The 71,362-nt window shown below is 40.8% G+C and overlaps 3 protein-coding genes and 2 long non-coding RNA genes across 6 annotated transcripts; 3 read left to right on the top strand and 2 right to left on the bottom strand.

Moving 5' to 3' along the window:
* Nucleotides 1-13,405: 13,405 nt before the first annotated feature.
* Nucleotides 13,406-19,982, top strand: LOC103472233 (tubby-related protein 3). The gene is made up of 12 exons (XM_008421705.3): nt 13,406-14,553; nt 15,433-15,592; nt 16,108-16,338; nt 16,473-16,601; nt 16,721-16,873; nt 16,961-17,127; nt 17,228-17,389; nt 17,504-17,616; nt 18,738-18,852; nt 18,960-19,058; nt 19,165-19,336; nt 19,426-19,982. Exons 1-12 carry the CDS (start codon nt 14,512-14,514, stop codon nt 19,557-19,559), a joined length of 1,677 nt encoding a protein of 558 aa, XP_008419927.2. The 5' UTR covers nt 13,406-14,511; the 3' UTR covers nt 19,560-19,982.
* Nucleotides 19,983-34,368: 14,386 nt separating this feature from the next.
* Nucleotides 34,369-49,527, top strand: LOC145553756 (uncharacterized). Of its 2 annotated transcripts, none has more exons than XR_014089794.1 (3): nt 34,369-38,368; nt 43,765-43,917; nt 49,113-49,527. It is a non-coding gene; the product is annotated as an uncharacterized LOC145553756 (long non-coding RNA). The 2 variants fall into 2 exon arrangements; XR_014089793.1 differs by lacking the exon at nt 34,369-38,368 and adding an exon at nt 42,863-42,951.
* LOC108166733 (uncharacterized) lies at nt 40,020-56,123 on the bottom strand. The gene is made up of 2 exons (XR_014089795.1): nt 55,771-56,123; nt 40,020-41,646 (listed from the first exon to the last, which is right to left on the bottom strand). It is a non-coding gene; the product is annotated as an uncharacterized LOC108166733 (long non-coding RNA).
* On the top strand, nt 52,040-55,471 carry dlx6a (distal-less homeobox 6a). Its single transcript, XM_008421704.3, has 3 exons — nt 52,040-53,193; nt 53,868-54,061; nt 54,612-55,471. The coding sequence occupies exons 1-3, from the start codon at nt 52,887-52,889 to the stop codon at nt 54,849-54,851; spliced, it is 741 nt and encodes a 246-aa protein (XP_008419926.1). The 5' UTR covers nt 52,040-52,886; the 3' UTR covers nt 54,852-55,471.
* Nucleotides 56,124-59,422: 3,299 nt separating the features above from the next.
* On the bottom strand, nt 59,423-61,334 carry dlx5a (distal-less homeobox 5a). Its single transcript, XM_008421702.3, has 3 exons — nt 60,713-61,334; nt 60,196-60,380; nt 59,423-59,988 (listed from the first exon to the last, which is right to left on the bottom strand). Exons 1-3 carry the CDS (start codon nt 61,071-61,073, stop codon nt 59,674-59,676), a joined length of 861 nt encoding a protein of 286 aa, XP_008419924.1. The 5' UTR covers nt 61,074-61,334; the 3' UTR covers nt 59,423-59,673.
* Nucleotides 61,335-71,362: the final 10,028 nt, after the last annotated feature.

Genomic DNA, 71,362 nt, shown 5'->3' with positions numbered 1-71,362 from the left:
ATAATAAATCACGTATAATTTTCTATCTGCCTCACCATTGGTCCATCACATAAGCCCTCAAAAAAACACATAAAAATTTGTTGTTGCATCGCGACAAAGTGCTTAAAAATTCAAGAGGTAGGAATACTTCCTCCAACACTCTGTTGTTTTGCATTTAAAATGAACAGTAATATTGTCAAAATCACACCTGTATCCTGTTACATTGACGGTATTTAGGTTCTCTTAGCTGAGAAATGTCTGTTTACAAACTAAGCTTGTGTTCCTATTTATTTTTAAGACTAGACGCTTGAAATGATGGGAACAAATTTACTGAATTTACCAAAAAAAAAAAAAAAAAGTTTCATTCGCATCTTCCATTTCGGAGCATTTAATTATGAATGCTGCTCTGTCTTGCTTTGAGCTCCCCTCCCTGAGGTATTGCTGAAGTCTGGTTCCCGTGTCACTCAGTCTCAGGTGCAAGTGAAGTCCTGGGAAGTAGCCTCAACGTCCGCCCGGCATACCTGAGACTGCAGTTACACTGCGCCTGGCGCCTGTAGTCTCTCTGCTCAGGATAAAAAATAAAAAAAAAAGAGAAAAGGAAAGGGGGGTTCGTAGACCGGGAGATCCAACATGGCCACTGGAGACCTACTCCGCCATGACTTGTGTCTGTGTAGCAGCATCACATTTCTGCCCTTTCACAAAGCCCTCTGGGAAAGGACAGGTCGGCAGACACGGTAAGTGCACCTACTGAGACAGAGCAAGACTCCGACTGAGGCGCTGCCCTTCCAGTCTGACAGTCTGCGCCCCGTTCTCCCAACGCTCGCCCTGCTCTTTCTCACAGGCCTCGTTCGTGACGTGGCCTTCAGGCATCGGATGAAGCAAGGAAAAGAGAAAGTTCTCCACCAAGTAGTCTAGATTATCTCCTAAAGATAAACAGAGGAGCCTTCATTTTCCGCTCGTCAGAGAAAGTGACAGGGCACTGGGGGAAAGCTGTCTGTCTTCAGGGCTGTCTAGTCATGAACTGACTGTGCCCTAGAATAAAAGGGAAGATTATTTGTACGTACTTATTTACACACAAGGTGGTTTATGGGAAACTAAAGGAACAGCGGGAAGAAAAATTACATTAAAGAAAAGGAATAAATTAGGGGGAATAATGGTAGCATTTAAGCGTCAAATTGAAATAAACATTTTTTTCTAAAAGTTAATTTAACAGCTGATTAAAGTACAATTAAAATGTGCCAATTAGGCAATTTTTGACTTTGAGAGGGAAAAAGTTGCAATAAACTTTCCTGATTTAAAGAATCCTGTTTTTGGACCAGATTTTAACCTGGTAAACAGCTCTCAAATGTTCTTATGTCCAACAGTGGCAGGTGCAGGGATCTTAAGGTCTGTGTGATATAATCAATTTTTCTAGTGTTGGTGGAGACTCTGGCAGCAGAAGTTCAGATAAACTGCAGCTCATCTGTTTCATTCATTCAACAGACCAATGCCCAGTTTCCATGGGAAAACCTCTAGGGGAGGTAATATGTTTGAGATGTTGATACACTGATATAGCAATAGACATTGTTGGGTAGTGAAATATAAATTTAAATCTATAATGAACATAGATTCAGATGTATTTAGAAATATGCCTGATTATCACCTAGTTTCCATCTGTTATCCCTTGACAGGTTGACGTTGACTTGCAGTATAACATACATCAGACACTAAATATGACAGGATTCAACAAAAATGCAACCAATAATACACAAGATGAAACACAGCAATACACTACAGGTTTCTTGCATGCTCAGATCCTCAGCTTGAGTCTTATGTTGTTGCCAACTTTGCCTAATTTCCTGTGTCTTTTCTGAATAAAGTTGGATGAAATTTGAACCTGTTGGTTTGTTGATTTAATTGACATTCAGAGAGACTATCAGCATCTGCACGATAAGTGATGCTGTGGTACGCCATAATCTAAGAGAGGGGGAGAAGGGCAAACTTAGATATTGAAGAAAAGTGGCACGAGAATACTGCCTTGAGAAACTCTACCTGAGATATTTCTACGCTCACATTTATTGTTGCCTAGTAACACAAAGTAGCCCAACGCCTGAATCCATTCAGCAAAATACCAAACAATTTCACACACTTTTCCTTTCGATCCATCAGTATTTTATGGCCTGTTTAGCCAACCAACCTTGTTGCAATTGTGTTTCATGTTGCCATTTCTCCTTCACTCTGAAATAGGTGCTTCCTCACAATCAAAATGTTACACCTAGACTGTAAAGTCATTTTAAGATTAAGTCAACACTCCAAATAATTAAACCGCAAAACGTAGCACCACATGCAAAATTGAAATCCTGTCAAGAAATAAATATGTGATCCTCGTAGATTAACCAGGTAAGTAATGAAGGAAATCTTTAAATAAATAAAATAAAACAAAAACAACATGTATACTTGGATCCTATAGTAAATCTACAGGGAGAGCAACTTGCTTCCAGGATATGTCTGTCAAGATCCTGTATTAAATTTAATCCCAGCCAGTCAGTGAGTCTACTCCATTGTGTTTTGTGTGGACGTTCTGTCTCTCTTTTCATATAAATACATACGGGAGAGGAAAACAATGGATATTAGCTAATTCATGAAGAAATTCGATAGGAAAGTCGATGAAACTCCCAAAAGAATCAAATAAAAAAATCAAAACGGAAGAGAATGAGCCTTTTTTTAGGCTCGTTTTATCTTCACAAATCCACCTTTCTGGGGGTCCCTTTCACACAGTCATCTGTCATGATGAATTTAAGTTTCATATTTTCCCCCCCCACCCTGTCTGTCTTGAAAAGCTCTGTCATCTTGGGCTTGAGGTACAGTTTGCCAAGAGGCTAATGGCCCTTTATGACAGCACAATCTCATGCCTGTCCCGGCGAGCCTCCGGGTAATCCGGTCCTCCTCGGCGACTAAGCCCTGCTCAGGCTTAAGTTGCATATTTTGTTTTTATCAGGATGCCGCTGATAAATGCTATCAGCGAGGGAGAAATGAAATATGGGGGGTCTAGCTTCATTGTGCCCAAGCCCTCCAGTCGAAAATCAAGACCCCTGGAACAATAACAACTCTATGGCCGGATCTTGAACATCTGTAGGAATAAGCATGACTTTTATTCAATTTCTATGCGTGTGCTGCCAAAAAAAAAAAAATTCTCCCTGAGGAGCTTTTGCAAACTATTTTAGCTCGTCAAATATCTTTTGCATAAATGCATGATAATCCAAGCACTCAGAACACATCCAATTACAATTACAGCAGCTTACTTTTGGACCCCCAAAATATCATTTAATAAAATCGTAGAATTACATGCTAATTTATTTCCAGTAATGCGCGTTAATAGTGTGTTACCTCTGTGTCCATGGTCCAATGCCGCCGACCTATAGTGTATGTGAAAAGCACTCACACACTCTTACCATAGGTGATAACCCCCTTGGCGAAAAGCACTCTTATGGGAAGTGCCCATTATCTACAAAGTCTATCCTCGTGCTGACACTAAGTCATTAGCTTAATCTGTCCTCAGTGTAAAATCAGAGTAAATTTTTTTTTTTGGTTTTTGGTGCAACATGAATGGAAATGTTGACTGTTTTGATGAATTGCGTGAGGAAATACACTGTGTTTTTTACAGTAATATATGTTTATGTATTTTTAATCACACTTGTTAGAGGTGCTGTGGCTCTTATGCCCTGGCCTTTGCTGCTTCAGAACTAAAGCTCTAAATAGTATAAAAATCCTACTTACAAATTGAGACCTAATGATTTCAAAACACTTCCCACTTTTATTGTGGCATATTTGAAGTGCTACTCAAATGACATAGCACACAAATCTGTCACGAAAAAAAAAAAAAAAATCATGCAATAAGCTGGTAGCATAAATGTCCACACAACAAGACTAATATTTACTTGTTGAAAAATCTTGGCATTCAGTAATTTCAGCATTTTGTTTTCTTGTGTACTTACCTGCAGAACTTGGGCATATCTATTAGATTGTGAGAGAACATTTCTTGTTTACTGGAATCTTCAGGTCACTGCAAAGATGTTCTGTTGGACTGAGTTCTGGATGAGCATTTAAAAAAACAAACAAACAAACAAACAAACTTAAATTTCTGTCTTGTGAAAGCATTTTGCTTTTATGATTTTGACTCATTTTTCTGCTGAGAAAAAGCCTCAGATCCTCCTGCACCTGCCAACCTGCCCAGGTCTGACCATCCAAGCTGGGTTATCCAAAGAGTGGATAACAGGACGCTGAAAGACGTTTATGAAAACTATAAATTGTCATTGAGGGACTTACAGCTGTTGCTGCTTATGTGTTTGCTACTAAGATATTGGTCAAATTTAACTTTCACAAGAGATGTTCAAGGAGGAGATGTTTTTTTCTCTCTCTAAGAATAGTTTTCAGATCAGATTAAATGTTTACAAAATTTTACCATTTAATTATGTCGATAATATTATTTATTTTGTTTGTTGGATCCCTTTTTTTTTAACAACATGCACACGGGCTGCAAATGATAACTAATCTGTTGTCTGTATATGATATATTACAGTACAGTTAAACATAAGTTTCACTTGGTTATTGGTTTATTGATGTACGCCGTACTTTCAAATCAATAAGTTGAACACTTTTATTGAAAAGTTTGCCACAGAAGAATCTGGACAAGGATCTCCTGGTAAATGAAGCCAAGTTACATGGACAGGAGAACATTAGACCAGATTCTACCATGGAGGTAAAAGTGCCATTTCTTGACCCATGACACTTCCATTGTTTGTTTTTCTTTTAAATTGTATAGGACATATATCACATTGAAGGTGGAGAAAATTATTTGCAAAGGAGGAACCATCTCACTATTTAATCATCTTGCAAAGCTGGAAACAACAGGACTGTACGCCTCTGACAGTTACTATAGGTCAGAGGGCACTGATTGTGCTGCAGGATCAGCTTGCAGCAAAATCAGTGCACAGGCTTGTCATAAGCAAAGGTGTTTCTACCATTTTTGCTGATACAAGTAACACAAAGCCAAAATCCAAGAAAAATCTTTCCTTAGTTTAACAATCAGTTTTATCTTTCCGGTAGATCCGTTGTGCTCTTTCTCTATTCTCCTCTTTCACATCCTATCGCTATTTCACTATCTATTTCTATCAGAAACAGACACACCTCCTCCCCCCTCGCTCTAGTTATAGTCACATTATGTCAAAGTGTGCGAGTCCTACAAAGCGGCAGGGGGGCTGAGTTCAGTGAATCGCTGACAGGGCCTGCTCAGCTCTTCTCTGACAGCTGTCAGCGTCTTGTCTGTTACCTGCGTGGAAATGGAAATGAGCAGGAGTGACACAACATGCCAGAGGTGATGTGACAGCTCGACTCGCTCTCCGTCGGCTTCTCAATCTGCTGCACGGCGACTCGCGGCTTGGGTAAAAGCAGACATCTGCTCTGAACCTGCACAACATGAGCCTCGTTTGCGACGTGGTTTGTGAGAAGGAGCGCGCTACCGACGTGTACGGCGTGTCTTTTGTCTCTGTTGAAAATCTTGAGCTGCGTGTGAACGTGAAGCGATGTAGTCACAAACAGATTTCTGAATATTACCACTGTGGAACGGCGTGACTCGTTCTGTTGCAAAGCTGCTTCTACAGTGTCACAAAAGAAAACTTCGACTTATCTTAGTGGGATTTTATGTGATTGACCAACATGATTTGTTTTTCCAAGTAAAAATCTGCAAGATGTTGCGTAATATTTATATAAATACCGTTCCATTAAGGTCTCAGAGGTTTCCATTTATTATTGTACTCTACTTTGTCTATTTTCATTGAAAAAGTGGCCCATGCAACCAACCCGCACTGCACCATTCCTGACCTGTAGCTCCGTAGGATAACGGTGCAGTACGATTAGGGCAGCCATGCCACTCAGAGAAAACGAGACAGTAGTGGAAAGACCCAGAAACACAACAGAAGACCAGCGATAAAGTTTTAGAGAAATTTGAAGCAGGCCTAGATTATAAAACACCATTCTAAGCTTTGAGTCTCTTTCAGAACATCTGGAACTGAAAAGATAAACCCGCAAAGACAGGGCTGTTCACATAAACTGACAGGAAAAGCAACCGAGAGACCGACGGTAACTCTGAGGGAGCTGCAAAGATCCACAGCCCAGAATCACGAGAAGAATGTGTTGACGTGACAACTCTTTGTTGTGGACGCCACTCTTTAGGTGGACACCGCAATCGTGGGCGAAAACTCTCCAGCCGGATGATATCAAACAATCCAGTGGTGATAAACTAACACTGCACCTCACCCATGAACACACCATACTCCCTAATAAACCATGGTGGTGGCAACATCAAGTGTGCAGTGGTGAAAAGCTGGAGTTTTGGGGATGGAGCTAAGTACAGGGCAACCCTGAAAGAAAACCTCTTGCAGGCTGCAAGCGACTTGAGACTGCGACAGAAATTCTCCTTTCCAAAAAGCCAACGATACTAAACTGAAGATTCAGCCAGAGCTGCAGTGGTACGGTTTAGGTCAGAGAATAATAATATGCTACAATGTCTGACTTTTGCTGGTAATTATTTAAAAAAACAAACAAAACAAAGAAACATCTACAACTTTTTTTAATTATCTGCTACTCTCTGTTGGTCTGTCACATAAACTCCAAATAAAGCACAGTGGAGTTTATGGTGGTAGTGTGGCAAAAAGTGGCAAAGTTCAAGGCGTATGAATACATTTGCCAAGCAGTGCAAGAGCACCAGAACACATAACCGCACAGAGTTTTTATATTGAAAAATTTTGTTGTTTTTTTAAATGCCCATTTGCTGACTTTTCTGTTATTTTCTCTGTTGCAGTACTTCAGCCTCTGCAGCTGTGCTGAATGTCAAAGTTTAACTTAAAACCTAAATTCACATTAATAGTTACTAATACAAATAGCTCCATCTGAAGTGTAATCCAACTCTTTAACTGTTGATTTTGCTGTAATCTCTGACCAGGCTGACTCCGCAATTTAGTTGGACCGAATTCCACGCAGCTAATCCCCAACATGTGGCTGTCCCTAGTCCCGGAAAAGTCTGTGATTGGTCTGATTGATAAATGGAGCCCTCCTTACGCTGCTGCCCGTCCGTTTTGAATGGGGGGCCTCTGCTGGTCTGGACAATGTCCAGGAAACCTTGGACAGCCACTTATTAAGTAGTTAGACCCTCAGGACGAGGCGGCAGACAGAGGCTGCTGGTGGTCACCTGGGCTGGGATTTAGCTTCGCTATCCTTCACCCATCAGTCAGGTCTGGAAGCCTTGCTGCGGTTTCTTGTTATAACTGGGAGGAGAGCCCTTGATTTCGCCCGTGTGGTGAAGCTTTGTGTGTTTCCTTAGCCGACACAGAACCGGCGATTTGCAAACTGAAAATCTGTCATTATTAATCTGCTCACAACTCATCGCTTTTCAGGAGCTAAAAATATTTTCAGTTTGTATCAAAGCACCTCAAGCTAAAGCAAACATCTGAGAAAGTCTAAAAATAAGTCTGAAAGTGAGAGACTGGTGGGGTCATTTTGCCCATTCGTGTTGTGGTGGTTTCCTGCCCAACAACATTTCTGGCAGGAAAACTCACAATTCAGGGCAATTTGCAACACTTATTAATAACAGATTTTTTTATGGTTATTTTCTGCAACATCCTGTGTCCAATAAACAACTTATGTATGTGTATTATTAGCTATTATGTGTGTGTTTGATTTTCCTTGAAACTCAGCCTTTAAAACTGGGAATGACTTTTACCTTCCAACTGAAACAGTGGGATGTGCTAATTGTTAACTACTGTTAGCAAAACAAGCTGATAGCAAAAAAACACACAAAAAACAATAAAATTCAAAATTTGGGCGCGTTTCAACTGTATTTTCTGTCTCGAAACTCAGAAAATCCAGCCTCTGAGTTTGAACGCAGTCCTAATTCACCAGCAGGAGATTGTTTAGAGTTAATCAGGTGTGATCAGGTTTCATAATCCCCCTTATTTCATATGAGCCAACGACCCTTTTAGAAATACAAACACTGGAAATATGGTGTAATATAAAGTCTTCAGACCGCACAGTAGAGCATTTGATAGCGATGTTGCCCTGCAGCAAGAAGGTTTTGGGTTCAAGTCCCACCCAGGGAGAGTTTGCAAGTTCTCCACATGCATGCAATGCAAAAGTTTCTCTCTGCTTGAATTTGCTTCCTCCCAAAGCCCCAAAAATATGGATGTTATTTGAAGTGGTGTGAAGATGCTGCAAAGTGTCTGCTTGCATAAATGTTTGTTTAATTCATCTCCCTGATGGATCTGAGACCTGCTGGTGTACGCCGCCTCTCGCTCAGTGACAGCTGACGACAGGCAACAGCTGTTAGCTAACAGCAACCTGAGTCCACTTTTTTTTTTTTTTTTTTAAAAAGAACAGCAAATGCAACAAAAAAAAAGTCAGCTTCCTGTTTTAAAACGTTTTAGCTTATCTCTTAACGCAACTATTTAGTAAAAAAAAAAAAGTACTTTATAAAGTTTGAAAGCCACAGATTTCAGCCACATCGCGTGCATCCGACGTGCAAAATCAACCTTTCCACCCGCAATGAAATGCCACAATTACAATAGAGCTGACCAGTGTGCCCTTTTAAGTTACAGTGGCACCATGCATAATTTTAGAAAGCACTTTTATCACAGAAGTTCGGGCTGGCATACTGGAGGCTGGCAGATTAAAGCCATCTCAGCTGGTGATGTGTTTGCTGCAGAATGGGAGCAGAGTATCCTGGGTAGAGTTCAGATGAAACACTAGGAGGTGAAAGGGAAAGTGGTGATTTGTCATTAAGACTTTTCAAAGCAAGACCAGTGCCCAGGGTCCAATTTCTGCTTGTTGTAATTTTGCCCAATCACTCCCCCATGTCCCTAAACACATTTTTCTCGCAGGTACCGAAAGAGCACCATGGAGGTTATACGAGCTGAATGAATTGATTTATAACTGGAATATGACAATACCAAATTGATATTAGCTACTAAAACAGTCTTTTTAGGTTATATTTGAACATTTAAAAAAAAAAAGAATAAGAATTCTTAGTAATTTAAAATGCAATATGTCTGTCTGTAGTCTGCCTGCTCCCGTGTTAAATCCAAGCTGTTTCTGAACTTGTTTATGCCTAAAACAGGTCAGGAAAGCCTTTTTCTGTACGGCTGCCAGGTACAGTTTCTCTTGGCCAGGGTGGAATTTGTAAAACATGCTCTCGTAAAGCTGAAATCAAACGTGCCTATTCTTGAAGTGGATGCCGGAAAATTATTCGCAGGCAAATAAAGTTGCGTGCGACTGGCGAAAAAGCCGCCCAGTTCTGATGCCTGGTTCTGTTTAGCACAAATCATTTTCACTCGGATATTTGGAAGTGTCGGCAGTGATTTGCAAACTCTTGCTAATCCCTTGCGCTGATGTAAAAGCTGATCTTCTAAATTTGACACAGCCTTCGCCTTCCACTGTTTGCAGCTTTTTCTTTTTTTTTTCTGGTTTGTTTTCTTGCATATAAATTTGGCTGAGAGTATTGTGGCAGAAGAAGCTTTACTGTTGTGTTCATCTGATTCAGAGGAAGGAGGGGGTGGGGGGGGTGCAAACTCTTTGCGGCATACCTCCCTGCTCACACACACAGATGTGCATCATCACTGGTTGATTGTGGCTGACCCTGGCTGATTGAATGGGTAAAGGGGCAGGCGGTTGTGCAGCTGGGCCGGCTGTCTGGCTGTCCACAGTGGTGGGACGCTGAGGGGAGGAATGGTAGCGTGACTGCAAAGGGACTGACGGGCCGCCATGCCGTGACCCCGGCCGACACACTCCCAAGTCAGCGCACTGTGGTGCACTTGTTCCCCTGCCAGAGATGGCGGAGACAAAAGAGCGAGGAACTTCCCCCCGATCTTCGTTTCGGCTGTTTGGAAAACTCCAAGGCCCGCTCTGTGCCTGCGGGGCTCAGTCAGCCGGCCTGGGGAGGAAGAGGAGAGCAGAAAGAAGGAAAGTCGGGAAGCTGAGCAATTATAAGAGGAAGTGGAAGCCTGTGTGTGTACGTGTTGGGATGGTATCCATGACATCATTGCTGGAGGAAGTTTCTCAAATGCATCGCTGCAGTGAACCTCATTATGTTTGAACAAAAAAAAAAAAAAAAGAAGAAAGCTGTGGCATCTCCTTCCTTTACGTATTGGTAAAGTGAATAAAGTTGGCGCATAAATTATATCGCATACGTATTTAAAATGTCCTTGCATTTTTCTCTCAATTTGACCACAAACCTCTCTGTATTTTAATGGGATCTTAAGAAAAGCTAAGAATAGATACACACAAATTGTTTTTTTTGTTGTTGTTGCAAAATAGTAGGTCAGGGAGAAAGTTGCAAAGAAATTAAAGCTAAACGGGATGATTGTCCAAATAAGCTGACAGACCAGAACAAATAAGGCAAAAATGAAGGCAGAAGCCACGAAGTCCATGGTAACTTTGGAGGAGCTGTAGAGCTCCACAAATCAGCTGCAAATATTTGTTTATAGGTCTGCTGCTATTTGCTTGCCGTTTATAGAAGAGTGGGAAGAACACTTGAAGCTGCAGTTGCTGTGAGAGGCTGTTCTACAAAGCAGTAAAACAGAAAATGCTAATGCACTCAAGACTTTTCAGCTTTTTATTCGTCAAAAATATTGACAATCGTTCATCTTTTTCTTCCCACTCCACATTTCTAGACTACTTTGTGCCGGTTTAACGCATAAAGTCCTAGCAAAATACAAAAAAAAAATATGACAAGGCTTAGAGGCCATAGATGCATTTGCAAGGCACTTTAAGTCTTGTCTTTTTAATCGCGCATGACTCTGACTTTTACAGACTTATAAAATTCCTCTGTTATTGCAACACAACAGAAAGTATACCTCAAACTAAACACCAGTGCAGTTTGGGTGAGCATATCTAGTGTTTTATAGGAATATGAGTCACACTTTCTACACTGCATGTTTGCTTGTTTGTTTATATGTTGTCCATATACTCTGGTGCATAATTACCTTGCTCAGCGAGACGTATAAAACAAAAGGGGAAACATTTGCAATAGCCAAAGAACAGCTCATTTTTCCAGCAAAGGTAATGGCCAAAAGTGGGGAATAGAGCCGGCTGCTGTTCCCCCCTTTTCTTTCTTTTTTTTTTTTTTTTAAACAGCAATACAAACATCAGTCAACGGGAACCAAAGTTAGCTTTGTTTCATGACTGTCCATTACTGCTCAATTATTCTCATATGGAGAGACAAAAAGAAAACAAGCTTAAAACTTTTGGCAAAGAGGCTTTTGTGAGTCGAGACATCAAGGCTTCAAGGAAGTCGTTCAGAAGGCCGAGTCAAAAAGTCATCAGAAGGGTAGAGACAAAGTGGAGAAAGGTTTGGGCGTAGTTACATGAACGCAAGTTGGCCTCGTCGGATGACAAATTGTACGGTGCTGGGACGGGACGGTTCAGCCAGCTGGTTGGCCCCATCGCCGGGTTGATTGATGGTGTTGATGTTCTAAATCGGCCGCCAACACGCCGAGTACAGGACTCGTAATAGCGCAGCCTTAGATTGGCCCTGGAGATAGCAGGAAGTGGACGGGGGTGTATGTGGAAGGGGGGTGGTGGGGACTGCGAGGGAAAAAGGACACGTTCCCATGCAAGCACATGGGATATGGACGCATGATACTGGGACTGCTAAATCCAGTCGGCTGAGTTAGAGGTTAGAAACCACAGAACCTTTTTGTGAAAGTCTCTCTTCAACTATCACTGCAATGTTAGCTGCTGTACAAGTGGTGAGTTGTAGCACTCGCTATCACTCAGGGATTTCCCTTAGCTCACTTCTCGTCTGAAGAAAACCCACGAGGGGGTCATCATCATCGCTTGGACAAAAAAGCAGAGGGTCACGGTGCAATCATTACTGTCGAACAGAGGTCAAAGCCAGAGCTCTCATGTCCACAGTTATCTGACCAACGTGCGAACAAGTCAGGAGAGGGTAAGAGGGGAGGGGGCAGTTTAAAAAAAAAAAAAAAATACAACTTCCCCTTAATTGTAACAGGAACCCCTTTATCATAGTTTGACTGGATAACACATGCTACCTTTGATCAAGACCAAGGCAGTCTGGGATCGTGTAGAAAGCTCTCAGATCTCGACACACGCAAAGGGGGAAACACGGGGCAGCGTGGAGGGGGAGAGGGGTAAGTGGAAGCTTTCCGCCATCACTGTGGGACAAAAGAGAACATTAAATGGAGAATTTCAATTGTGTTCAAGAAGTTTTGAACAAAAATTGCTGTTCATTTGTTGCAATAATGGCTCCTCCACACCTGCTTTCAAAAAAAATTGGACTCTCTGGGGCTTTTTGATCTAAATATGACCACCTACTGATTGTGCGGTCAGCAACATTTGTCATCTGCCACTTTCTCATGCAGCATCTTCTCTGAGATTATTGAAGGCACGTCTAAGGATTTTTTTAGCCTTTTGTTTTTTTTTTTAGTTATGTCAACATTGTACAAAGATTGGTTCACACTCTTTACACTAAATCATTCAGGAACAAGACAATCCCATCTAACTCAAATGATAAATCAATGTTGTGTCTACAAACAACAGACATATTTTGTAACTGTACGTTTAGCAAAAACAGTATAACAATGACAAATTATAATTTGGTCAAACTGACTTAGGGATTAAACTCCTGGTTCTTGTGTTTGGTGTTTACCCAGTTTATTGCTGGGCATTGCTTTAAGTTACTTTTCTTGTGCATACATCTTACATCTATCTTTTTTTTTGTCTCGTTTTACTTTTAAGAATTTTCTTCATGAAAATCAAAGCGATTAACAGGTCCAGGAGCTTCTAGCTACGCAAAAATGTTCATTTTATTCCTTTATAGTGCAATCGCACTATACAGCACAAAGACACAAGAGACAAACGTACACACATACATGCACTCACACTTCTAGGGTAATCTAGAGTAACCAGTTAATCTACTATGTAAGTACGTTTTTGGACAGTATGAGAAAACTGGAGCACTCTGAGAAAACGTTCACTCATAATAGAAGAATAGTCCAAATGTATGAAGTTATAGTAAATAGATAGATAGAGAGAGAGAGAGAGAGAGAGAGAGAGAGAGAGAATTGGGCCCAAAAAACAGGCTTGTGCCACCACACACATGTGAGATCAGCATGATCTGACATGATGAAGCTTACATGGACACTGAAATTTCTATTTGTAAAGTAAAAGCTAAACCAATCTAAAACTGTCCCAAACTTCCCCATAGGAAACATGCAAAAAGCTGGTCAGCAATTGTTGATTTTTCTCATGAGTTGTTGAGAAGCATTGCAACAAACACTTAACCCGTAAAAGGCGAGGTACCTCAACTTAACAAAACAAAAAAAAGCATAATTTAACTAACTTTACAACAGTATCTACTTGTTTATTCAGTGAAGTCTGGTCAGGGTGTTGTACATAGTCCACACATGCAGTCTGTGAAGACAAACGAGTCTACATCTAGTCGTTTGAAACTACCCACTTTTTGTGTTGACAGCATAAACTATGAATTTACACTAGAAATAATAGAAGTCACACAGGTGAAAATGTGGGTTATAAGAAGCCGCCTGCCGCCTTTGTCTTTAAGTTTTCTTTTTTTGATGGAAGACACTGGATGGGTGCATCTGTCTTTTATGTGGGACCTTTCTGAGAGATGTCAACTGCTCAAGTGGATTTTATAGGTTTGCTAATCCTGTTTCGGGCTCATGAATATGCATATTCTTAAAATAAAGAATGTTAAAAAATAAATAAAAGAAATCCTAGCAGATTTTCTGTGCAGCTCTCTATCCCAGTAGTATGTTGATTGTATGTGGCAACGGGATAAATCTGTCCCGCTGTGCCAGTAACAGCCAGGTTATCTCTTTTCCATTTGTTTTTGGAAACTTTACACCAGTGCTTCTCAACCCTGGTCCTCACGCCCCCCTGCTCTGCATGTTTTAGATGTACCTCTATTCCAGAACAGCTGATTCAAATGATTGCATGACCGTCATGTACAGCAGAAGCCTGTTAATCACCAAAATATTCAATCCAGGTGTGTGGCAGAAGGGAAACACCTAAAACATGCAGGGCAGGGGGGCCTGATGACCGGAATTGAAAAACACTGCTTTACACAAAGATTAAGCAAGTCAGACTGCTGGCTGGAAAAAGACTATCAGCAGCAGCACACCGCCGTACAGTTTGGTCTCTCGGGTTTCACCAGGACCAACAGGCCATAAAATCTTCCTAAAAACAGCCATGTGAAGCTTGCTCGTGTTCAAGTAGAAGCTGTGCACTGTGCTCTAAGAACATTATCCCCCTTTAATCCACTTTGCCTTCTGCTGCGTGCAGGTGGACAGACGGCCAGATGGAGCTGGGTGGCACAAACACCAGCTTCCACGCTTAATTGCAACAAACTATTTATCTCGGAGACAAAGTCAACTAATTCACTAAGAGTTGACCGTGCATTTCATCTTTTTGTTGCCGTATACTCCTTTTCACACACTGTGATTAGGTGCGAATCTTTGCTCTGCTATGGAGGACCCGGACATAAGGCAGCAGAAGCTGGACAACCAGGTAAACACCGGCTGATTATTTATGCTCCTCAGAGAAACAGTAAACAGGCCGAAGCTGTGATTGGCTGCACTAACATAACTCCTTATTTTGTTTTTCTAGGGTGATTTTGTTCGAGATTTAGAGAAATTGAGAAGCTCTGATCATATTGTGTTTTTCTTGATGTTATCTTTGTATTTTCTCTGTATGGAAGGACTTTGCGTTTGTCATTTGAACTTAATATTCCTGTGGGATCATTAAATTGTGTTTTATTGAAACGTATAACTTTACAGTTAATTAAGATTTAATCTCTCGAGACTAGTGTCATTGGGTCATGGGTGTACGAGCCACCTGCTGCTTAGGCATCTGATCAAGGTTTACTTGTTCTCCAAAGCACGATGGCGTCTTTGAAGAACATAATAAATAAATAAAATAAATAAATTTAAAATTCAGTTTTGTTGTTTAATGCTGCATTTGTTCTTCATAGAAAATGACTATAATGGGTGTTGAAAACAATAATTAATTTTACAGGTAAACTTATATATCGATATTCCCCCTGATAATACACACCCACCAAATATTGGTGGGTATTATCCATCCATCCATCCATCAGCTATTCTCAAGTTTTATAGCATGTCCTTAAAAAATATTCAAACCAATTAAATGATATTGCACATGATATGTCTTTGTAAACTTCTGACTGGTTCGACATTGTGGTATCCACATTGTATTGTATGTAGTAAATTTAAAAACAATTTGTGCACTTCCGCACTCTAACGTCAATGTTGGTTGACGTTACATTGTAAATGCATAATTTTCTTCTTCTTTTTTTTTTTTTGTTATTCAAAGGCAAAGAAAATTTGTCCATTATTTTCAATCACTCGTTTGGCATTTTGATCTTAGCGAGCTCTTTTGATGAAGAAGCAGCAGAAGAAGAGGGCAGACACTCAGATGGTGGTGGCCAATAGAGACGCTCGCCAAAAGAATCGAAAGCACAAGACGGTCAACTCAGAAGAGATGCCTCTGTTGATCTCTCAGTCCCTGAGCAGCACGTCTCTGAGTGGTCAGTATTTGAACAGGGTCATATTGTTTGCAAACAACAATCCACTCGTCATCGTTTCCAGGGGTGTAATTTATGAATTTTACAAACAAGAAAAACGTGAAAGTTCAAATTTATTGTGGGTTTTGTCACATCTGTTGGTTGCCTGCTGCTGGGAGAATAGGTTATGCGCTTTTATACTGATCTTGTAATGAATAAAGTAACCTAACAGTAAGTTTGTGAAATGATAATCACCTCAGCCCTACAGATGATGTATAAACAATCTGTAAATGTCCTCTCCATGCCAGGAAATTAACTAATTTAGACGAGCTTTATAATTTACCAGCTACCAAAAAGACTGATCATAATTTGAGGCAGAATTAAGCCAGTGGCTTTTGATGCTTATAAAAAACAATCTGTTTCTCTGAAACTTACTAAAGAGTATTCATCCAAATATTAGTAAAGGGTGCATGCATATATTTGAGCCAGTAATGATCATTGCATCGACACTGTGTGCTGTTGATGTTTGTTTCCTGGAGATCAAGTAGAACATGCCCATGACAACCCCCTGGACGAGATCACACTGGGCGAGGGTGACTTGAACGCGACCTCAGAACCGGACGAAATGCCTCCAGAGAAGCCCGTCACTCCCAAAACGATGGACTTAGAGGTTGACCGAGAGCCTGAGGTAAATGGTAAAGAAGAGAACGTAGCCCCCGAGGAGGTAAAAAAGACCAAAAAGAAAGATGTGAAAAAAGACAAAACCAAACGTAAGACTTTTTTCTTTTTTTTTTTTTTTTTTTTTACTGAGACTGTACAAAGTTGAGGTTGTATGCATTTTTATTAAAATCTTAGACACATTTGCCACATTTAATCCTTTATCAGAAGCTTTCTGGTTCTTTAGGAGTGGAAGAGACCGAAGAGGAACTGGAAAAGGAGAAAGAAAAAGAGAAGAAAGAGGAAAAGGCAAAGAAAAAAGACAAAGTGAAGGAATCTGTAGACACGCAGAAGAAGAGCAAACAACAACGTAAAAGTAATGTTGAGAAACGAGAGCTTTTATGCTATCCGTTCTGTGACCATACCCCTTTAAGTCAAGCTTTTGTGTCATCCTGCTGGGTTTATTTAAGATGTAAGCAAACATTTCTTTTGCAGAGAAGCATTTGCAGGAGGATTCAGCCCTTGAGACCAAACCAGAGGTGAAGGATGAAACTCTAAAGGATAAACGCAACGAGAGCAACAAAGACGAAGAAGATCCTCGGGAGCCCGAGACTCCTTCGCCCATGAAGAAGAAAACTCTGGATACGTGTGAGTGATTACGTGATCTAATTTGCTGTGCAATCTGCAGCTACGTTGAGCTAATAAAGACGAGTTTTTCCACATTATAATTCGCAGCCAGGTGTCAAATAAGCGACGAGAGCAAAGATGAGGAAATCCAAGAAGAATCTGAGCAGAAGAAGGAGAAAAAGTCAAAGAAAGCAGAGAAAACTCCGTCCACTCTGGCGTCGTACAACTCCAACTGTAGAGAGACGTCGTCCTCAGGCAGTGAACATAACGAAAGGGTCAGGCTTTCAAAGTATTTTTTAAAGTGAATATTGAGGGGAAATGCGCAGTGAAAAAAAAAAAACATTATCTGTGGAATTAAATTACGTCCTATTTCAGGTGACTTCTCCGATGTCCGTGGAGGACCTTGAGAATTTTGCCCTCCGTCCCGCTCCAAGAGACGTGACCATCCAGTGCAGGGTCACCAGGGACCGGAGAGGCATGGAGAAGGGCATCTACCCAACTTACTACCTCCACATGGAGAAAGAGGACGGCAAGAGGGTGAACATTTTTCCTTGTGAAAATCTTTCTCAAAAAATGCAAATAAAGTGAATTGAATTGCATTTAACTTTAGAAACAGACTGTAATCTATTGCTCTACTGTTTCACCTTAAAGGTGTTTCTGATGGCGGGCAGAAAACGAAAAAAGTGCAAAACATCGAACTATCTCATCTCCATCGACCCGACAAATCTAACCAGAGATACAAACTGCTACATTGGAAAACTAAGGTGCAGTCTAACGTTTTCTGCTTATTGTAAGGAAGGTTTTCCTCAAATCATATTGAAAGTTGGAGCTATTTCATCACCTCAGCTTTGCATGATTACGCAAAAACTATGCCTTTTACTACCGACAAGCAACTTTGAGTTATTGTATGATAGTAAAAAGAAAGCACACCCTCTCGTAAGGGATAAATTACTTTGTCTGCACCAGGTTTGCATAATCTAAGTGTGCAAAGCACATACCACAGATTCCAGTTTTGAGCGGTGTACCTCAAGTATTCTGGACACTTACAAAATACTGTGTAAAATCCTGACGTTTACAGAAGATGAAGGATTTCATATTAAATGTACCGTTGAGGTGAAGGATGAACTTACTTAGTGCATCTGTCTTTAACTGTTTCTTTCCTCAACAAAGCAATTGAAAACCAATGATGGCTTTTACCCTGTGTAGTGTTTACCGTAGAAAGTACTCCTGCTTTGGTGCTTTATTGTGTCGCTATGTCTATTTCCTTGATGAAACTGAAACTAAACAATTGCTGCAATTATCTCTCTTCACGTCTTTGTTCTATAAAAGCAACACTTGGGTCGGTGTGTCTGTGTTTAGCTGTATTTAATTCCTGCTATTTAACGGCGTCTTCACGATGAAGTAGCTGCTTGTGAACTGGACATGTGCCTTGAGAATTGCCTCAAAATGACATTGGTAGACAAATAAATAAACTGAGTTAAACAGGAAATCCATGACTTTAGTTTTTCCTCTTGGTCTTTTTTTTTTCCCTCAGAGTCATGGTTCTTCTTTCGTCCATTCTTAAATGACCAAAAATATATTTGATTTGTTCTTTAAGCAAAAGAACAAATGGCAATGTCACGATACCACAAAAGTTATTGATATTTTACAATTTTAAAGACATGCAATGTGCAACCTATTTATTGTTAAATCCATTTGGTTACGTTACTACAAACAAATAAAACATGACACAAATGTCCAAAATCCCAAATCTAGTGCTCCATAGTCCTCAAACTCAATGGCGACACTCTTTTACAATGTCGATCTTTTAAATTTGAAACCTCAGTGTTCTTTTGCACACATGTTGTGGTATTACTTTTAAGAGTTTAACTCTCATTTGCTTCAGGTCCAATGTTCTGGGAACAAAGTTTACGGTCTATGATGGAGGTGAAAACCCAGAGAAAAAACCTTTCATTAAAGAGAGTGAGTCAGTGCGGCAAGAACTGGCAGCCATATGCTATGTGAGTCCCAAACATACATACACACAGACACACACACACACACACACTGCCTCGCACAACATAACGAGTGGCAAAACCTAGAAGACACACAAATTATTCTTTTCCAGGAGACAAACGTTCTGGGTTTCAAGGGTCCGAGGAAAATGACAGTGATCATCCCTGGCATGCTGGAGAACGATGAAAGAGTGTCCATTTGCCCCAAAAACGTAAGTCTTTGTTTAAAAAAAAAAAGACAAATAATGTTTAGAATCGGTCATGAAGTTGGTTAAGAGTCAAATATTTCAGCCGAGGTGACACTCACGTTTATTTCAGGAGCTTGAGACACTGCTGGTGCGCCACTCGAATGGAAATACGGACAAGCTGGTCACTTTGGTGAACAAATCCCCAAGCTGGAATGAGCAGACTCAGTCATACGTGCTGAACTTCCACGGACGTGTAACGCAAGCCTCCGTGAAAAACTTCCAGATCATCCACCCAGACAACGGTAAAATAACCACATTTCTCTCAGGACTGACAAACCCGTTGATGTGTTTTGCCTGAGCTCTTCAAACGCCGTTTTTATGTCTCTTCCAGAGGATTACATTGTGATGCAATTTGGTCGTGTGGCAGAGGACGTTTTCTCCATGGATTATAGTTTTCCTATGTGTGCCCTTCAAGCCTTTGCCATCACTCTGTCATCCTTTGATGGCAAACTGGCATGTGAATGACCACACCCAAAGTGCTTAACAAGATGTGTAAACATCACAAAAAATGTACTAGTTAAAACTGAAGCTACACCCATTATTTAACGCGGGACCATGTTTGATTATATCTGCTACGCACACAACTTGAAACATACCACAAATGTGACAGAAGAGTTGTTTTATAAGTCCTGTGATGGTCTTTTTCTGTCTTTTTATTTTAATTGAGATACAAGGCAATATTACATAGCTTTCCTTTCGTACTTTCAAAATGTGTATGTGATTCGTGCAATTAAACTATTGTGCTATTTAATAAGAAATCTGAAATATTAAAAGAAAAGATTGAGTATTAAGATTTACCATTTATTTTTTTAAAAGCAGTAATATAACACACATTTGTTTGCCATAACCTCTGACTGTTTAATTTTATAATAAAGTTTGTGGTCTTTACATGTGCAGTTTTTTTTTTTGTTTGTTTTTTTTCAGGCAGAGAAGATCATCCTTTACACATGCAATCCCTCAGGATGTGGCACATAACGTCTTTTATTGTTTTCAGGGACAGGCGCAAAATGTCGTCTTCAATATTTCAGTTTGTCCAAATAATTTGGATCTTTATAGTTCATGAATCTCTAGGTGGCGGCCAAAACTTTCTGTATAAAATCAAGCTAAATTTAGACTTCGTGTAATTGCTAAATCTTGATGTTCAGAGTTGCTCTCCATTCAAATCTGCCTGATTTTGAGCTATTTAGCTAAGAATAAAGGGTACAAATGTCAGGTTTGACAAATGTAGAAACTCACTAAGTTTTTACCATTCAAACTTGGCAAGTTTGTCTGGTACAGACTAAACATACAATCAACTCAATTTATCAAGACAAAACAGAATCAACTCCACATTTTCTACTTTTCCCTCCTCCTGCACCAGGAAGGGGTGGAGCTTCCCCTGAGATGGGCGGACCTTGTAGCATCTGCGGTTCCTCCTGTGCATCATGTTATTGTCTTTCACTTCCCATGTTCTACATTACGTCAATGGACACTGATTAGCCAATGAGTTTGTCTGGTACAGATAAACACACTAAGCTAGTAACTAAAATATGGAAAATAAAAACAATGGAGAAAGTAATTGACTACTAAAAGAAAAAATTGTAAAAATACTACAATGCAAATAGAGCCAATAAAATAAAGCAGTAATATAACAGTGTGGTATGAATATGTATGCTTAACTTTGTATTATTTTGGTGAGGGCAAAATAACTCTACATTAAATAAGATTAGTTTAGACTAATTGATAAGTCTGGTATGTGGTCTAAGTAATCCTTGCCACAATGGATAAGACAAAACATTTTGAGAAAGAAATGTTTTATTTATTTTTCATTCAATTAGAAATCAGTAACCTTTTTGTTGAATCGATTCAGCACATTCTGCTGTTTATAGCAATATGAGAAATATTCTCTTGTCAGGGTGAGAAATGCAAGTGAGAAATTCTGAAATGCTGCAGATTGGCCTTTCAGGCATCTTCAAGTTTTGCCACAGCTTCTATTCACTGGCTCTTGTTGAAGACAGAATAGTGCCGGTTGTCCTTCTGGAGGAAGATAAAGGGCAGGGGTCCAAAGAGTCCACTGTGTAAGCTGTTGTTGGGCCGATGTCATTCTGGCCTTGGGCAACTGAAAGCGGCGTCTATGAAGCAGTCCCATTCTTTACGCCTTACATGCACAGACACAGGGCTAAAGACATACGCACAACTGCGGCAGCCAGTCACATTTTCTTGCACGTATATTACAGCAGAGTGCCGAAAAACTCTGAGATGTCCCACCTAATGAGAAAGAGCATTTGAACTTTTCCATATTTTGTCACATTACAATTAAATACAATTTAATTACAACGTAGCACATAATTGTGAAGATGTGGACGCTGCATAACACGATTCTGCCACTACCATGTTGCACCATGGCGACAGCTTCATGTGACGGGCGGTGTTTACTTTCAGTTTTCATCTCATCTGATCAAATCTCAAACATATTTGCTGTGTCCCAGAGATAGTTTGTGGCAAACATGAAATTCTCCTACTTTTTTTTTGTTTGTTTTTTTTCTTGCCCATCTCTCATAAAAAGAGAGCTGAGGTGTGATTCTTGAGTTACCATTTGCCTCTTGTTTCTTTCCAGTAGCTTATCTGGATAGCTACGTCTTTTTAGGTTTGGCGTATGATCCCACGTTTTCCGTTTTTGAGTGATTTTTGAGATGTTCAAAGTTCCTCGATCTTGTTTGTTCACTAGTGTTCTCTGAAAAAACTAGCTGTCATTGTTCTTCCACTTCACAATTAGGCGCTAGTTTGTGTTGATCACATGTAATTTACAAAATATACATTAAAGTCAGGGGTTTTAATATGACAGAAGGTGAAAAATGGAAAGAATTAGTACTACTTTTGCAAGGCAGAGTGGCTCTTGAAGTCATGGCCTGATTCTATGGAAGCAGACAAACCCTACCAGCAAATAACACCGTTTTCCATTTCCTAGGGGGTCTTTGCGCCACCCGTTGTCTGATCCAGTCTCAAGACATGGGGTACAGAGGTGTAATTTTCAGCTTTCCTTACAGATTTAGGACTTCCCTTTCAGAAACACACACACATACAAGAACTTACATACACAGGCTTCTCATGTTGGTCACTTTCTGTCTTGCCAAACCAGTTCTGTAAAAAAAAAGGATAGCAAGAAAGTAGATCTTTGCAGCTTTGTTTCTGAGCCCTAACCTACAGCAGCAACTCCTCAGAATTACATACCATGAGACACACACAGATACAAACACACACCCTTCTTCACACGTACCACCTACTGGTAGTGAAAAAAAAAGAGGACTGTGCTAACCTCACCATTTGTGTTCTGTGACAGTGTGTGTGTGTGTGTTTGTGCATGTGTGAGCGATTGTCTCCGTCTTCTTTATCTCACTCTCCCCATGCCTCTTCCCCCCTTCTCCTGTCCTCCTCCTCTCAGATCCTTCTTCCTCTCCATGATTTCACAGACCTCCACTTACTCCATTGTGCGGAGAAACAAAAAAAGAAGAAGCGGGAGAATAAAGAAACACAATCGCCTTGTCCTCTCTCTCGTCTTAATAAGCAGCTCCAAGTTTGATAATTACACGTTCAGCGCGCCGCATGAGTTTCTATGCAGTGTTCACATCAGGGAGAGAGCCATTGACTCCGCTGTTGAGGGGAGCCACTATTAGGAATGACTGACAACTGTCCCCCCCACCCCACCCACCACCACCACCACCACCACTCCTAACTCCCCTCCCTGTTTGGTCCGTGGAGGCTGTAAAAGCGAGAACAGATCCGATCAGTTTCATCTTCCCGTCAGGGAACGTGTCCCTGAACGTCACCGTGTAAGTGCCGGAGCAGCCGGCAGACCACATAAGTTGCAAGGCCCCATAATCCATTCCATAACCCGTCGCCATGTGTTGCCGATTAACGGGGTTTCTGCGGAGCAAACGCAGAGGAGACGGCCAGGCTGAGGGTTTTCTTCCGTGGTGGAAGCCAATCTGTTTAGGATTAAGGGAATAACTGGTGTGGCTGACACCGGGGCATCCAGCAAGAAGAAACGGAGATGAAGAGAGAGAGACAGAGAGAGAGGGGTGGGGGGGGGAAGGAAGAAGTATCTCGAATGTGATGACAGGGAGTTGATTGTGTTTTGGCAAAAGGTCTGGTTGCTGGTGATGCTTGGAGTCCGTTCCTATTGATTGTCTTGGGAGTCTGTTGCTCCGGCGTATGGAAAGGATCTTCTTCTCTCCGAATGAAAACCGACCCTTTGAAGTCCAACTTTTCCCAATCGTTGCAACTTCCGTTCATTCGTACACGTGAATTGCCAGGAGTTTATGCGTTTCATCTTATCTCAGATCAGCGAAAATAAAGGCAACGCTGTTCTCCCCGTGTCTCCAGCCTGTTTGATGCAGAGACACACCTTATCTGTCTCCACGGCACAGAGAGGCCTTCTTTTGTGAACCAGCGGCTCACTCACCCATTATGATGGCAATCTCGGATGATTAAAGACCCGTGGAAGAAACTGGGCTACCTGTTGCTATGATGTCATGTCTGGTCTAGAGCAACTGCAATAATTAAGATTTAGGGCCACTGGAGCTGTTTGTGGAAAAATATCAATTAGTTGCTGGCTACAGGGAGGCAGTTTATGTTTTGGATGTGAAGTTTGGTTTTTTACTGATCATTAAGGAGTACGTGTGGGTGCAAATGCTGACGCTTTTCAGTTGTTAATGTATAAGAAACAGCTGTTTCTTGAAACAGCCCTTGTATTAAGACTTTAAGAAGCCAATTACAAGTCTTGGTCTGACTTTTGATTTCTCACTACATGGCCATAATAATCAAACCACAGAGTCTGACAGTGAAGTTGTGTGAAGTCTGAATTTATTTAGCATTATTGGGATTTTATGTGATAGACTGTGACTAAGTAGTGCTTATTAGAAGGAAACTCTACTTGGCTTGCAAATTGTGGTTACGAAATAAAGTCTGAAAAATGTGACCTGCATTTGTTCACAGTCCCTCTAAATAAACGCTAAAACTGTACATCATCCTGAACAGTATGGTGGAACACGGTGGAAGTCACATCATGCTGTGGGAAGCTTTTCTTAAACAAGGAAAGGGAAGCTAGTCAGATGTTATGAGAATATAGGTAGAACGAAATAGGAAGTTACCCTGGAAGAAATTTGTTAGAGGCTACAAAAGACTAAACAGCAACACTAACCAGCCAGTGAATAGTTCAGATGAAGACATAGTTATGGGTCAGAGTGGCACAGTTGAAGTTCAAACTTTTATCCAATTATGAAAATATCTGGTATGAAAATGCCATGGCAAAAAAATCAAATAAAAAGAAACTGACTGAATTTGAAGCTATTTAGCAAAGAAAAATAATCCAAAATATTACTTTCTGAAATTGAAAAGCTGGTAAAGTCCTTAAAACACCTGTCAAACTCATTGCTTAATGGGACCTGTAGACTCTAGAGACCCCTATAGACCTTCAAGATAACAGTGATGTGCCCAAGTATTAGTTTATCAATCAAACCAAACAGTTTTTATTGGTTTAATGCTAAATTACAACAACGTCAAAAGATGTTCAACATTATTTAATTAATAAGTGTTCATCCAATGCGGACACAGCTATTTATTAATTTATTCAGTTTGAAAAAGGGTAATTTTGTCAGTACATTCTGCCAAAACTGGCCAGTTGGTGAGGCAAGACATGGTAATGAATCTGACATCCTTATGTGATGGCAGCAAAAGATCGTTTTAAAAAGTATGGACTCAGCTGTGCCGAATAAATATGCACGCCACACTTTTCAGGTGTTTAATTTAAAAAGAAAAACTTGATAACTATCCACTACTTTCATTGGTTTATCGTACCAATAAAATTCTTCAAAGTTTGTTATTGCAACGTTGCAAATATGGAAAACGTCAAGGGGCATGAACACTTTTGCAGGACACTGTAATTCTATGCTATTTTCTACATTTGCTAAATTTAAGTTAAACCCAGTTGCTACATTCCTTAAAACATATTCACTCTGTATTTTAAGACTTAATGTATGGCCGCACCAAAGCATTGCAGCGTGAGCTGGTCTTGCATTCCAACTTAGCTCTCAACATTTTAGCATTATAGACCACAACTTTAGTGTTCAGTACAATGCTTTACTCAGCAAAGCAAAGACAAACTGCCTGGTCAAAAAAAAAAAAAAAATCTGTGCAACATTTAGCTCCTAAAGAGCCAAATACTTCTTTTATGAGTCATCCGGGACAAAAGCGGTGTTTGAAGAACAGTAAGCAGTCTGACCAATCAGATTTTTGACAAAGTGTGGAAATACAAATGTGGTCAAATCTGGCCATCTCTGTATTATATTGATGAGGAAAATGTGCATATAATGTGAGATCATAAACACCTACTCACTCTTTTCTCCAATGAGCCATTAAAAAAAGCACAATGTTTTAAAACCTAAAAAAAAAAAAAGATGGTTTGAGCTCGTACATAAAGTGTGACATTCAGTGCAGTCACATTTAAAATGTTATCAAGAGTCCACTTATATTTAACTCTACAAGTCGAGTTAAAGCAGCTTAAGCGAAGCTAAACTGATTTCCCAGTTTGCATGTTATTATATGTGTGTCACTGTATTAAAGAGCTGTCAATTTCTAAAGTTACTGCCTGCTGATCTTGTGCTTGGCACTAGCAGTCGCCAAAGCAGGTAGAAGGATGCAGAGAGAGCAAGGTGAGCCATCTATGATCCTACAATCAATATTCCTGCCTGTATTTGAAGCTTCCCATGCCTCCAGTGTGAGGATGGTCTACTGATAACGTCTACGTTCAGTCTGGAACATAACTCTAAACGTAAGTTTTTCCATATTCTTTGCTAGCTTATCAGTTAGCTTATTAGTTAGCAGTTAAAAGTTTCTTAAAGTAGCATGGAGTTAGCTTTAAAGTGACAGGAGATAAATCAAGCTTTTCTGACGCCACGCACACAGTATTGGTTTTTGATGGTTTCGCTCATGAGTCCACACAGAATTAGCATTTTATGAGCCTCCAGGCAATGTGCTACGGAAACAAATAAACGAATCTTGCGCAGCTTTTTAAAAATTGATGCCACAGATCCACGGTGAAAACGTTAGGACCTTCACACCATGCAGTTCTCTCTACTGTCCTCTCAACCATGAGGCCTGTGTGATGTAACGTTTCACCATCTGTACTCACCCACAGGGTTCTGCTGGTTCTTTCCATGGGCTTGTAGCCCAGAGTTTTTTACAGGAACACTCAAATTGAAAGGATGGCACCAAAAAGCAGAAAGAGAAAAGGTCTGATTGTGAGCAGAAGAAATAAAGCGACAAGGCTTGCTTTTAGGAATGAGAACGTTGGGTGATCTTCTGTTCTCACTGTTTGGATCATTTATCTCTCCTGTTGTCCTCATTTTCTGTGTATAGGGAAAACACATACAAATCTCGGTCATTTTGACTCGAGGACAATAGGAGGGTTAAGACAAGTAAAAATCGAATTAATTGCCACCAAGAGGCAGTAATGAAATCAATATATGTCTAAATGAAGCATGTTTGTTTAGAGTGAAAAACTATAAATATTGGGCTGTACTCATCTGTAAAATACGAGGGGTTTGCTATAACAGATGCTGAGTAGTAGTGACGAGTGTGAATATTGAGCCAGTGACAGCATATAAGAAGAAACACATCAATGATAAACACAGTTTCTGAAGTGGAAACTTCTTTTTTTTTTCAGAATGAACTTCACTTTTAAAAAAAAAAGGGAAAACAAACACATTGGACAAGAATAGAAACAGGACTTCTCACTATAAACTACTTAAAAAACAGAGAAATTAATTTTTTTTTAAAACCCACAATGACTGCGTGACTCTCCACACCTTCTTCTCTGTTTTTGCCTTTGATGTGTGGCGGCGGCACAGTGCCACATAGAGGCATGGCATAGTTACAGCGCTTTGCAAAGTCTCCAGCGTTTTAATGTGCACAAAGGCTTTTAAAGGAGCTATGTCATGTTTGCTGGGAACTATTAAAAATGACAAGTGGAAAGACTTTGCTAAAGTCTCGTGTGGAAAGAACACCAGCGATCTGTTTCTCATGCAATGACAGGAGGCGCCGAGACATTATGTCGGAAATAAGTTCTACTTTGCCCTTAATATGTGAACACCATGGGGGTATTTAATTATATTATAAATATAAAAGATTTCTGTTGCAAATAAAATAGATAGTCCACAGACGGGACTCTTTACTTTTTCCAGGTTTTTGATTGATTCTTCCATGCCCTCCGTTGCTAGTTTTTAACCAAGCAATGCCTTCAGTGTTTACATCCTCTAGTGTCAAACCTCATTAGAGCAGAATGGCTGGGGAAATTAAAGAAAATGTATATTTGTTTCATTCAACTCCTCATCAATCTCTACCAGTCAGTATCAATTTTTATTTAGCAGTTTTCTCCCTCTCTGTGCATTTCGTATTTTCTCGTTTTTTGGTGTCTTGGTCTGAATTAATCTGAGTAAGTCTTTCTCCAGTCTCCAGAGAGAGAGAGACTCATAAGGCAAATATACAGCCACGGTATGTCAGAAAATAAAATAGTGTGGCTCATGGAACTTTTTTTTTTTTACAAAATGCCAATATAGTAAAAAGACAAAACAAGGCTCATAGCCCGGTGATTCATGGGCATGCAACTTGGACAAAAAAACACCAGCAACTTTCCTCCTCTGTGGTGTTGTTTTTGGCTTCTGTTTAAACATATGTCATTGGGGAGTGAGTGCAAAGCCTGGTTAATTAAGAGTAGCTCAACACAAGCATAAAATTAAGGCCATATTTATTAGGCTGCATTTGTAGTAAGTGCATTTCAGAGCTGTAAAAATAATTTTGTATGACAAAATATATATATATATATATATATATATATATATATATATATATATATATATATATATATATATATATATATATATATATATATATATATATATATATATATATTCTGCAACCATTTAATGCGACTCTGGAGTTTGATGGGTTTTTTTTTTTTTTTTTTTTTTACGTAAATCCATTATAAGTTCTGCTCCTTTTATGCTCTCGCAGAAGATATATCCTTCCCCTTATGCTATTTATTTATCATAATCAACTGGACAGAGCCGTGCTTGTTTTGTGCTAATTGCTGGAAACGATTTTTTTTTTTATACCACAGGAGCAACACAGTAACTCACCAGAAAGCATATGTTACCGTGTAATAATTTATCTGGCACATTTTTAGCTGGTTGTGTTGAAGCCCTTTTTTTTTAAAGTTTGCAGTGAAAGCTAATAAATCTCAGAGGCAGTGCGAATTGCTGCTACAGTAACCTTTATTGTGATGAAAGCCAGTTTCACTCTGTAGGTGTTGATGGATACTGAATGTATGTTGAAAGCATATATTTTATTATTTTAATTTCGGACTGGTAATAGTTGATCTCAGCTTGTAAGTGCACTGTTAATCCGACGCCCTGTCTACGCAGACACATGTATGCATTTTGTAAAACAAGAAAATGTCTGCTGTGTTCTCTCATGGCCAGCACAATTTAAATCTCCCAGGATTCTTTGCAAAGCATAAAATGTGTAAATTGGATATCTGGAGACTTTTGTGGGGAAATGAGGGCAAAACTTATAATGTTCCAGTTCAACGTTTTTCAGTCATTCAGGTGTTTTTTTTTTTTTTCTGTTTCAGCACACTTGACTTTAACTGATGGCTGATGAGGCTTTTTGCTGAACTGCAATAATCTAAATCAGGTGTTTCAAAGTTGGGGAAACATCTAAAACATGTGCTGCACTGTCCCTTTAGGACCACAGTTGGGAAACACCTGTTCTAGTTGCAAATAAATAAAAGCAACTTTAAACAAATGGGTTTTTAGTCCTGATTCCTCTGTGTTTCAGCATTTTTTTTTTTTTTAGTTTTCTGGAAGTTTATTCCAAATTAGAGAATCATACAGAAGCTGAATGCTGTTTCTACATATTTAGTTCTGATTCTGCAAAGTAGATTAGAAAAGCAGAAGACTGGTGTGGAGGGTTGACACAGTGATCATTTATAAGCATATACAAGTATTTGAAAGGCCATTCTCTGACCTACAGGGAACCAGAGGAAGGACTTTAGAACTGGAGTGATCTCTTCCTTGTTTTTAGTGACAGCATGAGTTGTGTACCCCGCATGTGATTTTTGTCTGCCCTGATAAAAAAAAGTTACCTGTTGACACAAAGAAGTCCCTGTTCTTGAACCAAAGACTCGAACCAGCCAAGAGCTGCACCAGAGATTTCCACCCAGTGCTCCAGCCGCTGTAATAATCCCAGTAGTCTGGTTCTTTGACAGTCTGCATTTATGTGAATGTCGGCGAATGCTTTGCGTTGTTCTGTGCTGATCACAGAAATCGGACTGGAAGACATCAAAGTGGTCGGTCGTCGTTAAGAAGCTATTCAACCGTTGAACCTCAGCTTCTCCAATAACCTTGCAAATGAATGGACGATTGGAGATCGGCCTGTCATTTTCCAATAGCAACATGTCCAGATTGTACTTTTTTTTTTTTGTAGTGGTTTGATAACTGCTGTTTTTTAAAGCCTGGAGGCAAACACCTGACAGGACGGATGAGCTTCCTATTTGAATCAGATCAGAGGCTAGGATAGGCACGACTTTCTTAAACAAAACCGTGGGTAAGACAGCAAGACATTGCAATGAAAAGTACTTTTCATTAGTGCAATAAAGTTGTTAAACTTGACACATAAAGATTGTTACTTCTTATTTTGGTTATGGTTTCTTTCCCGTCCAGTTCAGCCAGCTTGTTTGTCATTGTAAAACAAAGTTGTTGGTTTTGTTTTGTTGTTTTTTTTCTCTGTGCTGCACTAATCTTCCCACTGAACAGACACAGTGATTGTCCAAATTACATAGAAGATGCACTATGTAATATCTGTTCCCACAAAGGCAGCTCCATTAATAGACACTTGCTCACTTGATAAACACCCTCCACAACATCTGCATCTGCAATTGTGAGGTTGGAGTGGACGTAGTTTGTGCTAGGAAGTCAGAATTTCCAAAAATCCAGTCAGAAAAATAAGATGAAAACTTATTTTCATACAAACACGTTGTAGAGTTGCACAGTTTTTGGAAGTGTGTCCATAATCTTGACTGTTTGCACGTTTTGTTAATTCTGTAACATTTGTGGTGTGTGTTGCATGGGAAAGTCGTAGAGCTCACGTGGTGGAACTTTCCCTACCTGTGTTTAATCCATCTGTCCACCTTCCACGCCCCGCTGACCCCCCCTACAGACACACTCACACCCATTTGCAGCAGCCTAAGGTCTGATCATTGACCAAGAATTGAGACTTTAGTAACAGATATTTATAACATGTTTTATTATTTTATTAATTCATCACTGAAGGTACCACTGCAGTGTTGTTATGTTCTAGAAACATAGTGACAAATGAAATATTATATGTTATTATTCTAGTTCCCTTTGGTCAAAATCTGTAAGTTCAAAGCTGTAAATGGTGCACCTTAAATCAGAAGCAGGTTTGCTGGCCTAGGGAGTAACCTAACAAGGAAATTAGCTCCAAATGGTGCAGAAAAGGAGGAAAACCAATCGGCTTGCTAGTTGTCGGATAAAAGCCAGCTAAGGTGTCTGGCGCTAAACTTAAAAATTTGGGTCTTCCTGAAAATCTAAAGCAGAAATTTGTTTATAAATGATTCATTTGTCAGGGCATAGTTTAGCACGGTTTTAAGTATCTCAATGTAACATGCAGCTCAAAAGGTAAGGTTCATTACATGTGTTTAATGTTTACTGAACTTTGTGTTTTGATTGAAAGACTGAAAGTTATTTTGTTAGACCCAGCTACCTTTTTGGGTTTTTGCATGGGTTTATGCGAAAACTCTCTCCAGATTCTCTTAAGCACACAGATTTTTCTTTTTCCTGTTTCGATAAATTAACCTAAGACACATGACATTATAAAGAAAAAAAAACTTATTACTGAGAAAACAGAGATGATCCCACTTTTACCGCCTTTTACACCAATGTAACAGTTTCTGCAAAGTTTGAGTCGGGGCGGTTTGCTCTTTTAAGTGTCCCCCACGAAGTTTTTCTTGTTTCATAGACCATGCAGTGATCAGCACAGAGTTATTTTAATTGACTTAGAAATAAGTAATTTTCCCCTTGCGCATGCAAAAATGTGATTATGTTTAGAGCAGCATGAGCCCGCAACGAAATTAAAAATAGCTCCGCTGCACTATTTAAAATTCACAACTACGTCTGAGTTTTTGAGCCACCGTTCGTCGCTTCTTGCCATTTTCTCTTCCGCTTTTATATTATACGCCTCCTATAGCTTTGGCAATTTAGCATTAATAATCTCGTGATGTCGACTCGCTAGACTGGAGAAATATTTTAGAAAAAAAAAACACACAAGCCAAGCGCCAAAAGTAATAGGAAGTTAGTGAAATGGAAAACACAATATGTGATGACAAGACGCGTTAATTTAAAGAGAAAAATCAATCTTGTCACGCTCCTTAAAACGTCAACCGTTTGTTTCACAGCAACGGACTTGAGCCTCGCGGGTGTCTGAGGAGCCTCGACGTTCGTAGGGCAGCCGAACCAAGACCGAGGTCTTTGGCGGTTCTCACATGTGTCGCCGTGACCACTGAGCATTAAGTTTCTAAGACTTATCTTGATTGCGAATTCATAAATGAATGTGCAACATAATCAGCAGAGCAAAGCGGAAAAGTGAAAAGATTGTGGTAAACACTGTACACGTCTGAAATTATTAATCTCTTGCACAAAGGTGTGCTGATTGATGCCATCAGCCAAACCCCTCCTCCGTCATAGGTGTGTTTGGCTAAATCAGTCTTTTCATCCAAGTTTATGTAAAAAAATGAAAGAAAAAAAAAATCTATATTTTCTAAGAAGATTTTCCTCAATTCTCTTTAAATCAACTAAAACTAACTTATCTACGTCAGGAGAGAATATCTGACATTCACAGTGGTGCTAATTTTCTGTATGTTCTCTCTGTTTAGATCAGGTTGATTGCGTCATAGAACATCAGGTATTTATTTGTGAAATATTTGAGAATAAAATCAAATGAATGAACAAATTTGTTTGTGGGCCTCAATATGAAGCACTGGAATGTGAGACATTTGCAATGACTTCAAGCAATTTTTGTTGAAAGATTTGAAACATTTACATATTGGGTTTTAAGACTGTTAAAAGGACAATGTTTTATCCAAAAGACACTTTTTTCCTTCTGTTTTGTAAAAAAAAACCCTTGCCGTAGCCAGGTTCTGGTGTCGGTATACAAGATTTCTGACAAATTAGACTTTAAAATCTTCTACAATTTCTACCATAGTGCTCCTTTGGTTAAAGTATTTTTTTTAAGTGAGATTCCAGAGGAAGTCTGATCCAAGTTTTCCCATTACCGTTTGTGATTGCACATTTTGCCTTCACTTAAAAGAAATACAATTTTTTGCTGTTTGGAAATATTACTTGTTGCTGAAAAAAAAAGAAATCCCAAGGATCACTCTTGTTGAGATTAGACTATTTCATGTCAACATATCAGAACCCAAATATTGATAAATGATAAATGATAGTTGCCATTATTATAACAAATAATAATGGTCAATATCTTACTGCACTGTTTGATTGCTGGGATGAATAGGAATGTATATATGATTGAATCATATAAATTTTTTTGTAGAGTGCCTTGAGACAACATTTGTTATGAATTGGCGCTACATAAATAAAACTGAAAAGAAATTCTCTCATCATATTTTGGCAGCAGCGGGAATAACGGGTATTTTTACTGCAGGTCGTCATATGAGTACCTCAAACTGTCCCATGCCTTTTCTTCCCAAATACACCTAAGTGTCACAACAATTCCCTCAACTCAAGTTAAGCGACATGTTACACATTTATCCAAAATGCACGTTATTGTTTATAAAATGTTAATCTTGATTTCAGACATATTCCTCCTTTTTTTGCATTTTTATTTGCTCCTTTAATCAGTGAAGCTTTTACAAGACATACCTCAGTTGTCAAGAATAAATACCACTCTACAAACATTTTATGGGAAGGTGTTTCTCTTTTCTGAAAGCCATCAATGAAGTGGCGTCTTCCTTAGATGCACGAGCCCAAAATCAGTCGCATCGAGATCCTCAGCCTCCACGCCCGGTGCGAGCGCTTCAACAACTGAGCCACCCTGCGCTTCGTTGCCCACTTAGAAGAAAAATCAGTGATGTACGTCTGTTATCTACCAAACATCATATAAGGTTAAGAAAAAGCTTAATAGCAACTTTCTTGACTTTTTTTTTTCCACTTGGGACATTTTCAAACATTTAATAGTTACCTATGCATTCATCTTCGCAAATACTTTAACACACACATTCCATGAGCTTTCAAATTGTCTTCAACTATTTCACTTCCTTACTGACCGAAGATGAAAAGTGTTTGCTTTTCATCTCACCACTAATGGCTGCCCGTACACCGCGCAACTGTGATCCAGTTAGGGCTAAACACGTTTTCAGTTCAGAAAGCCATAAAACTGAACCAGTCTTCTCAGGTCAGTTTCAGGAGTCTCTATAGTTGGACTCCTCAATTAACATAGCAAATAATTCAATTCTATTTTGTTTCACAGAACTCTGAAATGACTCAGCAGGACTCTCCATCATCAACACGTTTTTGGTTTGTGTGATTAAAACTTGTGGGGTTTCCATCAAACAGCGGCTTGTACCTGCGCATTTATGCAGCCTCTCCGTTTGCCACAAGGATCTCGCAAAACTCCCTCTAGTCTTAATTAATTTGATTAATGAATAACAAAGAAGAGTTGAGGCTCGCAACGTGCGATTTGTTCGGCACCGAGGTCGAAGACATCATCTTAAAAAGCCCTGGCTGGAAAACGACAAAGACGCACGTCGGCTTGTTTTGGCTTGAGAAGTCGTGCTCCATTCTGCAAAACGGGTTTGCAGACTGCTGGAGTGGAGCAGCTCTGTTTGATTCAACTATGTGGCTCTGTTTGAAAAAAGGAAAAAACCGCTTTGTGTAATCACAAAACAGACTAACAGTCTGAAAAAAAAATGAGGGGAGAACATGTTGGCGACTGTTTTCTGTGTTGAACATTAAAAAACTGAGCATATAAGAGAGAGAGAAAGGGGAACGGCTGGAAAAGGGGGCAGGGGGAGACATTTCTGACCACAACTCATAAACCACACTTTATTTAGACTGGCATGGACCCATTATTTGTTCACAGAGGCTTTCAGTCAGTCTGAGGGAAATATGTTCCAGCATCTGGGGATGGGAGTAAGAGGAGGTGAGGGGATGGGGGGGGGGGTGAAGTGGGAGGGAAAAGTGGGGGATGATGGAGGAGAGAGAGAAAGAACGATAGAGGAGGTGGGATGAACTCTTGCCAGGTGTCGGCCGTTGCCATGGCGTTCCATCAGGCGACTCCGTTGCGAGCTCATCAGTGACTGAATGCCAATGGGAGGGCGTTTTCACTGTGGAGGAACTGAAAGTGGCTCTAAAGCACTGGGCTCAAACCAGTTACCACCCACCCATCCCACCCGAGGGGAACGTATAGCGTTGGACTTGTTTGTGTGATGTGTGATTGGCAGAGAGGAAGTCTATATACAGCGGCGCAGGGCACTCAGCGGCGACTTTCCCGGTTAATTCGCATCGACGTTTTCTTTCACACATTTTACTGTGAGCTGAGTATGAATTCCCCTCCGTTGTGATTTTTGCTGGCGAGCCGAGTGATGCTGGGGATTTCAGTTACTGGACCCGTGTACTGGATATAAATCGTAACGTGACAGTTTGGGATTCCAGGTTGTGAAGAGATACCGGTCCGTTGATTCTCAGTTTTAGCATAAAGTGTATACCAACTACAGAAAAAAAAGGATTTCTTCTGTTTTTGTTTTACGTTTCAGCATCAGACAAAGACAGGATGAGTAAATTCAAAAAGTGATTTTAAAATAAGGATTACATTGAGTAAGGGGGGAGGGGGCGAAAGCTATCCAAACCAATCTGGCCCAAAATGAGAAAATATGAAACACTGGCGAACCTTCCCAAGAATCACTTCAAGCTCTCATCGACTCATCCAGCAGGTCACAAATGAGCCCAAAACAACATCTAGAGTTGCAGACCTCTCTTGCCGCTATTAAGGATTTAATAGCGGCAAGAGATTTAATGGTGGTTTTGACCGAAAACCACGGCTGACCAAAACCACTGTTGACCAAAAAGAACACAGACCAGTCTCACTTTTAACCCAAAAGTCATGTTTTGTAACCTTTGGCGCTAAAGGTTACATCCAGCAGGAAAATAATCTTGAGAATTACACCTTTAGAGGGTGAAGTCCGCCTCTAACTGTTTTTTTTTTTTTTTAAATCACCGGTAGCAAAACAAAGTGAAAGTTTCAGAGTGGCATATTCTAATCCTGAACTGAAATTTAATTGAGATGATGGGGTATGACTGCAAGAAATCAAAAATCCTCCAAAACTGCTGAATTAAAAAGTAACGCTGTCAGGAGGAGTGGGTAAAAATTCCTCCACGGTGATGCAAACGTCAGATTGTAAGGGATCAGAATTGCTTGAAGAAGGTTGTTACGTCTATAAAGAGGGTAATTATTCATAGATTTTTTCCTTTAACAAGTAAAACTACCATTTGAAAACTGCTTTTTTGTTGTTGTATTTGCTCAATTTATCTTTGCTTTAATTTTGCTTGGCGATTTGAAACTTCCAAGTGTCGCAAGAAAGCAAAAGAGAAGAAATATGCGAAGGGCAAATTATTTGGCAGCTACATTGCCGAATGCTGCAGACGCAACTGGCAGGCCAAGTGAGAACCGACGTTATATGGTGTGCTTGGAACACCGGCAGGAAACCAGAGCCATTAGCATAGTTTGGAGATGACCTTGCAGAAGCAACTACATCACAGCTTTCTCCCCTATATCCGCTGGATAATGAAATTGAGTATTTCTAGCTGAAAGTTCACACTTAACAAGTAAACGTTGCTTTTTTTTGTAATATATAGAAAACTAAAAGCCTGCTGATTTTTTTTGTTGTTGTTGTTTTTTATTATCCTCATTCTGCTGAGTTTACTCCAGTCAGGAAGTTAGCAGCTAGCGTCTTTCTGAAGCAGTGGATCTCTGATGCAGCATTGAAGCGCTGAAAAAAAAAAGAACTAATTGTCAGACAACTGTGCTACTTTTGTGTTGGTTTGTGCAGTGAAAACTTAAATTTGTGCCGTTGTCATTTGTAATATTTAAAAACAGAAGCTTCCAGAGGTCAAGCTCCTCTACTCCCCTCCAACCTTCTACCTCATCCATGTTAACAAATGAAACCAAACTGATATAAATTAATGTCATGCAGCTAAGATTTTATGCATCACAGTCGATTGGCACCAAATTTGATTTGTGGGGACTGGTTGACCTTTGACGACCTCTGGAAACATTCATTAATATCTTTTAACAGCACAATCGAAAATTGTTGCCGCACAAACCAGCACACATTTTTTTGAACACCAATCTTGTTTAGTTTAAAGAAGATGGCGGGATCAGCATCACTTGACTTCTCTCAGGTGGACTGGTAAGACTTCATTTGAAATCGGTCAGTCCTTTTCACTAGGAAAGGGAAAATGAAATTGCATTTCAACAACAAAATACAAAACACCACTGTAATGTTTGATGTATTACCTCTGCGAACTCTTACTGTTCACCATTTGCAAGGATAGAAAAAAAAAAGAAAGATGCAGATTTCTTAGCTATAAAACATCTTGAGGACTACTGATGTGGCATCCGCTGATATTCAGGAAACTGATGACAGCTGATAGCACAACCGCTTCTTTTGTGAAGTTGGAGTGAACAATGGGATTTGGCTAACTTGTAACAGAGAGATAAACTGTAGCTCCAGCTATCCCAATCACTTTTTTCTGTTCCTGATTTGATTTGACTGGTTTATCTCCTTTGCTCTTCCGAGCCCCGTTTCAAAAACATCACGCGGCATTGATGGAAATGTCACCGTCATCAGCGTCGATACACACAAATGCCCTGTTCCTACTCACCTATCTTTCCTGGTTAGCCACCGCCGTACTCCCTGAATGCGCTTCGCTCGCTGCAACTCTTAGCAACTGTTGCTATGTCTAACATTGTTGAACTGCACCTCTCGCCTGCTCTTCAAACATGAATGACTAATCCATGGCGGAGCGCGCTGAAAGCTCTTCGGAAGGCCCCTGGAGCCGCTTGACGCCCCCCGTGACCCTCTCCTGGATGTTTCCTCATTACTTTATAATGTATTCACGCTTATGCTTCCATGGCGCTCGCCCTGGCCTCGTAATGGGAGGAAGCAGCGAGCTGTTCCAATAAGCCCGAGCATAATTTGCACTTCATTTTTATTAACAAAAAAAATAAATAAATAATAATAATAATATAAAAAAAAAAAAGAAAAAGAAAGACAGCCTGGCTTCTGGTTTTCCCTTGCCAAAGCTCTCCAGGCTCCAGCAAATTTCCTGCCATGTGACGACAGGATAGAGTCTCTCAGCATCAGTGGGGTACCTCCGCTGGCCCCCGGGAGATGCTGTCATTATGCATGTTTGCAATCATGGAAGCTGAATACCTTGGCTGGAAGTGAGGGAGAGGACTGACGGAGGCAGAGGGAGAGGAGGGGGCTGGGGGGGTGCCGGCGGCGGAGAGGTGGGGAGGGATGTTTCGGCTCCTCGTCAGTGTTTTGAGCTCTCTGAAATGCATGTGCTATCATAGGCCGTGTTGTGTTTACCACAGCGGGAGGCAAACACAGAGTCAGAGAGGAGAGGCGCGGAAATGCCAGACACAGTAAAATGAGCAAAATACATACATTAGGACTCTCTGTATTCACCACACACAAGCAGAGGAGAGTGGAAAACTCATTTCAATATAAATAGAAGACAAGCAGGGAGTGTTTCTCTTTATGTCAGCTTTTGAACATCTTTTTTTTACCCTCTCTCTCTGGCTTATTCTTGCCTCGTGTGAATATCCAGCAGAAGCCCTGAGACGAGTTTTGCTGTGAAGTCAGGATGTCAATAATTTTCTTCCTGTTGCTAAGGAGACTCTTGCTCTCTCTCTCTCTCTCTCTTTCTCTGACACACACACGCACACAGAGGCCTCAGTTCCCTCCCCCATGGTCACCGGGCTTTCAGTCAAAGAAGGCTTTCTGTTTCCAGTCGTCTCCTTGTGCAATCAGACACTCAGGAACATCTCTGCTCTGGGCTGCGCCGTGGACCAAGAGGACCCCAACATCTGGAGGGTTGCATTGATTTCCAGAGGGGAAGGGTGGAAATGTCTTCCTAGTGAGCTTTTGAGTTCAGCTTCTTTAAAATCTTGTATTGTGGCTGTCATGCTGTGCACTGCATAAAAGGATTTTGCAGGGTATCAAATGTTACCCGCTAAAATGATTGAACTTTTAATGAAGCATGTTAGGTTTTAAAATGCAACGTTCAACATCGGTTGAAATCTAAATTAGCAAATTATATTTTGGAACACTTCGATTGTAATTTTGCTGATCGTGCTGGTTCAGACAGACTTTACTCTCATGTGTTAGTGTGTAATGAACACATAGGAATTTAGAAGAAGAACGTAGTTTTGTATCCGGCGCTAATTAGCTCATAACAACACTGCTAACGCTAAAGACAAACCCGCTAGCAAGTTTACCTTTGTTATAATGAGGCAGTAGCCTCCAAAGAGCGATTCGTTTTAGCTGTGGTTGTCATGGAAAAGCTTAACTTTGTGTGGAAATAAATGTAAACATTTTAGATCTATCTTTTTTTTTCTGGCTTAGTAAACCTGATATCAAACTGAGCTCCTTATCCCAGAAACGATCATTGTCGCTGAACAACAGAAGTAGCTGTCAGGACAAAGATTTTCAAATAATCTCGTTAAAATAGGTTGAAAAAGCTAGTGTTGAGCTTTAGCTACAGACGGTGCTAATGCACATGGTAAGGTCAAACATGGTAGACATTTTACTTCTAATCTTTGACATTGCCAGCGAAGGATACATTTTAAATGCCAGCGAAGATTAGGACCTTGTCATAATAGCTTAGAAAGTTATTATTCAGCTCAACTAGCTTAGCAGCAGAGGTAATGGAAGTTACCTCAACTACTTACTGTAATGTTTCAATCTTTTTAATATGAGAAGACAAATCAAATGAGTATAAACATTATTTAAGTGCATCCTGTCTGTGAAACTTACATAAATACTAATTAAAATCCCCCCTAAAAAGATAAAGATAGATTCTTAAGCCAGTTTTATTGGTTAAATTCAAACAGTTTCTTTTGCCAGTGCAATGCTCTGATTGTCATGGGGGCTTTGTATTACGAGGTATGGTTTGACACGAGCAAGAGGTTCGATGTCTGTATACGTTTTGGTGCCAAAGCCTTAGCTGGTAGCCACGTGGAAAATAAAACAGCCAACGTGTGGACAAGTTGAAAGGAAAGCTCTGCAAAATGCTAAAGATTTCATGCTGTCAGCGCCTAGTTAGGACAGGAAACCAGTGACACAAATAGCTGTTGTGTGGCTGCCTCAAAATGATCCCTCTCAGCCTTTCGTTGTCACCTTTTCGACAGGCTCGCCGTGCTCGATAGCATGTAACACACCGGGTTGCTCGTAGGTTTCGATGATAACGCCGTGCGGCTGGCGTTGCACTAACACCTCTCACCTCACTACGAGCTCGCGGGCCCAATTACGTGAAATGCCGTGGGCATTTGATTACCACACCTATGGCTCCACTTCTGCAGGTAAAACAGAATCCTAGTTTTGTGGCAACACACTTAAAAGAGTGCATACATCGAAGCACCTGAAGCTGTTCCTACATTAGTTTAGTCCTCAGTTATGCCCAGAGGCTTATTTTGGACTCAGCCTTTTATAATTGCCGTGACAAATTCAGGTGATTAATATAAAAAATAAAAAGTAAGAAAAAATAAAAAAATGAACGACAGCAGTGTGTGATTAAAAGTTCATTTTATTTTGTTTCAAGCAGTGAGATACAGTCTGAATGTTTCATTTGCAAATTGCAGCTTTAATTACACCATTACAACACGGATTATTTCTGCGCACTTAAAACGTGATTTATGCGTTTGACTCAAAGATCAATTTCCTTTAAGTGCAGTTTTTTTTTTTTTTTTGTAAACATTAACATTGGAACGACTTCATGGCTGCAAAGCTTCACTTCACACTCACAAACCTTTTTATTTGTTTTCCTCAGGTATCTCCCATTCTAAAAACAACAGTGCTTAATGTAGACAAAGCAATATTTTCTGGACTTTCTTATATTACTCAAAAGACATTTCTGAATGTATTAAAGGTAACTACAGTGGGGAAGGACAAACCATGAGGAAAAAAAATTGCAAGTAGTTGCTAAATGTTGTTAAATAGCAAGAGGAATAAGTCAGGTCAAGGCCATCCATCGCAACAACATATTAAAAAGAGATTAGAAAGAACAGAGATACAAGAAAGGAAAATTGCAATATAACATTTCCTTAGGTGGCCCGATACAAAATATATGAAGGTCAGTAATAATTTTCCTGATAAGCGTTTGAGTGTAAATGTGCGTTCTACTGCTGCTTTTAGGCTCTAAATAAACAATGTTTACAAATGGCTTCAAACTTTTTTGTGCACCTCAAATGAAAGTCCATCATCAGCGTAAACGCCTCGCCTCACTTTGAATCCTACATTTATCAAGACATCAAGCAACTCCTTGTTTAAGAAACTGTTAACATTGGCGCAAATCTATTTTTTTTTTTCTTCTCTTTGTCCACTACTTTCTGTGATTGTCCTCCGAGTGTTTGACAGTGACAACGTCAAATGGCTGTATTATGCATGCAGAACGCACACGGAATGTCAGCGGCAGACTCTGGCTTTAACATGGAAATTGGCCGAGCCCCTAAGACGCGAGTTGATGTTTTCTAAGTGCATGCATGCAAGGCGATGGAGTTGTTGCCGGCTGAGGGCTAAACAGGCAAAAAGACAAAAATGACAGGGATTTCACCGGCGAATCCTTTTAGCAGGCCACTGACACATGAATGGGGGGCAAAGAGAGAGAAAGGAGAGGACAGGGAGAGTGAGGGAGGGAGGAAGAGAGAGAAAAAAAGAGTAGACAACCAATTTGGGAGTAATGCAACTAAAAACTGACAAGTGTAATTTCATCCATCTGGGCCGATGTGTAAAAAGCGCTGCTCTGAACATTCCCCATGATTCCCCCTGATTGATCTTCCCCTGGTCTGAAACACCTATTATTAGCCACGAGCCTAATAGCACCAGGATGGCTCAGCGCTCTCCCAGGGGCCAATTCTCCGGTCATCTGCCCCTCACTCACCACAGCTGTGGAAACCAACCAGGGAGAGGTGGTGGGCGAGCCAGGCAGGCGAAGAAGGAGGGGGGCAGTTAGGAAGAGATGTGGCTGCCAAGAGTGGATGGAGGCGTACCTATGGGGGGGTGAGAAAGGGGTGAGGGAAGGAAGGGAAAAAATGGCGAGAGGTATGGAGGGGGCCGGGGGGGTTAGAGTTGATGTGGAGTGGATATGAAGAGGGAGATGGAGAAGAGGGGAAGAGGGAACAGGATGGAGACCAGAAGCTGGACGCAGACTCTGAGTCGGGGGAGAAAGTGATGAAAAAGCCAGGGAGAGAGTCAATAGAGAGGGGAAAAGGGAGACAAAAAAAGAGACAGAATTACTCAAAGTACAACCAATCATTTCTGTTTTCACAAAAAAAAATAAGTTCAATTAATCCTTCATTTGTTGATTGCATTCACATGCAAGAAGTCACAAACATAATTTCGGCAAAATGAAAAGTCCACCCCATCGATGTTTTAGGCATTTTAACAATAATACTAATAATAACGCCCCTTATTTATTCTGGGACGCCCTATTGAGAGGTTGCATGGAGTCCTGATTAAGATAGAGGCGTGAACATGAACTAAAACAGTGTCACAAAAAAAAAAAGATGGAAACAAAGCAATTACAGTAATAATACCAAAAAAGACAAAATAGGCTGTTGTTAAACATTTGGAAACACCTTTCGTTCAGAGCAGTTTATAAGTTTATAGAAGATTAAAAATATCAATAGAGGAAGAGAGAGAGAGGGACAGAGAGAGAGAGAGAGAGGTGTGTGAAGGCTGATGATGTGTCGAATCGAGTTCCAAAGATGCATGAGAAAATTTGACGGCATTTCTGAATCGGACTTATTATCATAAAGACCAGGATGACATAATGAAAGGCATGGAATATAAATAGGCATTTACCCAACATACAGCAAACATGTGCAACAGATCCATTCTAAAGAATCAGAGATGGGAGAGAGAGACAGAGAGAGAGAGAGAGAGAGAGAGAGAGAGAGATTCATTACATAGTGCAAGACTAAGTCAAGTCTTTTCAAGTAAGACTGTTGAAATGAAATAAAAAACAAATCCAACAAACGATTAATGCGAGCGTCAATGAACAATTATTCATCCAGACAGACTTCTGAGATTTCTGTTTCAATTTTACCACCTAAACTAAGTGGAATTTCCTTAAGATGGACAGTTGAGCAACATATATAGCAGATCTTTTCAATATTATTTACAATATAGATATATTATCATTGAATCAATGGAGTTAACTATGCAGCATGGGGATCACCACATTTGCCCTTTTTCCACAACAAATCTACTCCTGATACTGTACAGCAACCGGACCCACCATAGTGTTTGTCTATCCTGCCAGGAAATAACCAAAAACAAACAAAAAAAATTGTGATTTTTCTTCCTAGGTCAGATTATCAAGTCAAACTGAAGAATTTTGAACTTTAATGACGCCCGCCATGATTTGTCAGCAGCAAGAAAGTTTGCAACATGAAGCCAAACGTTTCTCCCTGTCGGTCTTGACTCTCGCGGTGGATTAAGGTGAGGGGTCGTCTGTTAAACGGCCATTCATCCTCTTTGATTGAGAGGGTCCTCAGATGAGGTATAATGCATTTTCAAGGGCAGTGATGACAATAATTGGCTACTTTTGCTTCACTGAAATGGACAACATTCTAAAAAAAGAGAGAGAGAGAGAGTCTCTTCAAAGATTGTGATCCAACAGTTTGGGCCTGAATGAAAGGTGTCTGCAGGCAACAGACTAATAACTATGATATTATGAGGTTGGATATGGATCTCCTTAATGTCCAGATCCCCGACTCTTGTCGAAACTTACTTTTTACTGTTTGGTAATGAAACTTAAATCATAATGATGTGGTCGCAGATTTCACTGCAAGAACAAAACTACTTGAGTCTGAATACTTTAAAGAAAACTAACTCTTTTAATATCGTCAGTTCATTGTGAGAGTTACCATACAATTTTGCCTTTTTTTTTTCTTTTGTTTTTGTCATGTCAGTTTTGTTTTTTGTGCTTTAGGGTGTAATTAAAAAAGAATCCTGTAAATCAGCACCAACTGGAACTGAATTCCTGAATATATTAAACCCACCAGCCTCAGGACTGAAATATAAAGTACAATATGTGACTTTTTTTTTTTTACACAAAATTACAGAATTTTATCTCAAACTTTTTGACTCAAAGTGATATTTTTTGTGGGAACAGATCATTTGTGATGTCTGTTTCTCTCTGTCTAACGTGGTTATTCTCCACAGGGAGATGCATTAAATGGCCTTGACATAAAACAGAATTTCTTTGAGCTTGAGAGCACATCTTAGCCTGATCTCAGCCTTGGCTTACAGGTGGGAGTGCCTCAAGGTGCAGCAGCAGCAGCAGAAGACAAAGGTGCAACTTGCGTATCACCTGACCAACCCCTGCCACGCACAAACTCGTGAGAACCTCAGCAGCGTCTGAGAACGAGGCAGCCTCCCTTTTTCCACACGGCGTTTCACCAGGTGCGACTCCTTTTCTCTTTGCTTTCTTTCCACTTCACTTCACACTGAGCTCTTAAATTTCAGGCTCTTCCACTTTTTTTGCGGGGTAACGTTGTAGCTATTGTGTGTTGTGTGTGTGAGTGTGTGTGTACGTGTGCGTGCGTGCAGAATTTCCTCCAGTGAGGACATTGATTGTGTGTGTTGGAGCAACACACTGCTTTGTATAACTCCTCGAGGATGCACGCTTTGTTCACTTTGGTCAGATAAAAATTTGTATTTTGTTGGTTTTTTTTTGTTCAAATTTCATTTTAAATGCTTCAAGGTGGTTTTAGTTAATCTGTTCTAAACTGAAGGCCTCTGAGGAAGTAAGCTAATGTTTGGATTAGACCTCAAAGGCCTGTCATACTCAAATTAAAAAATATTAAAGAATACATTATGCTATTCATAGAACAGCAGCCCATGCTCTCTCTCTCTCTTTTTTTTCATCAAAAAACCTGTTCTTTCATTCACAGCCCATGACAGCGGTGTAACAATGCCATAGATTGTATCATATTGCCGCTTCAGTGACAGCTATTTGGAGGTAGTCTACAATTTATCATTTCCTCTCCGAGAGGTTTCACTGTAACCCGGGTTTCAGGTGACATTTCTCCGTCTATCAGGCTCCATGTCATATGTGGCGCCCTCAGATGTTTTTTAAAACCACCTGCTGGACAGTAACCAGCACCCAGCACTGAGGTACTGGCAGGCCATGTGGCGCAAGATGCTGATGAGTAACGCTCACTGATAAATGAGGCTGATGTCACGCTGGAATGCAGAAAAAAAAAATACAATACTAGCTGAAGGTTCAGAAAATCAGAAGTGATGATGATGATGATTTTATTTTTTAATGTTATTGTATATAGTAGAAAGTTAAAATGTGCATATTAAGAGCTTGATATCACTACTGTGGTTTTTATATGGGTTTATTCGTTTCTTTGGAAAAATGTCCACATTTAAAAAAGAGTCATTTGTTTATTTTTATGTGTTCATGCTTTTATTTTTTGCTAATTCCACTTCATATTATTATTATTATTATTATTATTATTATTATTATTATTATTATTATTATTATTATTATTATTATTATTATTATTATTATTGTTGTTGTTGTTGTTGTTGTTGTTGTTGTTGTTATTTTTATTCAAAAGAACATCATTATTATAGCTGTTATGTTAATTAAGAATAATTAATTAATTATCAGTCATATTAATGAATTGATTACTCAGTTAATTAATTAATTAATTTACATTTTAATTGCCTTTTCTGTGTATGTTTTAACTTTGTCATTATTATTATTATTATTATTATTATTATTATTATTATTATTATTATTATTATTATTATTATTATTATTATTGCTGCAGTGGTAATACTAATTACAGTATATTTAAATACGTTTTAACATGATATAAATACTATTACTACTTGTACTACTGCAAGCATAATAGCTATAACAGCAATAATTGAACGAAGAAAATGAAGATGTGATAAACATAGTGAATTATATCAGCTTATTTGGTCAATATTTTAGATTTAGGACATATTTCCAACACTTGAACAATATGTTGATCCTTAAGCGAATAAAACAATTGGTTTCCCCTGCTGTGTCAGGTCACTGTTCATTTGCTCTTAATGGTTAAACATTTCATGAGTTCGCTTAATGCTCCTTGTTGTCAAGTATTATTTTTTCTAATTTCTGCCTTTCTCTCTCTCTCTCTCTCTCTCTCTCTCTCTCTCTCTTTCTGTCTATCTATCTCTCATTCTCTCTTTCTTTCTCCCTCTCTCTCTGTTCCTCTTTCTCTCTCTCTGTCAGATGAAAAGGCGCTCTAATTATTCCGGGAGGTTGGGAAATAAATGATTGGCTTTGAAGTAGGCTCGGGCCTTGGACTACATTAGAAGCCAACCATGTGATTTGCAACTGTTGAAGTAAAAAACCTTCGTTCTGCTGCAGTAAAGCAAAAGGGGGGATGGGGGGGGGGAGACAAACGAAGAAGAGAGAGAGAGAGACAAAAAAAATGAGTAGGTTGGATTCTTGGCAAAAGGGGAAAATGGTATCTTTGTTTGCTCCCCTTTTGTTTACCAGGAGATTCTTTCTCATTTTCCTGCCCTTTTTTTTTTTTTTGTCTTTTTTTTTTTTTACTAATTCATTTCAATGGCTTTTCAATCTGAAAAATGGAAATGTTGCTCCTGCCCTCTATCTCGGCGGCAGCGTCCTGGCAACAGAGCAATTTTCTATCATCAGGGATAAACGGCATCGAACAGTACATTCTGATAAAAAAAAAAAAAAAAAAAAGAAAGAAAGAAGCCCATGATTGCTGGCCTTCCTGTCTGTCATCCAGCGACCAAATCCTCTCCTTCAAGACCGACCACTGTGCTGTCAGACCTAATAATGTCGCGTATTAAGTCGAGAGGGGGGAAAAGGGTGGACGGCGCTGCAACCGCCGGCCTGCGCTGCTCTTATTTGTCACCATGCAGCATAAAACCCACACCAGCTTCCTGCATATGGAGCCTTTTGTTTATGACTCGACGCACATCATAATAGAATTCCAGGCCTGGGTTTTGCATATCGTGGTCGTACGAAACTATTTAATGTAGAATTATAAATCACGGTCGATATACTGGTTGAGTTAATGACTTTTTCGATTTAAAAAATAAAATAAAATAAAAGTTGTTTTGCGCTTATTTTTCCCACTTTTCTTTTTCCCTTCAACGTTTTGGAAACAAAAGATGAATGTTGTGTGTAATTAAACACCATGTGAAAGGTGACAGAAAGCGAGCGGTGAGGCGGTGGATCCCGCCGTGCAATATAGAAAATCTGTCAAAAAGGATGACCGGATCTGAAAACGATAAAAAAAAAAAAAGAAAAAAGAAAATCCCGAACAGAATTCCACAAATGAACGGTTGAATTTTAAAAAATTAACAAGCAAATAACTCGATTCAAACTTTCCTGTTGTACATCTATGTTTTAAGAAACTCGTGTTTTGAAAAATTTTTTTAAAAAATCATCTACACCAAGACATCGGAGTTCGAACGAAAATAAATATATGTGTTTAAATATAATGCGCTGGCATTAAGAATAATAATGGCCGGGCAAAATTTATAAAGGCGGTCCCAATGGCACCCACTCGCCAACTCCCTCCCATGCAAACGACGGAATCAGGCGACAAGTGAAACGAGCAGCCTTAATTAGAGCGTGGTCTACCCTGAGTGAGACCAGCTCAGCTTCAGCCGTGCCAAATTAAATCCATTAGTCTATGAGAGGCTGGGAAGACTCTGGGGTGCAGGCCCCGCTGCTTATTTTGTGGTCATTTACAGCTCGTCTTCGCGCACGCTACGTTGGGTCCATCTGAAGGCCCCACTCCTCGCGCCTGCACCTGGGGCCACGCATATGCCAATTTTGCCATTTGCTCGCGAGATAATGCCACGGGGCGCATTATTTATGATGCAAAACTTATGGTAAACAGACGTCCGCCGTGGGTGCGCTGCATGGCTTTGCTTTATGACCAAACCACACTAATTCTCCTCGGTGTAGCTGCGCGCTCTAACAAAACACATCAAAGCTTGGCGTAAGTGGATTTGCATTAGTGCGCCCCGCATAATTTACGCGCGTAAAGGAGAGGAAAAGCTGTCATTTGTGCACGGGGTCGGCGATGATGTTTTCACGTTTGTTTTAAGGGGTTTGGGGGGGGATTTTATCCTAGTCTGGTCAAATTGAGCCCAGTGCTAAAGATGGCATGAGTTGGTGGGGGGAGGGGGGGGGTCTAATTAGAATTTGTTTTGAGGTCCCAATTCAAGTTTGCACTCTTTATTAAGGAGTTTACTGCTAAACTGCTCATAAAAACGTGACTCCTACACAAACACACGAAGCAGACTTGATTAAAATAGCAACATTAAAGACGCTTTCTGAACAGATTAGCCAGGGTATTTGGCACTACAGCACCGCCGTGTAATGACATATGAACTTTCTTATAAGTATTTTTGCTAAATCTATTTTTTATGAACCTTTTAACACTTTATTTTTATTTGTTCGTATGTGTTGGATGACATCACGTTTGACGCTAGAATGAAGCTGACCAAAGGACATGAGTCAGCACCTCGGACAGAAGGAGACATTTGATTAGAACATGTTGAAAAGTAGAAGTGGCTGAACTAAAAGAACTTGAACATTTCCCCGCCATGCCTTTCATGATGTCACCAGAAGCACGTGCACATGGAGGGCTGATTTTGGAGTGAATTTAAAAATAAAATATGTTTTATCTTGAATAAGTCATATTTCACAAAATATTAGTCAAACAAACAGAACTGGCCATGTCGTGGTGTGCGTGACAAACTTTACCTGAAGCTACTTTGAGTTTACATTAGTCGGGATAGTACCTTTAAATCAGGACTACATAATTTTTTATAACATCATTCTTGAACGCTCTTGATCACACTTTTTTTTAAAATGAAAAACAAATAATCCTACAATTAGCATGAGCATTCATGATAAATCAAAGAACATATCGTAAGTTTGGATAGCTAGATATTTGGGGGTCGATAAAGCGGCTTTGTTCGCTATTGCCTTGGGCCGGCTCCGACCGTGACCCACATTATGGTCACAGCTGTGCTGCGGTGTGCGCTCGCGCCTCTTCCCGCTCTTCTCTGGCCAGAGATGGGGAGCATGTCGACGCCTGTGGCTTTGCGCTGTGAAGGAGAAGAGGACACGTTGTTTGGGTCCGTCCCGGTCCCAGGGAATCCGGGGAGTTTGGTCCCCCACTCAATTGCTGTCACGGTGACCGCAAACGCGCGGCCGCTTGTTCCAGTTTTGAGCTCAGTCCCTGATGGATCCATGTGTTCACTTCCAGATATGAATAACACGTGTGGCAAGATGCGTTCAGAAAGGAGCAATGGATTTGTGTGTTTTTTTTTGTGTGTTTTTTTACCGAACATATTCATAAATCTGTCTCCTTTAACGCCTTTCTCTAAATCACTGCATCCATGCTGACATTTTAAGCTGCCTGTCCCATAAACCTCCACCAAAACAGCGCGTCGTCAGGCAGGTTTCAGTCTTAAATGTAAATGCTCTCAGTTTTCACGCGTCCCGTGGCAGACAGTGGGTGTCGGGGGGGAATCCCGGGGCCTGATCCGGCCCCAGCAGTGGAATACCAAAAGTGATTTTTTTTTTTTTTTTTTTTCAGAGGGTCATTCATCAGCGTGTGCAGAAGACAGCTGGATATGAAGACCACTTCTGCCAAACCACCGCGGGCATTGATTGTTCTGAAGGTCAATCATCTACTTAGGAGCCGAGTGATTTTTAGGTCTACAGCGGCTGATTTTGTGATTGACACTTTGACGTTGCAAAATGTGAAATAATGTCTCTCCGGTGGATGAGGTTGTGCACTGTTATAATGCGGGATCATCAGGATGGGTAAAAGCGGGAGGCAGGGTACGACAGGTGAAGCGCGGACCGAGAGGATGCAGTGGCGCCACCAAGGGATCAGGAGGGAGGGCTGGCGATGGCACTGAGCCTTATATGTTTATATATTTTTTTACAATTCTTATTTTTGTTGTTGTTGTTGTAATATTAATAAAGTATGTTCAGTGCACATTTCAGAGAGCTGAAAGTTTATTTATTTATTTGTGTGTTTGTTCATTTATTTATTTATTTATTTATTTATATTTATCTCACATTGTTGCCAGTATTTATGAGCTTAATGGTGTGGCTTTAATATAATAATAATAATAATAATAATAATAATAATAATAATAATAATAATAATAATAATAATAATAATAATATCCTGCAAGGCCAGGATTTTTATTTATGTGGCTACCCACATAAATAAAAATCCATAAAATTCAGATTCAGTGTTAGATGGCTTTCAGTTTTGGTCTGTCGCTGATCATTAATCCCTCACACACAATTCTCCCCACCCCCTCCCCCCTCCCGCTCCTGCCCCCAACCAACCCCTTTGAAAACATCCTGGAGCCGCACCTGGATAAAAGCCTGACTTTCTGAATTAAAAAGCAACAACTGTGTATTTATTTTTAAAATGTCCTTCTTTTATGTGCATTTATTAGGATTCCAATAATAATAATAATAATAATTTTTTTTTTTTAAACAAACGTTGACCATTTATTGCCATTAATGGATTGCCATGCAAATAAAGATTTGAGGTTGTCAGCAGAAGTGCAACAGGCAACGTCTTGCACACCGACTGCAGCAGGTCGGCTGGGATGTGACATTGATGTTAAAGCAAACATCATGGTCCTTACACTTATACCTTACTGTCGGTGTTGCACAAGAAACAAAAATCTCGCACAGTTACCCAGCAATGTAATAATCTCGCCTGGTGAGCACGACAGCAAGAAAAAAAAAAAGAAAGAAAAAAAAACAGAAAAAAGAAACGAGGATGTCCCGTATAATCACCGAACCCCTCGTTTTTTTTTTTTTAAACCTACAGGGAAGCGAGCAACGTCGCTGCAAAGCATGTATGTCTTTGTAGTAGCACTCAATGGGCGATTAGAAAGGCTGGAGGATCTGGTTTCTCCTCTGCGTGTCCAAGTGGAACACGGGCACTGGATGGTGGCGGGGGGGGGGGGGGATTGGCCACTGTGTTAGATCACTGAGGGGTGACCTAGGCGTGCAGACTTCTACAAGGCCAGTGTGGCTGTGACAGCCCGAATTGTCAAACGCAATCAAATAATTTATCAGCGTAGTTACAGGTTAAGAAGGAGGGGCGTGAAGCACCCAAAGGAAGGTCTTACCTGCAGCTCCCATGAGTTGCTGGATTTAAAAAAAAAAAAAGGAAATCAATGTAAAAGACGTTTGAAAAGAAAAACAGCAAAAACCAAATCCGTCTGTGTGTCTTCTCCTCTCTTGGTCGCCTGCACGCTCCTTTCTGGGTAAGCTGCGCTCGGCGAAAATGATTATCCGGCTGGCTTGCGCACTTTTTAAATCCCACAAAGTAAATAACATCCGTAGAATGACGATAATAGCAAGGTACCAAGTTCTTGTTTCAGGAGGAGGGAGAAAAAAAAGGGAGAAAATTGAAACTAAACGCTGCATTTAGACAACCGTTTTTGATAAGAGGATAATTGAGGCCACACTGGCGTATAATTAGGGGATAATTTATGCTATATCCACTTTTATTCCACCCTCCCCAAAATAAATCCAAGTCCATAATCATTACAGGCGAATTGTTCTTAATTTTATAGCTGCAATTTGAGTAAAGTGTGGCCCGCTAATCAAATAGGTTTTCGCTGTAACTTGATTGCTGGCGTAATTATTTTTTTCATCGCCTTTTTTCTTCTTCTTCTTTTTCTTCTTCTTCTGGGGAAATCATAAACGCAGCAAAAAATGCTGAAAGTGGTAAAAGTGAAAAAAAAAAGATTTTTTTTTTTATTGCACACTACAGCACTTCAGAGGGAAATAACATCTGTATTCTCGCGTATTTGTGTGTGTGTGTATGTGTGTGTTTTTTTTTTATCGAACACCACAGCTCTGAGACGCAAAGTGTATAATTTACATATATTGAGGACCCTATCGGGCCTCATGATCCAACTGGGATAAAAGACACTGTCAGTTTATCTGGGTATCCAGCCTTCCCTTTTGCAAAAATAACCTATTGTACCTTGGGCATATTGTTGTTTGATGTGTCACACGTGCTGCATTTTGAATCATTTGAGGGATCTTTAATCATATGGTCAGTAGCTCCTGCTATAGTAACTTTGGGGGGTAGGGGGTATGGCTGGGGGGAGGGGGGGTGCTGAGGGGTGTGAAGAGGGGACCGCTCATTTTACAACATCAAAGCAAACTGACTGGCGTACAAAAAAAGAAACAAAAAGCAGTAATAATAATAATAATAATAATAATAATAATAATAATAATAATAATAATAATAATAATAATAATAATCATTATTATTATTATTATTATTATTTAGTTGTTCATCTTTAATTGACTGCTTGAGAAAAATGTAACACGCTTTATAACAATATTAATATTACTACTGTTACCACTACTGATAATAATAATAATAATAATAATAATAATAATAATAATAATAATAATAATAATAATAATAATAATAATAATAATTTTTTTTAAATGATCTTTTAGAAAATAAATGCATTTTTTTTAATGCAGTTTCCCTTAAAACAGCGTTTATTTATAATATTCTCTTGAGGCGTCCATGAGTTTGTTTGGGGGGGGTTTTCTCTCCACCTACAGCGGTCCTAAAATAAGGCGATACTTTCTAGTATCCAATTAGTTCCTTGATTAGGGGTGACCTAACTGAGATGGATACATACATTCTGCTACCTCATCTGACTTAATTAAAGTGCGCTCAGAGTTACGCGGCGTGCGTAATTTCCAGTTACGACGCCAAAGAGAAAGGACAGAAAGAAGGAAGAAAGAAAAAAAGAAAGAAAGAAAGAAAGAAAGAAAGAAAGAAAGAAAGAGAAAAAAATCGCCTCTGCGCATCCACCGGAGCTGTTTTGTCTATAGGAATTAGGCGTCTTTCCCCACCACATATTGTTTTTCTCCCCCCGCATTTGTGGTGGGAGCTGGTAACGTGGGTTAACTCCAGCTCAAGTCTCCGTAAAAGCGCAGAGAACTGATGACGTTGGGCTGGATGACCAATCGGGAGGCGCTGCCCTTTGGAGACAAACCATTTTACTTGTAGTGTCTGCATCAAGTCTGCAAGCGAGGGCTCAATTTTAACAGAATCCACCTTAAAATCTCTCCCTTAACTTATGTCTACCTTCTGCCACTTTGAGTGAGAATACCGCAGGACAAGAGAGGAGGGCGGATGAGGGGGGGAGATAAAGACGGCATCGGGAAATTTGGGGTGTTAATAGGAGAAAGGGGGGAGGAAGAGACAACAGCACAGCGAGAGAGCGAAAAAGCGATTTGGTCTTGAGAGAGGAGGGGGTGGGGGGGGGTGAGTGCTCTCAAGGCAGAAAATTCGATGATGACCATGACAACGATGGCTGACGGTCTGGAGGCTCAGGACTCGTCCAAGTCCGCGTTCATGGAGTTTGGGCAGCAGTCGCACTCGCAGCAGAGCTCCCCGTCGATGGCCGGCGGCCACTACCCGCTGCACTGCCTCCACTCCGGATCGCACTCTCACCACCAGCACGACAGCACCGCGTACCCCGGGACCAACACCTACAACCGGTCGCTACCTTACCCATACGTGAGCCATCCGCACCACAGCCCGTACCTGCCGTCCTATCACAACAACGCGGGAGGACAGACGCGGTTAGACGGCGCAGGTAAGAGACCCCCCCCTCCTCCTCCCCCCCTCCAGCCTTGTCCATCTAATTGCAATTAGCGGCGTACCTGTTTAAGCTTTAGCAACCCGGATCGAACCTTTTTTTTTTTTTTACCTCCGACGATCCAACGCCTGGAGCTATCTTTTTTCCTTCTTCTTTTTCTCCTTCTTCTTCTTCTTATTCTTCTTTCCCTAAGCCGTGCGTAAAAACGCACCGGATAAATCCAAAGGAGCAGCCTTGTTCGCCCGCTTCTTTGTTGCTTATTTGTGTTTTTTTTTCGGCACTCCCCTCCACAAAACCTCTGATTTAATGCCCTGGGTGTGATCATCTCGACCACGCAATCCTCACCAACTACTCGTGAAAATTAGGCAGCCTGCACGCCTCGAATGTTGTAATTAGCATTTAATTGACATGTCATTACTAGCAATATCCTAAATATGACAGCACATGAGGATTGTTGGCTGCAGCGGAAAGCCAGAGAAAGAGAGAGAGAGAGAGACAGAGAGAGGTGGATGTTTTATCAGCAGCAATTTCTTGATTTCTTTTTGCACTTCTTCTGATTTTTTTATATTATCATTATTTTTAACAGAAAACCCAGCACATGATTCTGTACTCGCTCTGTGGCTTTTTTTTTTTTTTTTTTGGACTAATCGCATTGCTTGTTTTTGTTGCAGAGCAGCAGAAGACGACAGTGATTGAAAACGGAGAGATTCGGTTTAACGGGAAGGGGAAGAAGATACGCAAGCCGCGGACGATCTACTCCAGCTTGCAGCTCCAAGCACTAAACCACCGATTCCAGCAAACCCAGTACCTCGCTTTGCCTGAGCGCGCCGAGCTGGCGGCCTCTCTGGGACTGACGCAAACGCAGGTAGGACGCATATTTCTGCATTTATTGTCGTCTTGCTTTGACGACCTGCTCTTCCGCAGCGCCACGCGTAAACACACAACACCACTCTGCTTTGATTAAAAAGACGAAAAAGCAACAACAAAAAATTTAAAAAAATTAAACATTTTTTTTAAATGGTTTGACATTATCGTCCATCATTCTCGTTTGATTCTGATGTTGTTCTTATGTCAACAAAGCAACACCACCGCTACTTTTGCACGTTTTCAAAATATGATGTTATGTTTATCTAAGATTATTTTCAATGCAGAATGAATCAGTGGAGCTATCATTAGTGCAGATTAGGAACACTAACAGCAAGAGATGGTCAACTCTAACAATGGCTCCTCAAAAAAAAAAAAAAGGAAAAAGAACACAATTTAGCCAATTCATAATAGATAGAAATCTCATCTGTGGCGCCCCACCTGACTGGCTGCCCTGGGCAGAAAGCCTTACAACCTAAACCAAAAACCCACCGCTGATAACTTGTAAAGCAACTTCCAACTCAATAAAAAGATGTCCTCTCGTCCCGCAGGTAAAGATCTGGTTCCAAAACAAGAGGTCGAAGTTCAAGAAGCTGCTGAAGCAAGGCGGCAACCCGCACGAGAGCGACCCCATCCCGGGCTCCATGTCCTTATCCCCGCGCTCCCCAACCATCCCTCCGATCTGGGACGTTTCGGCCTCTTCCAAAGGAGTGAACATGCCGGCCAACAGCTACATGCCCGGCTACTCTCACTGGTACACGTCTCCACATCAAGATTCGATGCAGAGATAGACTGGCGAGGGCCAAACGGAGCGTGGGGGTGAGGGGTGGAGGTCTGCAAAGGCAGTCTGCATGGAGGCCCTTTTCTGCGGGATCTCCTCGCCGTGCAGTACTTGTTTTTTTCCGCAACGTAGCCTACAATTTGGACGCTGGAGAGGAGCGAGAGGGTGCTGCTCCTCTGCTGGAGGATTTAACCAGCCAAGCCTCGGTGCAGAGACACAAACTAAAGGGGACTTATCATTGTTTTTTCAAGCGTACATGGCTGTTGAGTTGGCACGTTTTTGTCATGCTTTCATTCATGTCTACATCTGAATATACCAAATATTGCCAGTGACATTTTTGTTTTTGTTTTTGGGGGGATGGGGGCGGGGGAGATTTGTGGGTAGGGGGGCTTTGGAGGGGGGGAAGAAACATTGAAGACTGCTGACCGTATCGGTGCACCATCACTCACAGAAAACCTTTTTTTTTTCTTCTTTTGCCATGATAACAACACCCCTGTGACTGCATTTAATTTTTATTTTCCCAACATGCAAAACCAAGCAAAAGTGTCTGTAAATATATTCTGCGACTTTAGTTGTACATACACTTTTTATGTTTTGTCAGAATGAGTAAAACCGTGACTCAAAACAAGACGCCTGCTGTTTGCATGATTTCCACCAACGAGAGAGAGAGAGCAGAAAAAAAAAAAGAAAACAAAATTGTATTCATCTCAGGCCTTTTTCGTGGTTTTTATATTGGGCCAACATCACATCAGCGCATCACATTGGCGCATACAAGTGTATAACACGGTGCTCAGTGAAAAAGATAAGAAGGCGAAGAAAAAACATTTTCATCAAACATTTTAGATGAACTCAGTGGGGTGACGGAGAAACGCCAGTATATAAAAAAAAAATCAAATGCACTCACTCAACGCCAGAGGAAATTAACTTACCCCCCGAAAGACATTTGCTCCAGGTCCAGCTCATCTCGTCGCTTCACCCTCAATTATTAGAAGTATTGACAAAATGTTTTCTCCCTTCCCTCCGTCCTAAAATGCCAAGCTCCACAGGGATCGATGCTTGAACAAAGCAGCCAGCTGCAGCGGCGTTCAATATGAAGGAGATATTTGGGACAATTTGTGGGTTTTTATCCAAGTGAGCCTTTTTTTTCCTCTCCTCTTTTTTTTCCACCCCTCCATTCTCATAAATGCAGGCATAATTAGGGTAATTTTTGATGTAGCCCCGCTGATTACAGCGTTTTTACCGTCAAAGATAATTACCTGTAATTTTCTACCACTTTTAATACTAAAAAGCCATCTTTATTTGGATTTGAGGTAGCAACGGATGGAACAAAAGGGGGGGAAATTATTCGGTTATTCATATACAAATTGTTAGAGAGAGGAGAAGGCGCACGGCTCGGGATATTATCTGAAATTACGACTCTAGGAGAGGAAAAAAAAGGCTCCATGCAGCTGTCAAAGTCGCGGATGTCCCACTGGCGCTCATTCTGGTTCTTTTTACCTGCACGGGGGGCCCCCACGGTTGGGTACGGGGAGTAGTGGGGAGGGGGACTATGTGCAACCGGGCTGCAGGGAGCCAGTAGCTGCGGTCGAGTAAACATCAACACAGCTCATAAAGAGAGTGTTTGGCACATTGAGAGGAATGCAAAAAATAAATCAGTTTCTGCAGATGGCATGATGTTTCTGCATAGATAGATAGATAGATAGATAGATAGATAGATAGATAGATAGATAGATAGATAGATAGATAGATAGATAGATAGATAGATAGATAGATAGATAGATAGATAGATAGATAGATAGATAGATAGATAGATAGATAGATAGATAGATAGATAGATAGATAGATAGATAGATAGATAGATAGATAGATAGATAGATAGATAGATAGATAGATAGATAGATAGATAGATAGATAGATAGATAGATAGATAGATAGATAGATAGATAGATAGATAGATAGATAGATAGATAGATAGATAGATAGATAGATAGATAGATAGATAGATAGATAGATAGATAGATAGATAGATAGATAGATAGATAGATGTGGATGATGAAGGGAGGGTTGAGGGTGCAGTCGATGGGGGTGTGGTTGTAGAATCATGTGTCACATGCATCTCGAGCTCCAGCAACAGTTGATGCATATCAGCACAAATCTCAAAGACTAAAAAGCTGAACATTTGATTCGATGTCGCCTCGTAAAGGTATGCACAACCCAACTAGGCCCTCTATAATGCAAGGAAAGAAACGAACTAATATTTCCGACTGTATATAACCCCCCCCTCCCCCACACACACACACACACATATTGCAGCTATGGGTCACTGTTTGGTTCATCAAAGTCAAGAGAGCTGAGATTGGTCAGGGGAGCTGTAAGAAGACTCACTCTTACCTTCCTCCGCTTTCTGTCCACCACCAAAAGATTAAACAAAAAACAAAAACAAAAAATGGCTCCCGCTCTGCGCTGCTTCGCCGCTGCTGGTTGAATAAGCAAAATCCAGGTGGGAAAGTGTGTTTGCACACCCTGGTAAGCTCTCTTATATATATTGCCTGCAAAATTAGCTGTTATTACTGTCACTGTTTAGTGATGGCGAGCTCGAAAAAAAAAAAAAAAAGAGAGAGAGCCCTCTCTGCAATCAAGAACCAAGCGCATCTTTGCAAATTATAGGTAATTGTCAATGTCCAGATTATGATAATGGAGGCCCCCCCTAATCCTGCAGAATAATTATTGTGGAGTGTTACAGTTGAAGCTGTCCAGTAAAGCTTAACTGTCATTATTTAGACTCGATTTGCAAAAACTGGTGGTGGTGGTGATGTGGGGGGAGGGGGGTTGTTGGAGGGCTGGGTGGGGGTCTGGCTGAGTGGAAAATGTTCGGTTGAAAATAAACGGGGGAGCTCTCTCGATGTAATGGCACCTCTAGTTTGCGCGTTTGAGGTGTGTGTGTGTGTGTGTGTGTGTGTGTGTGTGTGTGTGTGTGTGTGTGTGTGTGTGTGTGTGTGTGTGTGTGTGTGTGCGTGTGTGCGTGTGTGTGTGTGTGTGTGCGTGCGTGCGTGTGTGTGTGTGCGCGTGTGTGTGTGTGTGTGTGGGGGGGTGCGTGTGTGTGTGTTTGGAAAGAAACAGTCGCGCACATGTGATTTGTCCACAAAAAAAAACCGTGCAATGTGTCTGAGGTTTAAATTTCCTGCAGTGACCCGCTATGGATATTTGTTGGCGACGCTTTATTTGACCTGCAGCAGAAATAAGGGCAACAGAAAGGCGCCGCGGGGCTTTAGACTAAGGGACGCATTGTCTGTCTGCAGCGCTTTGCATCAGAGTGCATGTGCGTGCATGCAGGCCGCAATCGGCAGGAGGATTGTGTGTCAGGTGGAACATGCATAGGTCAACGCTGGTCAGACGCAGTATTGTGCGCGCATATTGCAGCGCGCTCCACCTGCGCAAACTCACTCGTGTGGTCCTCGAGCACATGTCCCCTGAAATTCAATTACGCTCTCGACGTTTCCCGTTCATTCCTACTTTGGCTAACATCGCCGTTAATAAAACAAATCTAGCATCTTTCTCTTTTTCATTCGCTTTTTTTTTTCTTCTTTTTTTTCCTCCCCCCGGAAGGTGGGCTGAGTCCGCGGGAGTGGCGGAGCGCTGGAGCCGCTCTACCCCCACAGGAATGCGGATTGTCTCAGATCTCCGTGCCGCCCCCTTCTCCCCTCGCCTCCTCTCTGCCATTCAAAGCGAGTATAATTGTAGGGGAACACAAAGCGAGAGCGGCTGCAGACGGTCTGCAGCGACGAGCGGGCACTCTCTTTAGACATGGGCGCTGGAAATAACTTAAAGAGACCCAATCAGCTTCTATACGCTGAGACACAAAATGAATAAGGACACGTTTTAATAGACTGATAATAATAATAATAATAATAATAATAATAATAATAATAATAATAATAATAATAATAATAATAATAATAATAATAATAATAATAATAATAATAAAATCATTTTCAGGTGTAATAATCTATCATAATAATAATAGTAGTAGTATAAAATAATTTAAATGATCTATAATAAACCACATTTATTACAAGCCTCGTAGTGTGAAGCGTCGTTTGGGAAATTAAAAGCCGCAGAAATCACTGCAGTTCACTGCTGCGAAAACGCGTCAGTAATAACAGTTGCGTTTCATCCACAATTAATCCATAATGACGATTTTCTGATTTGTCCGAAATGTGCAGCCTAACAGAGGAATAAATGGTCCTCATCCAGAGAAACCGGTTAGGTACATAAGAGATATAGCGTCTAATTTTTGTTTGCGGTCGTAATGAACGCACTTTTAAGTCAGTACAATAAAACTACATGAAGAACGGAACAAAGGAAATCGACTGAAATGAGTGGATTCTAATATTTGTTTGATACAGCAGAGACTTAAGCCGACATGTTGCTTAAGGCGCACGACTTTTCTCTTTGTCTTCGAGGCGCTTTTTGTTTTTGTTGATTGATTTTTATTTTTTTTTTTCCTATTTCATTTCACATAAAATATTTCAGGCTGGAGGGAAGAAGAGATACTGAATGGGAGGCGTGAGGGTTCGAAGCTCCATTGTCCATTTAAACGTTTAATATTCTTCCAAAATGCAATAAATTACATGCACACATTTACACATTTTACACGTTTCCTCTATGACTGCCATGAAATACATTGCATATTCCTCTGAAATGTGAACACGAGTCCCATGAAAGGAAATAAAAATAGAAAAATAATAATAAAAAATAAAAATAAAAAAACAACAGGAGGGGTTCTTTTGTTTCTTTCTTTTCTTTCTTCTTCTTCTTCTTCTTTTTTCTTTTCAATATAACGTCCCAGCTCCGAGAGCCAACGAGTGCTGTATCGAGTTCGGGGTCTGAAGGTGGGGGGTCATGGAGCTGCCGGCTGCGGAGTACCAATTCGACGTGTTGTCCAGAAAGTTAGATGCCGCCGCGTTGATGCTCTGCGGCTGTAAGCTGTGAGACCTGGAGGGGCCTTGCGCGTCCCACACAGCCGGGGACTGCGGCGAGTTGCAGGCCATGGGGTCGCTGGAGCTCGGGCTGTGCTCTGGGGGAAGCTCGCCGTTTTTCATGATCTTCTTCATCTTCGATCTTCGGTTCTGGAACCAGATTTTGACCTGAATATTGGATTTGAAATGAAGGCGTGTTAGCATGTAATACTGTCGAGTTTTTCGGTTATATCTTTTTTCTTTTCTTTTTTTTTTCTTTTTTCTTTTCTTTTTTACATACAATGCATAAAAGTGCACAGTGAGTAAAACTTTATTTTTTATTTTTTACAGAAGACAATTTGTTTTCCTTCAAAATATAAAGTAGTTAAATCCCACCTGTGTTTGCGTGAGTCCAAGGGAGGCAGCGAGCTCGGCTCTCTCCGGCAGCGCCAGATACTGCGTGTTCTGGAACCTCCTCTGTAGGGCGGCCAGCTGGAAGCTGGAGTAAATGGTCCGGGGTTTTCTCACTTTCTTCGGTTTCCCGTTCACCATCCTTACCTCGGGCTCGCTTATGTCTTTTTCTGATGGTAAAATAAAACAAAACGAAACAAAAACGACTGTGAAAATGTGCCACAAATGTGCAACAATTTGAAAGAAACAACTCAATAACTTCCAAAAAAAAAAAAAACATGTTTCACATCCGTATCTGGATTGCCTTTGAATCATTGCAAAAAAATAATTCAGTAATTTTATTTTGAATCTTAGTTAAAATTCCTTCCTGCATATTTAGAAGGAGTGTGCAGGGGGGAAAAAATAACATTTAATAGAATTTTCTTTGGTAATTCCAATCCGCTTTTACACAAGCGAGAGAGAAAAACAACAACACATATATATAATATATTTAGGCCCGTACCTTGTGGACTCGGTTGGGCTTGAACTCTGCTATAAGTCCCGGCATACTGGTGGTAGGCGGGGGTCGTGTACGAGCTGTAATCACTGTAGGATTTTGTCGTGTAATTCCCAGCAGATCCGTTCACACCGGGGTACTGGTACTGATAGGCGTTCAGGGGCTTCCCGTACGACGACGACGAACTGGGGGAACAGTAGCCGTGAGGGACTCCACCAGCGGGGCTGTAGTATCCAGAATCCGTGGCCGACGACTCGGGCAGCGTGGGGGATTCCTGAGACGGATGGTGCATGCTGGAGAGTTGGAAGGAGCTCTGGAAATCGGTGGGCTTCACACTCGGGATCCTCCGATCGAAAACTCCGGTCATCGTTCGAAGGATGGAAAGCGCGCGGGGTTTTTGTTGTTGTTTTTTTTTTTGTAACAAAAAATATAAAAAATATATATATAGTCTGGGTCCAAAGCGGTGTGGCGATTACACTCTCATTGCGTCAGGAGGCTCTCAGGCCGTCGGTGCTCTGGTGAAGACTGCAGCCAGGCGCGCAGCAAAGACTTGGTTAAATCCTGAATCGCGCTCTTACGCACTGCAGGGAGGATCTGGTTCCATTGGCCAAGGCACACACAGACACAGCTACACCCAGTTCACTCCGCCAGCTTTCTTGCGAAGGGGGGAACCACTGGGGCTATGTAGTTCGTATTTATATAATGTCATTCAAGGTGTGAAATTAAGGTAGGCACTTATTATTATCTTTAAAAAAACAAACATCTAATGTCAGTGCTGCAAAACGTGAGGATTTTTAATATTTAACATAATTTCATTAAGGAAAACACCTTCAATTAAAAAGAAAAATAAAGGGTACAAAATACATCTATTGTCTGTGATTTCCGTTTTTATTTGCAGGCGTGTGAACAAAGGAGAATATCACCTCTCAGTTGCCCGTTGCATCATCAGTGCATTTATTATTATCAGATTTTTAAGCCGAGCAGTGGTCACTAAAAATCGGGTTTTTACAGCGGTTTATTTCTGTGGCAGGGCACACAAAAGCCAAGGCCAGCCAGTCAATTTTGTGGTGAACAGCGCCCACATGTGGAAGAATTCGGTGCTACAAGTGAAACTACAACAACTGCAAAAAAATGTTGATTATTGATTTAAAAACAATAAATCAATAATTTATTTTTGTAACATCTGCATCTCTACATGTATGATAGCCATTCCAGTCTAGCGTGAAATGTATTTGGACCCAGCAAGTTGTAAAAAAAAAAAAAAAAAAAAAAACTGGTGCCAAAATCTGTAGCTATAAATTAGGGTTATTCTGCTAAATGTTGCTTCTTTGAGCATTTATTGTACTGGAAACTGTATATTTTTTTGAAATTCTAACCATCTGTTTCTTTTTTCCTTTGTTGTTGTTGTTTTGTTTCTGAATGTTTAAAACGGTACTGTTTCTATGATATGTCAGTATTTTATGAAATAGAACTAAAATGTTACTCTAAAACATTAGTTATAGACAGCTAAATCAGAGAAATGAAAACATTTTCAGTGGTCTTTCAGTTCTTTCTCATGTCTATTTATGATAAAAGGGTGGTCTGCCAGAAATACGGCCAGTTTTAGCCTTATTATAATTTATTTAATTCAATTCTCTTCATTATTTAGAGAGGTGAATCAACACAAAAAACTTTTCTCAACGCGCTTTGTACAAACCAAACATGTGAAATTCAAGTTCAGTTTTTTAAAATTCATTCAAATATATGCTTTGACTACAATGTAATTCCAAGCAATTACATTCATAAAATCCTGAAGTGCTGATAAGTAAAAAGTTAAGGAAGATAGGAAGCACAATACCTGTCTAACAATGTTTATTAGTAGGCTGCTTTGTATTATAACCAGACTAAAATTGAAAAGAATTATATTAAATTTACATTTGTCATTATAGCTATTTGAATGACTTCGTTTATGTGGATCTGACTGCTGTGTAGAACTAGGTCAGATTTGCTCTAACAAGTTGGGAAAGTGAGATATCCCTCTTGTTGGATTATTGACTTTATTGGCTTAATTGGACTACAGACTGTATCCCATTACAGCAACAAAGAGGACAGGCATCAGTGACAACAAGGAGACCAAGAGGGAAAGAGGGTGGACGGGGGCAGGGGGGAGGTGTGAATAAAAATGAAAAATGAGCAAACTAAGCTAAAACTATTCTTTTAATTGTCCAGTTTAGTTCTTAAATTGCCCCACTCTGGTTCCCAGCAGCAGTCAAAAACAGTCAAGGCATAATCCACATGTCAACACAACTACCACACTCAGTAACAAGGAATAAAACCATTTACCGTTCTAAAATGTGTCATAGTCAAAATTGATTAAGAGCTTAAAATGCACGAAATAATATTTGTACATATTGCTCCTTATGGCCACCCATACTTTCAACAGAAAGAGTACTGAAACATAAGTCAAATTTCTTATAAGTGACATTTAATGCAACATTTTTTATAACAACTGAATGTAACATAGATACTTGATTGTGCTATAACATAGAACTATGCGCCTGGGAAATACATAACAATAACCAATTTAAGAGTCTAGAAATTCTCCCTGTATTGAAAACTTTAGCATGTTACTGTAATTTCTGTCTTCTTGGACTTTCGGTATTAATAAAACCATCCATCCATCCATCCATTTTCTTGCACCCTTTTTCCCTCAGTGGGGTCGGGAGGGTTGCTGGTGCCCATCTCCAGCCAACGTTTCGGGCGAGGGGCGGGGTACACCCTGGACAGGTCGCCAGTCTGTCGCAGGGCAACACAGAGACACACAGGACACACAACCATGCACACACACACTCATACCTAGGGGCAATTTGGAGAGGCCAATTAACCTGACAGTCATGTTTTTGGACTGTGGGAGGAAACCGGAGTACCCGGAGAAAACCCACGCATACACAGGGAGAACATGCAAACTCCATGCAGAAAGACCCCAGGCTGGGAATCGAACCCAGAACCTTCTTGCTGCAAGGCAACAGCTCTACCAACTGCGCCACTGTGCAGCCCTTAATAAAACCAATGAAAAAAAAAAAGAACATTGATGAAACATGATATCCCCTCCAATTTGATTTTGCCTAATAAGAACTTTGTGACACTCACCATATAGTTGTGGTTCTCGTATCTCTGGTGGCACTTAAGCTGCCCTTACTCAGAATAACTTTTGGAATAAATTACTTGATGCAGACAAAGGAAAAAAAATCTGTCCACGCATAATGGGCTCTTTGGACGTCAGCTTCCGCATTCGGGGAAAAGCAACTCGGTCATTTCCGGTCTATTGAAAATGGCATTTTACACTAGGCAGCTTGCAAGGCTTGGCCAAGGTAACAATTAATGATGTACATCCATCCGAAGCCCCAACAAGTAAGCTGGTGAGGAGAATCATCCGTTCTCCATGCTAAGTTCGTGATGTATGAGGTTGAAGAAGAGTCAGTGAGCTGAATTCATGAAATCCATTTATTAATACCCAAATACAGCTGGTCCATTCTCTTAAGAGTTAAGAGTCAAAATGGCATCCCACAAGCAGGGCCAGCCCAAGTCTCCATGGGGCCCTAAGCGAAATTTGGTTTTGGTTTTGGTTTTGTTAGCAGATCAGACTGTTGATCAGACGGCAATCAACAGTTTGATCATTAGATCATTCACACAACTGCAATAAACTTATTGCATCTCTGGCAGTGCTGTTTACATTACATACATGTTTAATATAGGACACATTTATTGGCCAACTGATTTATCGACCAGTGGATTTCTGGGTGCCGATTTCCTTAATTTTGGGGGATCGTGATTGGCCGATACTTACATGTGAAGCCCATGTTATCCCCTAATCTTATCTTCATCAGGAAAGGTTCATAAGTCATCCTCTGTTCTTTTCTGCTCTACAATGAGAGGTTTGACTGATAGACCGGTCCACCAGGTCAAGTCTGCATGGTCACAGTTAACAATATTCACCCCATTGTTGCCAACTCAGCGACTTTCTTGTTATTTCAGACACAAAAAAAAAATCACATCAGCCAAAATCAAACTCGGCAGGTCAGGTTTTTTAAAGATATGTAACCAGGGATCGGCCAGAAAACTGCAATCGGAGCAGATGGAATACATACACACATATTCATGACATTCTTTGATTAAATAAATTTCTCTTAAGCATTATTCCAATACAGTGGTTCTTAACCTTTTTTGAGGTACCGAACCCACCAGTTTCATATGCGTATTCACTGAACCCTCCTGCAGTGATAAATAAAATGATTTTTTCCCCCCCAAATTCAAGACATAATTGGCATAATTGACACCCCTATGTCTTTGTTTTCACCCCAAGATCACTAAGTCTTCTTAAAAGGTAGGGACTCTGAGAACAGTTCTTCAAAATATAGTCAGTGTTTTCAGCAAAATTGAGTTGACTGTCCAGGAACGACCCAAGGTATTTAAAATTTGAAACAGTTTCAACAGGTTGGCCATCGAGAGAAACTGGAACCTCTTTAAGGTCTTGTTTAGATCATTTAATTAGCTCTACATTCTTAAAAGATTGAAAAATTAATAATAAATAATAAAGACTTTGCAGTATTCTGATTTAGTAATGTAATTATATTAGTTGTGTTACGACCCCCACGCCACTAGAGGTAGTAGCAACTCCGAAAAGATGCGACTAAGGAGTAGACCGAAAGCAACAGAATTTGGTTAAAACGGTGAGCTTCAAGTAGGCTGCACAGTGGTGCAGTTGGTAGAGATGTTGCTTTGCAGCAAGAAGGTTCTGGGTTCCATTTCCAGCCCCGGTCTTTCTGCATGGAGTTTGCATGTTCTCCCTGTGCATGCTCATGCACGTGGGTTTTCTCCGGGTACTCCGGTTTCCTCCCACAGTCCAAAAACATGACTGTTAGGTTAATTGGTCTGTCTAAATTGTCCCTAGGTGAGTGTGTGTGTGCATGGTTGTTTGTCTTGTGTGTCTCTGTGTTGCCCTGCGACAGACTGGCGACTTGAACAGAACGTTAGTTGGAGATGGGAACCAGCAACCCTCTCGACCCCACTAAAGGACAAGGGTGTAAAGAAAATAGATGGGTGAGCTTCAAGTACACCTCGCTGCAGCAAACAGAAAGGGGCAGGGACGGACCACTGTCACTCTCATACCTTATTTGGAAATATGACCATTGCAATCCGGAAGTGAAGGTGGCGCTATTTCCTATACTTCCGTTTTTATTTTCTTTTGAAATCTGTGATATATTTTAACCTTTAGGAAGGAGTTTCACTCTCCGCATGTGTTTGAACTTCTCTACGTTTTGGAGTCTTTTATTTACTTTAGCGCAGCTCACAGTTTGTAGCAAATTCTATAGCTTTCGGTGTACTTCTAAATCTAAATCATCTTTTCGGGCTTGCGACTGCCTCTAGTGGCGTGGGGTGGTAACACAACTAATCTAAATCAAAATACCACAACGTCTTCATTATTTACTATTAATTCTGGCATTACTGGTATTATAAAACAACATATTTTTTTCATTTTCTTAAGGATGTAGAGCAATACTTTCATACATTATAAATAATATCTCCATCAATTATAGGAGGAACAAAAGAATAAGACATGAAAAATAAAATGATCAACTATAATAAAAATACCATTTGCAATGTATATGTAAGAAATTTAATTGAGCAAAAGTCAATAACAAACAAATGAATTGCACAGCAAATTCAAAAGTGTTAAATGTTTTGGTGTTAGTAGACTTCATGCAAAAGCAGAGTTAATTTTACTCTAAGAGTCACATTCTGTTTATGTAAGTCGGAAACACTTTGTTTTAACACTGAATTTTAACTACTAATAATTATTAGTAGTTAAAATTCAGTGTTAAAACAAAGTGTTTCCGTAGCAAATCTAGAGGTGTTATCATAGAATCAATAACTCTTTACTTCTTAACTCTGAACTCCACCAGCAGCTTTAACACTGAAGGAGTTAATTCACTGACTCCGCCCCCAGAATCACAGATTCCCACCGAAGCAAAGTGACAGCAGCCAAGTCATTTCAGGACTATTTACTTTCCACATGTCTGAGTTATTTACTGCACTTGGTAAGTAATTTTTTTCTGAGATGGTTTATAACTATTATTTTGAGTGGAGCTCAACCTGTATGATAGATGTCACGTTCAGTGCTAGCATTTTTAGCTTAGCATGCCGAATGTTAGCGGAGTATAAGCGTTGGAAAATATCGAGCCGGTGAACATTTAATCAAATTATTGGCTAACTTGAACAGATCCGTAATAATCTGGAGTATGTTTTTTCATGATGTTGAACGTTTACATGCATATTTGTCAATTTTATTAACCTTTCTGATCGATTTTTTTTTCTTCTGAAAAAATGTAAAAGCCTTTTTCACGTTGAGAGCATTATTCCCGCTGCGGTGTCTTCTTATATACGTTTTGCAGCATGTTTTAATGCTGCAAGACGTTTTAATAATTTCATTGCCTTTTTGTGTATATTAGAACCAGTCTGGTTGAGGATGAATCGCCAGTCGTCAGCGTCAACCCCCCTCCCGATCCCTCCATGGATTCTTCGAAGATTCAAGCTCCAAAAATGATTATGTAAGTGTTAATATCTGTTGTTATTGTTGCAGTAAAATGTATTCCTTCGTTCCATTCCTCATTGTTATGTTTTTTGTTTGTTATGATCCAGAGACTGACACTGGCTGTCCTACTCAGAGACTGCACTGTCTAATGCAGTAGTAGAGGAGCATGTTGGTGTCTCCGGCCAAACGTCACGAACAGCCCAACAACCTGAAGGCAGTCTGTTAGTGAGTGGACATCTCTTTGGTGGAGTGCAGAAAGGATCTGTCTCTTATCAACAGAAACAGAAACTGGATAAGAAATGATGGATCTGAATATCAGGTTGGTTTGTTATGTATTGTACATATCTGGTGATCTACCTGTTAAAAGAAAATTTACTCTATCATATTACATGAACTGCTTGCTTTACTTTCTCCACCTTGTACTTTGAACAATTTCATGCATATGGTATTGAAGAAAAATTTATTAAGCATACTGCATTTTGAATTGCACAGCTGATATGTTAGACCATTTGATAACAATATGTGAATGAAAGTGACATGGGAAACATGCACATTATTCCACATTGTAATATGTTTTGTAATTATGGTGCATATTTTGAAATAAATGCATTTGAGAAAATAATTGCCTCTTTATTAAATGTTTATTTTCCAAAGAATTTTTAAAAGTTCAAACAATAAAATACCTATTTAATATTAATTACAAATAACTCTTAAGAAGTTAAAAAAAATACTCTGTGAGAGTTAATATTAAGATCTAACACTGACTTGGTGTTAGTGTTAAATTATTAACTCCAGCAGATTTGATATCTGACACTTTATAAGAATTAAGGTATTAACACTCCAAAAAGAGTTAAATTAACACTTTTTGGTGTGGACCCATATAGACTCTTTAAAAGTGTTGAAATCAAATCTGACAGTGTTAATCTGGGCCTGCTGGATTTGCTGTGTGGGTACAGAAGAATAACAACCCAGGTTGTTACAACCAGGGTTGTTAAACAGACATAAGCAAAAACTCATTTTTTTTGTATTTACAATGCCATGTATATTATTAAGAGACTTTTTGTTGTAGAGTCTTATATATAGAAAAAAATAAGATGAAACTATTTAATCTATAAACGAGGACATTTTCCTTTGACTCTAAAATGATAAATCATATTCATGAATCACATTATTACACGTGTTAAGTTTTAACATTTTAACTCAACAACCTCAAGTTGGGTAACCACAAGGTTTTCTTAAAAGGCAGAGTCTCTTAGTAGAGTTCTTAAAATTTTAGTCAGTGTTTTCAGCAAAGTCGAGCTGACTGTCCAGGATTGACTCGAGGTATTTAAAATTTGCCACAGTTTCAACAGGTTAGCCATCAAGTAAAACTGGAATCACTTTCAGTTCTTGTTTATCTCATTTAATTAGCTCTACTTCCTTAAGAAATTGAAAAGGCGTGTTCTTTTGTGAGGGAATTTATCTTTTACTGTTCCAGTAATGCCAAAATGAATAAGTAATAAAGACTTTGCGGTATTCTGATTTAGTAACGCAATTAGATTTGTTGTGTTACCACCCCTATGCCACTAGAGGCAGTAGCAGGCCCGAAAAGATGCGACTCAAAGAGCAGATTTAGAAGTACACTGAAAGCTACAGAATTTGCTAAAAACTGTGAGCTGCCGTGAAGTAAATAAAAGAAAGAAGTTCAAATACATGCTGAGTGTGAAACTCTTTCCTAAAGGTGAAAATATATCACAGTTTTCAAAAGAAAATAAAAAGTAGGATAGAAAATAGCGCCCCCTTCACTTCTGGATTGGTCCCATTTCCAAATAAGGTATGAGACTGACAGTGGTCCGTCCCTGCCCCTTTCTGTTTGCTGCAGCGAGGTGTACTTGAAGCTCACCCATCTATTTCCTTTACACCCTTGTCCTTTAGTGGGGTCGAGAGGGTTGCTGGTTCCCATCTCCAACTAACGTTCTGTTCAAGTCGCCAGTCTGTCGCAGGGCAACACAGAGACACACAAGACAAACAACCATGCACACACACACTCACCTAGGGACAATTTAGACAGACCAATTAACCTAACAGTCATGTTTTTGGACTGTGGGAGGAAACCGGAGTACCCGGAGAAAACCCACGCATGCACAGGGAGAACATGCAAACTCCAGGCCTGGAGGTGGGGCACGATGGCGAGCGCCTGGTGGCCGGGCTTTTACCCACGGAGCCCGGCCGGGCTCAGCCCGAAGAGGAGACGTGGGTCCCCCTTCCGATGGGCTCACCACCTGTCCGAGGGGCCAAAGGGGTCGGGTGCATTGTGCTATGGGCGGCAGCCAAGGGAGGGGACCCTGGCGGTCTGATCCTCGGCTGCAGAAGCTGGCTCTTGGGACGTGGAACGTCACCTCTCTGGTGGGGAAGGAGCCGGAGCTAGTGTGCGAGGCTGAGAGGTTCCGGCTAGAAATAGTCGGCCTCACCTTGACACATGGCTCTGGTTCTGGAACCAGTCTCCTTGAGAGGGGCTGGACGTACTTCCACTCTGGAGTTGCCCACGGTGAGAGGCGCCGGGCTGGAGTGGGCATACTTGTTGCCCCCCATTTGGGCGCCTGTACGTTGGGGTTCACCCCGGTGAACGAGAGGGTAGCCTCCTTCCGCCTACGGGTGGGGGGACGGGTTCTGACTGTTGTTTGTGCTTACGGGCCGAACAGCAGTTCAGATTACTCACCCTTCTTGGAGTCCTTAGAGGGGGTACTGGAGAGTGCCCCTCCTGGGGACTCCCTTGTTCTACTGGGAGACTTCAACGCTCACGTGGGCAATGACAGTGAGACCTGGAGAGGCGTGGTTGGGAGGAACGGCCCCCCCGATCTGAACCCAAGTGGTGTTCTGTTGTTGGACTTCTGTGCTCGTCACGGATTGTCCATCACGAACACCATGTTCAGGCATAAGGGCATCCATATGTGCATGCACTTGGTACCAGGACGCCCTAGGCCGCAGTTCGATGATTGACTTTGTCATTGTCTCATCGGATTTGCGGCCGTATGTCTTGGACACTCGGGTGAAGAGAGGTGCGGAGCTGTCCACTGACCACTACCTGGTGACGAGTTGGCTCCGGTGGTGGGGGAGGAAGCCGGTCAGACCTGGCAGGCCCAAACGTGTAGTGAGGGTCTGCTGGGAACGTCTGGCGGAGTCCCCTGTGAGACGGAGCTTCAACTCTCATCTCCGGCAGAACGTCAAACACGTTCCGGGGGAGGTGGGGGACATTGAGTCTGAGTGGACCATGTTCCGTACCTCCATTGCCTAGGCGGCCTATCGGAGCTGCGGCCGCAAGGTTGTTGGTGCCTGTCGCGGCGGCAACCCTCGAACCCGTTGGTGGACACCTTCGGTGAGGGATGCTGTCAAGCTGAAGAAGGAGTCCTACCGGGCCTTTTTGGCCTGTGGGACTCCAGAAGCAGCTGATGGGTACCGGCGGGTGAAACGGCATGCGGCTCGGGTTGTCGCTGAGGCAAAAACTCGGGCGTGGGAGGAGTTTGGAGAGGCCATGGAGACAGACTTCCGTACGGCTTCGAGGCGATTCTGGTCCACCATCCGGCGTCTCAGGAGGGGGAAGCAGTGCAGCACCAACACTGTTTATAGTGGGGATGGTGCGCTGCTGACCTCAACTCGGGACGTTGTGGGCCAGTGGGCGGAATACTTCGAAGACCTCCTCAATCCCACCAACATGCCTTCTGTTGAGGAAGCTGAGCATGGGGACTCTGGGTTGGGCTCTCCAATCTCTGGGGACGAGGTCGCCGAGGTGGTCAAAAGCTCCTCGGTGGCAGGGCCCCGGGGGTGGATGAGATCCGCCCGGAGTTCCTTAAGGCTCTGGATGTTGCGGGGTTGTGTTGGCTAACGCGACTCTGCAATATCGCATGGACATCGGGGGCAGTTCCCCTGGACTGGCAGACTGGGGTGGTGGTCCCCCTGTTTAAAAAGGGGGACCGGAGGGTGTGCTCCAATTACAGGGGGATCACACTCTTAAGCCTCCCTGGTAAGGTCTATTCAGGGGTCCTGGAGAGGAGGGTCCGTCGGATAGTCGAACCTCGGATTCAGGAAGAGCAGTGTGGTTTTCGTCC

The sequence above is a fragment of the Poecilia reticulata genome, chromosome 11 (assembly GCF_904066995.2).
Source record: "Poecilia reticulata chromosome 11, P_reticulata-male-v2, whole genome shotgun sequence".
NCBI lineage: Eukaryota > Metazoa > Chordata > Actinopteri > Cyprinodontiformes > Poeciliidae > Poecilia > Poecilia reticulata.
This window is presented reverse-complemented; position numbering and strand designations above follow the sequence as displayed.

Excerpts from the sequence above, each read along its gene's own strand:
- dlx6a (XM_008421704.3), top strand. The coding sequence starts at position 52,887 with ATGATGACCATGACAACGATGGCTGACGGTCTGGAGGCTCAGGACTCG. Across the intron at positions 53,194-53,867 it reads GACGCGGTTAGACGGCGCAG|AGCAGCAGAAGACGACAGTG; the intron begins GTAAGAGACCCC and ends TTTTTGTTGCAG. Across the intron at positions 54,062-54,611 it reads TGGGACTGACGCAAACGCAG|GTAAAGATCTGGTTCCAAAA; the intron begins GTAGGACGCATA and ends CTCGTCCCGCAG.
- LOC103472233 (XM_008421705.3), top strand. The coding sequence starts at position 14,512 with ATGGAGGACCCGGACATAAGGCAGCAGAAGCTGGACAACCAG. Across the intron at positions 16,339-16,472 it reads GAAAAAAGACAAAACCAAAC|GAGTGGAAGAGACCGAAGAG; the intron begins GTAAGACTTTTT and ends CTGGTTCTTTAG. Across the intron at positions 17,128-17,227 it reads GCAGTGAACATAACGAAAGG|GTGACTTCTCCGATGTCCGT; the intron begins GTCAGGCTTTCA and ends GTCCTATTTCAG.
- dlx5a (XM_008421702.3), bottom strand. The coding sequence starts at position 61,073 with ATGACCGGAGTTTTCGATCGGAGGATCCCGAGTGTGAAGCCCACCGAT. Across the intron at positions 60,381-60,712 it reads AGCCCAACCGAGTCCACAAG|AAAAAGACATAAGCGAGCCC; the intron begins GTACGGGCCTAA and ends TTTTACCATCAG. Across the intron at positions 59,989-60,195 it reads TTGGACTCACGCAAACACAG|GTCAAAATCTGGTTCCAGAA; the intron begins GTGGGATTTAAC and ends TCCAATATTCAG.